This window comes from Quercus suber, unplaced genomic scaffold, assembly GCF_002906115.3.
Source record: "Quercus suber isolate HL8 unplaced genomic scaffold, Cork oak 2.0 scaffold_419, whole genome shotgun sequence".
NCBI classification, from domain to species: domain Eukaryota; kingdom Viridiplantae; phylum Streptophyta; class Magnoliopsida; order Fagales; family Fagaceae; genus Quercus; species Quercus suber.
In genome coordinates this window covers 99,318-171,406 of record NW_027069870.1, presented here as the reverse complement: position 1 = coordinate 171,406, position 72,089 = coordinate 99,318, and the positions used below count along the sequence as shown (strand labels likewise).

Genomic DNA, 72,089 nt, shown 5'->3' with positions numbered 1-72,089 from the left:
CTACAAGCAAATATAATTTCTGTTTGGTTGTTGAGAAAATTTATAATATGAAAGAAAGAAGAAAGGAAAATTTTGAGCTATACTCATAATATATAATTTTGACCTTTTTGCTTGTGGTAAATTTTATTGGCTGCCAAAAAGGATTCATTGATAATCTTTGAAATCAGTTTTGCCCAAATGTATGTTATAGTTGATTATGTTTCTCATATGTATGTTTCTCATATGTAAGTATTAGATTTTTCTAGCCAATAGGCTCTAGGTCAAATGGCATCTCCTCCCCTTGTAAGAGCAAGGTAGACAGTGAGGTTGTGGGTGCAAGACACACCAGGTATACTAAAATATGTTGTTACTAAGATTTGAACTTTAATGCTAACTCATTAAATAAGACAGATTCATTAAATTAAATGTGTATTTTCATTAACTTTAATGCTAACTTTTGCATGTTTTCAGTTTTCTTCACAAATTGAGTTTTGAGAACAGTTTTTGTTTTCTATCCATTTTAGGTTGTCAAACAAGTTTTTTAGTTTAAAAATAGAAAATTGTTTTCGAAAATAGAAAATAAGAAAAAAAAACAGTTACCAAACATAGTGTAAGTTTCGCATATCTTTGTAGTTCCCACATTTTCTCAGTGACTAGTCTTTCCAATATACACTTGTTTATTTGAGTAATGGATGGTAATGGTGAGGTATTTCATCAGCATTCTTTTCTTAATCATGCCAGGTTGCTTCTATGCTGCCACAGGATGCTTTCTCCGTTGTTCGGAAATCTTTTGATGCAAGGAAGGTCTGTTCAACGAGAGAATTATATGTACAATTAAAGAAAGAAGTTGGATTATAATTACTGTTGTTAACTTCAAAAGGTTTTTGCCTTATTCTTTGTATTCTAGTATCCTTATTTAATTTAATGAATATATTGAAAGAACAATAAGTTTAGTAGAAAACTAGTTGCATGGGCATGGTTCATCAGACTTTACACATACATATATATAGGGAAAAGTTAACAGATGTCCTAGGAGCATTAGTTTAGGAAATATTTTTAAAAACTTTTTTATGGGAAAAGAAAAGAGCAATTAATTTTTTTGACGGCTTTTTATATTTCCCATGAAAGTGGTGTCAAAACTTGCCTAAAATGGTTTATTAACAATTGCCCTAAGAGCATCCGTTAACAGGATCTATATATATATATATATATATTCAAAGTTTATTGAGCATACCTTGATGATTCTATGTCATTGCTCAAACTAATAGGTTTAACCATTAGACTATATTCATTTGGGATGATTCATGGATATCCCTTAGTCTTATGTTCCCTGCAGTCATCACTCTAGATGTAAATATGTGAAGGCGCAACATGTAATAAATCTTTGGGCAAGTTACTATACAGGACAATAAAATTTTCCTTATATTGCTTCCATGAAACTTGAAACAATTAGTTAAGGATTTCTGATTTCCATTGCATGAATGCGTATATATATGACATTATGACTTGAGATTAAGTCAATGAAAACATTGAAGACAGGTACTATAATAACCTTTGATCACTTATCCTAACAAGATGATTTTGGGGTAAACTCATAAATATATTCTAATTAGAGGACAGAAAAACATCATTTAAGTGATTTGACTTCTTAGATAATATCAAATGACCTGTCAATAATTTAGAAACGCCACCTGCAACAAAGAATCCATTATAGACAATGGTTTGCTAAAACTTTATAGTAATCTATTGTTATGAATCATGCTCCACCAACGCAATAAAAAAAAATTAAGTTCTCTACNGCATGTGTAATGAGGCTAGTATTATAGATTCTTTTACAAGTAATACCATATCACAAAATTTTCTACAACATTTTTACAAACTACTGAGGTAGCAAATTCTTATTGGTTCGCATCTAATCTCACTATTTACATAACTTTTTAACTTACCAATAATCACTCACTACATTAATAATTTGTAAAAAAAAAGTTTGTAGCCCTATCATTTTCCTCTTTTTAAAAAAATAAATAAAATAAATAAATAAAACTTGATATAAAATTTAAAACAAAATATACAAGCCCAAAAAATTAGCCCAACAACAAAATTACCAATAGTAAAGTTAAAAACAATTAAGCTTAATCAACCAATTTTACCCAAAACAAATAGTCCGATCCTTTAAAAAAAATTAAATGAAATAATTTTATCCTTACTAGAAGCAAGACACACATAAAAAATACACAAAAATAAATAAATAAAACCCCTTAGTAGTTAAGCAGCAAAGCCAAAAGACAAACAATAACTAATATCTGATTTAAATGAAATTTTATTCACATTTTAAGAATATAAAAAATATTAAATTAAATAATTAAAATTTTAAAATTCACATAAAAAAAAAAAGAGTTATATAAGGAGTCGCAGAGTTGTTATGGACTTTTTAAACCTTTTTAACCGTTGCAATTGTGCCGATCGTTATGTTTACATTACGACATGACGTTTCTTTCCCTCGTTTTATTCTTTTTTTTTTTTTCCCGTATAGACTATAGAGTTTACCTTATCCCAAACCCAGAGTGGAACGAGCTGCTCTCACTCACTTCACTTCCTCAATGTCTCTTCTTCCTTCCAACCTTGTTCCTCTCCATCTCCAAACTCTCCACCACCCTCCAAACCCTAACCGTGGACTCCCCTTTCCAATCCCAAGGCTCCCTTATTCCCGTTCCCAAACACCCCGAATCCTCTGCGCCAAGAGAACCGGTAAGCAACGCTACCCTTCGGAGAAGAAGAAGCTGAAACAAAAGCGAAAGCAAACCCTAACCCTAACTACGGTCGACAACAAATTCGAAGGCGTTTGGAGGCTCTCCAAGCTCGGAGTTCCGATTCACAGTGACCCCGGCAAGGACTTTCTCGGCGTATCCCCGGGTTTGCTCCAAGAGATTGCCAAAGTGATCGAATTCCCGGTAATGTTTCTGTTCGGATGCTGGGAAAGTGTAGGAAAATAATAAAAAACAAACTTTGGGAATTGGGGAGTTTTGGTGGGTTGGAGTATGGGAAGTGAATGAATGACCTCAACTATGAGAATTATTAGGCCGGTTCTATAAGTAATATTTAGTTTTCTGTTTGGTTGTAGAGAAAGTTTGTGATATGGAAGAAAGAAGAAAGGAAAATTTTTGAACTGTTTATATATGTAATTTTGACCTTGTTGCTTGTGGTACATTTTATTGGCTGCCAAAGAGGATTTATAAACAACCTTACCGTTTGGATGCTGAGAAAGTGTTGGAAAATAAAAAAAGTTTGAGAATTGGGGGCTTTTGGTGGGTTGGGGTATGGGAAATGAAAGACTGTCCTCAATTATGATAATTATTAGGTCCGGTTTTAAAAAGTAATATGTAATTTTCTGATTGGTTGTGGAGAAAGTTAATGCAATGAAAAAAAGAAAAAAGGAATATTTTGAACTATGCTCTGTCTTTTAGTCTCATAATATTAGTATATAATTTTGACCTTTTTGCTTGTGAGTCATTTTCTCGGAAGCCAAATGGGATTAATTAATGTTTTCTGCCACTTTTTAACTAATTGGTCTGTTTGAATGCTGAGAAAGTTGAGGAAAGGAAAAATTTTGAGAACTGGGGATTTTGTTGGGTTGGATTATAGAAAATGAAAGACTGACCTCAATTACGATAATTATTAGGACCAGTTCTACAAGCAAATATAATTTCTGTTTGGTTGTTGAGAAAATTTATAATATGAAAGAAAGAAGAAAGGAAAATTTTGAGCTATACTCATAATATATAATTTTGACCTTTTTGCTTGTGGTAAATTTTATTGGCTGCCAAAAAGGATTCATTGATAATCTTTGAAATCAGTTTTTCCCAAATGTATGTTATAGTTGATTATGTTTCTCATATGTAAGTATTAGATTTTTCTAGCCAATAGGCTCTAGGTCAAATGGCATCTCCTCCCCTTGTAAGAGCAAGGTAGACAGTGAGGTTGTGGGTGCAAGACACACCAGGTATACTAAAATATGTTGTTACTAAGATTTGAACTTTAATGCTAACTCATTAAATAAGACAGATTCATTAAATTAAATGTGTATTTTCATTAACTTTAATGCTAACTTTTGCATGTTTTCAGTTTTCTTCACAAATTGAGTTTTGAGAACAGTTTTTGTTTTCTATCCATTTTAGGTTGTCAAACAAGTTTTTTAGTTATAAAAATAGAAAATTGTTTTCGAAAATAGAAAATAAGAAAAAAAAAACAGTTACCAAACATAGTGTAAGTTTCGCATATCTTTGTAGTTCCCACATTTTCTCAGTGACTAGTCTTTCCAATATACACTTGTTTATTTGAGTAATGGATGGTAATGGTGAGGTATTTCATCAGCATTCTTTTCTTAATCATGCCAGGTTGCTTCTATGCTGCCACAGGATGCTTTCTCCGTTGTTCGGAAATCTTTTGATGCAAGGAAGGTCTGTTCAACGAGAGAATTATATGTACAATTAAAGAAAGAAGTTGGATTATAATTACTGTTGTTAACTTCAAAAGGTTTTTGCCTTATTCTTTGTATTCTAGTATCCTTATTTAATTTAATGAATATATTGAAAGAACAATAAGTTTAGTAGAAAACTAGTTGCATGGGCATGGTTCATCAGACTTTACACATACATATATATAGGGAAAAGTTAACAGATGTCCTAGGAGCATTAGTTTAGGAAATATTTTTAAAAACTTTTTTATGGGAAAAGAAAAGAGCAATTAATTTTTTTTGACGGCTTTTTATATATCCCATGAAAGTGGTGTCAAAACTTGCCTAAAATGGTTTATTAACAATTGCCCTAAGAGCATCCGTTAACAGGATCTATATATATATATATATATATTCAAAGTTTATTGAGCAGACCTTGATGATTCTATGTCATTGCTCAAACTAATAGGTTTAACCATTAGACTATATTCATTTGGGATGATTCATGGATATCCCTTAGTCTTATGTTCCCTGCAGTCATCACTCTAGATGTAAATATGTGAAGGCGCAACATATAATAAATCTTTGGGCAAGTTACTATACAGGACAATAAAATTTTCCTTATATTGCTTCCATGAAACTTGAAACAATTAGTTAAGGATTTCTGATTTCCATTGCATGAATGCGTATATATATGACATTATGACTTGAGATTAAGTCAATGAAAACATTGAAGACAGGTACTATAATAACCTTTGATCACTTATCCTAACAAGATGATTTTGGGGTAAACTCATAAATATATTCTAATTAGAGGACAGAAAAACATCATTTAAGTGATTTGACTTCTTAGATAATATCAAATGACCTGTCAATAATTTAGAAACGCCACCTGCAACAAAGAATCCATTATAGACAATGGTTTGCTAAAACTTTATAGTAATCTATTGTTATGAATCATGCTCCACCAACGCAATAAAAAAAAATTAAGTTCTCTACTAACCTAATGCCTCACCTAATATCTAACAGATATTGTTTGTTCTGAAATATGTTTTCATTACTTTCAACTTCGCAACTTTTTTTTTTTTTTTTTAAATTATGCATGTACTTACTGCAGCCTTTTGGTAGTGTTTTAATGCCACTTTGCTGGAATCATGTCCTGAAATTTTTATGGGGTTTTTAAGTTAGCATGACCACTTTATGATGGGTACTTACATTTATGCTTATTCAGCCAAAGCCTGCAGTTTTCTTATGCACTAGGTGATTTGATATCTTTTGTCATTTATCCTTCTCTGTATCCTATTAGTTTTGCTTCCTTTGTTATATGTTATTCATCGTTGTTAATAAAGGAGGACATTGATAAATAATTCAGACTTGCAATTACGTGTGTATGAAATTAATCGACTTTACTGATGTTTTCTAGATGTTGAAGGAACCAAAATTTGTATATACTGTGGACATGGATGTCAGTAAACTCCTGAGTCTCGAGCCTCGTACCTGGGATTTCATTTCTCGGTTGGAGCCTAAACTTGGGCTCATAGAACATATACCTAATGAAAGAGCTTCTGGTGATTTGATTAGTATAATTCATGATTCCAAAAAGAACCCCAAAGATATAGTGACAACAGAAAATGGACATAACATTTATTCTGGGTCAGAACAATCATCCAAGTGCCCAACAATCAAAAAGACAAAAATAGCAGTCGTCGGTAGTGGACCATCCGGCCTGTTTGCTTCTCTTGTTCTTGCAGAACTTGGTGCTGATGTTACCTTAATAGAAAGAGGTCAAGCTGTTGAACAAAGGGGGCGTGACATTGGTGCCTTGGTAGTTCGCCGTATTCTACAAAAGGAAAGCAATTTTTGCTTTGGGGAGGTTATATCTCGATTCACTTAGTGCTTTTATTAAGGTTGTATAGTATCTCTAATTTTATCTTGTGCTTTCCTTGAATAGTTAAAAGTCCCACATGTTGGTCTCCACTTATTAAGGGGGTGTATGGGCTTATATGTAAGGGGAGAGTATTAGAATAATGATTAAATTCACAATTTCCTAATTGCTTCAGCTTTCTGGGCAAGTGGTTCTTTATTGAAATACTCAAAAACCCCCAAAGTGGGACCCCCTAATGTTAAAAAAAAACGACTCACTTTAAGAGGGATTGATTTATGGTCTAAAATTTTAATGTATTTCCTAATCATTGCTTTAGTGGACATGGCTTGTGAATTGCCTCTGTTTATCAATTTGTGAGAAGTGATGATAGTATTCTTTTTAGTCGCCTAGAGATAAGATCATCTGCTCCTGATTTTCATAATTTCATTTGAAGTTACTAAAAGTTAGCCCTTAGGGATGCTACTCATATAATTTGAAAAGCAGGTATCTGGGCTGTTCATCTATTGAAACCAATTATGCAGCCTGGGTTTTGTGGAGTCTGAACTTGTATTGAAGCTAGGGTCAAAGTTTATGATATATGATGTGGTTAGCTTGACTTTTCATAGTTTTTATTTTATGTCGAACTACAATTTATAGTGTGTTACTGTTATTCTACAAAGGGGTATATCTTGTGTTACATCTGAATTTTATATTCATGTGCAAGACTAGCAATTTGTTACTGTAAATACATTCACATGGATCATTTTTATATTTGTTTCATTATTCTTATTCTTTTTCCTTGGTCATTCCAACTTTCATGCTGATGATTTTTCATTATTTGTTTACTTTGAATCATTTATATAAGGACTTATGCATGGCAGGGTGGTGCAGGTACCTGGAGTGATGGAAAGCTAGTAACTAGAATTGGAAGAAACAGTGGCAGTGTTCAGGCGGTTAGAACTACTTCATCCTTGTGATTTTTATTTTCCTTCTTGTAATTAGATTTAACTTTGTACTACATAATTATTTTCCTGTTGTGCCTTTGTGCTGGAGCCATAGCTCCTGCTAATTGCAATTTGTGAAGATGTTGTTTTCACCTGTGAATTGATATAAAATTTTTTGGAATTTTTTTCAGTAAGACATGCAAGTGGACAATGAATAAATGTTTCCTATTTTTTTATAAGAATCTAAACTTCAGCTGCCAACATGGTTTATTCAGTGACGATGCTTAGTAAGATTGAGCATAACGTGCTAATTGCAATTTGTGAAGATGTTGTTTTCACCTGTGAATTGATATAAATTTTTTTGGAATTTTTTCAGTAAGACATGCAAGTGGACAATGAATAAATGTTTCCTATTTTTTTATAAGAATCTAAACTTCAGCTGCCAACATGGTTTATTCAGTGACGATGCTTAGTAAGATTGAGCATAATGTATAAATTTAGAGATGAACTCAGATTAAGGCTCCGTTGAAACACTTACTTCAATTGTTGGATTTTTTTTTAATTAAAAAAAAATGAGTAACATCAATTTTTCGAACTCTTTTCTTTTTCCAGGACATGACAAAAGCCATTTTCTATGTAGAATCATTGCATAAGCAATTAACCCTTGAACCTCCTATGCCAATTTGCCAAATCACATGATCAAAAATCTCCACTTTTGAAAGTTTGTTCTGCCACCAGGAAACTTCAGGTTTTTCATGGTTTTTTCTATGAGTTGACTCAGTTCTCTTGTCTCAGGTTATGAAAACTTTAGTTCACTTTGGAGCTCCAAAAAATATCTTGATAGATGGCAAGCCTCACTTGGGAACGGATAGGTTGATTCCATTGCTTCGCAACTTTCGGCAACATCTGCAAGGGCTGGGTGTGAGTAACATATCTAACTTCTTCATATCAGAAATATATGAACATTGTTGCCAATCGGGATTAATAGCACATATTATCAGATTTTACTACATTTATTTTTGTTAATGTGCTTAGGTCACTATCAAGTTTGGGACAAGGGTAGATGATCTGCTTGTAGAGGATGGACATGTTGTAGGGGTTAGAGTCTCTGATTCGAGAGATAAATTACAGTTCAATAGCCAGAAGTTGGGATATGATGGGGTTGTTCTGGCTGTTGGGCATTCTGCACGTGACATATACCAGATGCTTCTTTCTCATAACATGGTCTTGGTCCCAAAAGATTTTGCCGTAAGTTTCTGCTTCTGGATAATTACATGGCAATTTCAATATTTACACATGGGTCTTGTATGTTTGCCCATTTGTAAGTGTTTGCTCCTGTACATTTCACATGCGTTCCCACTTTGTTTACATTTCAACTTCTGATTGTTGGTTGTGCAAAATTGTTTCTGGAACTTCCTTTATTAATTCTTTTTAGAGTAATACAACTTCCTTGGAGAGGGAAAGAAATTAATGGATGCTGTTTTGATCACGATGTGATGTCTTTGGATGAGTATCTTGTTAGCCAAAAGAGTCTTCCTTATATAGTTCACTTCTCCGGATATGTTATGAATAATTATGTTGTTCTTGTAGCAATCTCAATCCTGCATGTTCATCTGATGTGTGTCCAAATTAGTTTTGGCAGCTATAGATAAGGTGTTGGTTGGCACTGCAACTGGCATTTATTGAGGGGTGGCAGTACTGTGATATGTAGGGATAACACACTTAAATTCATACAATATCTGTTAGAGGCACAGAAAATATATGCGCATGACACTCATAGTCTTAATTGGATTATTAGGATGTATGAATTGACAGTACAAAGTTGGTCATGATGGTGTAGCAATAGATGAATGGTTGGAAATATTGTGAGTGATGGTGTTGGTGGGGGCCAATGAATACATATTATGGCCATACCATTTTAGATGTGGTTCACATGATAGTGCGGCTGTGGTTGGTTCATTGTGGGATGAACAGGTTAAGTTGTGTTGTCCTGATGATTGGAAGGACCTGTTCTCAACCCCATAGGCGCAGGTTGAGGATAGTTAAGGTTGAGGATAGTTATCTAGGCTGTTCAAATTCAGTACCAGCTGTAAATTAATGCTCACTGTTTATTGCAAGTATAAATTCAATCATTATATTATTTTAGATTAAAAATGCTTGTATAATTTAATAATTGCAAGTTCTACATATAGCCTTGAGGCTGGATTTTGACTCATTGTATTATATATATATATATGTAAGTAGAACAGAGGTCTGTCGTAGTCCACTACATTTGAGGCCTGGGTTGGGTATTGTGAAATCCAGCTGCATACTACTAACATATCAATATTCAGCATGGCCTGTTTTAAACCTAGTTGGTACCATGGCTGTGCAATGGTGGTTCCCTTGGTTTTATTTAATTACCATGACAACAATATATATTGAATATTAATAAAAAAAAAAAAAAAACTGAATATTTGGGTTTTGTAGATTGTACTAGTTTGGTGAATTATACGTACCATTGTGAAGCATGGGATGATTTTGTAAAGATTGTTGTAAATAAGTAGTGAGTAGGTGCGCTATATTTAGGATCTCAAAGACTTAACATACATATGCCATATCAGCCTTCCTGTTCTCTTAATTGGTGTAGGTGAAGCATGAATAGATGTGAACATGATATGGCTCTTGTAGCTTAAGATTGTATGATAACTATGTTGCTCACCACACAGTGTTGGAAACATGATGCTAAATTGAGAATGCAGACTCTACATTCCCTTTGTTTTAAAATTTTGTATTTTGAAATTTGAATTCATAATTGTCTGAATTTGGCATCCATTTAATGGTCAAAATAATATTTTATTGTGTTTGATTCTTGAGCTTGTGATATTTTCGTAATTTTATTGCATCTAACATGGCTGTACAGGTTGGTTTGCGGATCGAGCATCCTCAAGAGCTAATAAATAGAATACAGGTTGGTTGTATTGTTCTATTCTTTTCCGAAAATTGATCAACTACTGTTTCAACTCATTCTCAAATAAGAAGTCACTTAGTTAATATATTCTGCTTATCTGCTATAATAGTGCACTTTTGTTCCTTAACTTATTGACTTGCACTAACTGACCAATGAAAATTTCATGGTTTGAATCGTAGAATAGCATGATTCCACAGAAGATTTCATGCTTTTTCCTTTTTTAACAAACCATGAACTTCTAGCCAATTAGCTCCAGTTTAAATGACGCCTCCTCCCTTTGTAAGAGCACAGTGGAGGATAAGGTCTTGGGCTCAAAACCCATTGGGTTTGTGTGTAACTTACTAATTGAAAATAAATAAATAAAGAACTTCTAGCATATGCATTGAAGATTAGTTGCCGTAATCTTCCATAATAGGGACATCACCACTATGGGATTACAGTTATTCATTTCCACTTTTAGAAATCGTGATCCCATGGATCTCTTGCACCAATGTCTTCTTCTTCTTCTTCTTCTGCTTCTCTCTCTCTCTCTCTCTCTCTCTCTCTTCTGTAGCATCATCAGAGATACTTAGTGCAAATAGGCATCTAAATGGGCTGAAGAGTCAAATTATAGAAAAATTAAATCAAAGCAGTAATTTGAAAGAAACAATTGAGAAAGCTCAGAACTTAAATTGAGTTGTACACAGTGATTGCACTGAAAAATATTTGTTATATATGGGACAGGGTAAAGAGTCAAATTCTAGTGCAAATCTTTCTTTAAAGAATTTCAAAAGAGAGAATTTCTGATCCTAAATAATTTTTAAAAAGAAAAAATAAATAAAAGGGGATTTATTTTCTGAAGCATTAAAAACATACTTTAGCATATATGAATCATATCATATGATCTAATTCTTGGATATCTTGGTGTCGGTAGGCTAAGTTATTTCCTTTTAATCTTTCTTTTCTTCATTAATAGTTGGTAGACTAGGAGGTTGGTTCAACCTGTCTTTAATTTATAATCACTAAATTTTTCTTCAAGGGCTTGTCCAAGTCCTAACTTGTTGATTTCTACTGCTTGATTATGTCATATAAATTGTTTTTTTAGCTATCTGATTTTTATTGTGAGCAAAAATGTAAAAAAAAAAAAACTCATTTGTACAAATGTGTAGTATTCTGCATTGGCCACTGAGGTTTATAAGGGACGTGGAAAAGTACCTGTGGCAGATTACAAGGTGGTCAATTATATTAACGGAGAGGATGGTGGCCCATCCTCCAATTTAGGAGCAACAGGTCGCAATTGCTATTCCTTCTGCATGTGTCCTGGTGGGCAGGTATGTTCTTCCTTATAATTCCTTTTGCAATGCTTCTGCTTCTTGATGCACTTTTGATGCATAGTCACAAAGATATGTAGTCACCTAATGGTTGCCTTATGTTTTGGCGGGGCATTTGCCTCAATGGCTTAAATGAGAAGATGTTTTTATTTTTATTTTTTTAATTTTCATTGCTGTCAGTTGAATTATTTGTAGTACCTGTGGGGGATTTTCAAGCATTTGGTAAGGTGATCTGCAAATCTACAACTGCTCTTGCATAGGAAGAAAATTTTACTTTGGTTAAGTTATAGGCAAGTTGATTTAGGGAGAGGCAAAGTGTCATCATTGTGGTAGTAAATGTGTCTGTAATAAATTACACTAAATGAGTTCATGTATATATCTGCAGGTTGTTCTCACAAGTACAAATCCTTCAGAACTCTGTGTCAACGGCATGTCCTTCTCTCGACGTGCATCTAAGTGGGCAAACGCTGCACTTGTTGCAACCGTCTCTACAAAGGATTTTGAAACACTAGGTTGCGGTGGACCTCTTGCAGGGGTTGAATTTCAGGCATCTTTTTAGTCCTGACTTTAGTATTTTACTTTCCTATTTATATTTCTTTTCTTTGGTCAGTTCTAGTTGATGCAGCACAGGGTTGCAAGAGTAAGAAAAACAAAAGAGGGGGGGGGGAGGGGGGGGGGGGAATGACAACCCTAGGCTTCACTACGTAAGGCTGCTTGGAATCACCATCAAGCTAGAGAAAATATCACTCAATTTTTCATATATCAAATTCAATATGACAGCAACATTATCGGGGCCTGTTTCTAATAGGGCTTCTAGGATGACTTTATAAAGGAAAGAAAATAATCCATAATCAATTACAGGAAATGATTATGCTTGTAATCAATCACATTAAATACAAAAAAAAAAATTCAAATCAGGGTCTAATAAATTAATCGAACTCAGGCTCAATGGGATTTAACAGGCTTTATCATACAACCTTGTGATTGGTGACCTGTATGTGGTGTCTGCACCACTAATACAACTCTCTTTCCTCCCACCAACTTTTATAGGAATAGCAAACTTTTGGATTAACAGTACATCTTTTCAATCCATGCCTATCCATTTTTGTGGGTAGTTTTTCCATAGATGCATTAAATTACACCATGCTCAAGTGAATTATCTTTTTTGTTAGAACATGCATAATTTTACATAAACTTCAGAAAATAACTCTAAACCACCATACATTAGCTCAATTGTCATTTTACAATGTCTCATCGTTCAGATGGAATTTGAGCGCAAAGCAGCTATAATGGGCGGGGGAAATTTTGTGGTGCCTGTCCAGACGGTTACTGATTTTATGGAAAACAGGTTATCAGGTAGATTTGTAATTTCATTAACCCAAATTGGTTATACTTTCAAGCCTTTATCTAAGCTTTTTTTGACTTCTTTTTTCAGTAACATCTGTGCCACCATCAAGTTATCGGTTAGGAGTGAAGGCAGCAAATCTCCATGAGCTATTCCCAATTCATATAACAGAGGCTTTGCAACACTCGATCTCAACATTTGACAAAGAGGTTTAATCTTTATTTTCTTTCACTTAGTATTCTTCACTTGCCTTTTCCTTTACGGTTGACTAGTGGAACTTTAACTAAATTTTTTTTTTTTTTTTAATTGACAATTTGGAACTTTCAGTTGCCAGGATTCATAACCAGTGAGGCCCTTCTTCATGGAGTGGAGGTAAGTCCATTTAGTTTCATATTACTACATTTTCCCTTTTTGTACCATTGGGATTCCTTAGCAAATGTTTTCTTGCTCAAGGGTGTTGGCACATTTTCTCTTCTGCACTTAACATTTTTTGCCACCTGTGGCTCCCAGACCAGGACCAGCTCTCCCATCCAGATTCCCCGCAACACTGACACCTATGAGAGCACATCGTTGAAAGGATTATATCCAGTTGGTGAAGGGGCAGGGTATGCTGGTGGGATTGTAAGTGCAGCAGTCGATGGCATGTTTGCAGGTTTTGCAGTGGCAAGAAATTTTAATTTGTTAGACAGTTGCATAGAATATTCTTTGGGCAAGGCTCAGAGTGCTGGAGTTGTGAAGTACTAGAAGCCAATTTGGTTGTTTCTTCTGTAACTGATGCAAGCCACAAGAGAAAAGGTTGGTAATCTACATATTGATCCCAAATAGCCAAGATAGGTAGTGGTTGGGGTTTCAACTTCAGCTTCCTATATTGTTAACCTGTAAGTATACTTCCATTATCTTCTTAATTGAAAGTCATGGAAGAATTCATTTTTGTATTATTAGCAATATTACCTCTTATGCTAATGCATCTGATAAATTCTTTTACAGCTTGGAAGAGTCTGAACTGTTTCAATTTGAACCTAACATTTGGACTTGAGATGAAAAAAAAACAATTTGGTTGTTTCTTCTGTAACTGATGCAAGCCACAAGAGAAAAGGTTGGTAATCTACATATTGATCCCAAATAGCCAAGATAGGTAGTGGTTGGGGTTTCAACTTCAGCTTCCTATATTGTTAACCTGTAAGTATACTTCCATTATCTTCTTAATTGAAAGTCATGGAAGAATTCATTTTTGTATTATTAGCAATATTACCTCTTATGCTAATGCATCTGATAAATTCTTTTACAGCTTGGAAGAGTCTGAACTGTTTCAATTTGAACCTAACATTTGGACTTGAGATGAAAAAAAAATCAAGGAATCATGTCTTTTGGCGTCCATTAGACATCACTATGTGCATTGCTCCAGTGATCATGAAACAGTTGAGTTTAGTAATTTGCTTGGAGTCTACAACTGAAGAGGATCCTAGGGTGAGTTGTGGAAGAGCATATTAGAAGTCACGTTGATTGCTAATCTGACACAATAGTTGTTCTCTAACCACATGGAAGTTGCAAAGCAAAGACGTCTCAAGCAAGCTGGACTTGTGAAAGAATTTTGTAAAATTTGACTTTGTTGCAGTTTACAACTTATATCAAAATATTGATCACTTGTAAATTAGGAAGTAGCATTTAATCATGTGGACATTTTGATCATATGGCAACATTTATTAGATGCTATGAAGGTAGAGGTTTGCATTTAGCAAAAGTGAAGAAGGGTGGAAGAAGAAGAAGAAGAAATTTTAAGTTTTGCAGATCAAGGAGTTTTTTTTTTTTTTTTTTAATAAATATTTTTTCTCCCATTGGCATTAAGTTAACTATAAAGTAGTATCGTTGACACGTTCTTATCAACCATATTCATCTTCTATTTCTACCATACTATTCAACTACATATGGCACATAAGACTGGTTTTTATTACATTTGACTGCTAATTTCCAGGCATCCATCAGAGAAAAATTCTCTCTCGGGGAAGATAATAAATGAATAAATAGAAGAAAACACATTCTTGTTTTTCCTGTCAATTTGAGTAAACTTGTGAAATACCTTTAGCATTCATTCCCCAAGAAGCACTATTAATCTGTAATCAGACTTTGATGTCTCTCAAAAAAATAATTGCCTCGGGTATGATTCTATGCCATTCCATGGATTAACCTTGAACATGATTGTGTCGCCTTCATCAACAATTATTAGGGTGTAAAACACTAGGATTGATAAAGGCCCACGTTTTGAGATGGAGTTTGGATGTCATGCACCTAATGAAAATTGAAGGGTGGTGCTCTTATGATGATCATGTCTATGCGAACAAAAATATTTTGTCCCACTTTTAGTATTTCACTAGTTGCAAACTAATGCAATGCGAAAAAATTTGACAATTTATTTTTTTGTTAAATGAAAATAAAAATAGTATATGAGAGTGAGATTTATAAGTGTTAAATCTCAAACCCTTCTTAAAATGATATTATTTTCAAACAAAGTATAAACGATACAATATATTAAATTTTCTAAATTAAGCTATCTATATATGTTAAAGTATTTTAAATTTTCTTTAGTTTTTTTTAAGGAAACATAGATTCAATTATTATATAAGGCGAGATATTTTCTAAATAATATAACTTTGTGCTCGAAATTTGTTTCTAGTGCTTCTTTCAAACGATTTATCTTCTATACGTCTTTAGTGGCCTAAAGAGGAAACATATATAAGTAAATTCGTCACTTATATTAGTGGTAATATAAGAAATCAGTGAGCTAATTGCCCAAACTAAGAAGCTTTGGAATACTTGTAAGGAAGGAAACATTCTCAGAGTGCACCATTGTCATGCCAATCAGAGACCTTCTGATGATTAAGTTAGAATCTCATAAAAGATACTCTAAATGTGCAAGAGTTGGGATTTTCCACACATACCTTGAAATGAGAGAGGTCTGGTGTTTATATAGGAAGTCTTGAGTGGACCACATTCCCTTGATTTTTGCCACATTCCTTATAGGAGGCGTGATTGCAGTATGGAATTAGTGGGAGCGAGATACTCAGAGATTGTTTCCATGTTCAAAAGTCGTGGGCTGGAGGAACAATATCCATTTGTGATACCCAAGGATAACTTGTCCTGCATGATTGTAGAGTGATTGTCATTATGGCATATTTTGGTAGAGTTCATTGTGGATGAATGCACTTCGGGCGAGTCGTGCGGTATGGACAACTAGTTCTTGCCTATGGTAGATAAGTTGGTATAATTGTCAGGTCTGGACAAACCATATGTCTCTCGGACGAGTGCAATAGATGAGGATGGCTTTTATTACTCATTAATTAGAAAAAAGAATACAAGACTTTAATAATATAAGAAAAATGTAATTTTATCAAGAACCTACCAATATTATGTTGAAATTGTGACATAATGAATCAGCTCCTCTCTCTACACAATCCTCTACTTCTAACGCATCACCGAAGTAGATTGGAGTGGACCATAGTGGACTGAAAGATCGAATGAACTGAACTGTACTAAAGTATATCGAACTGGACCCAAATAGACTGAAATGCCTCAATAAAGTGGCTCAATAAAAGTGTAATAACAATTAATGCTACATTTTAGCTTTTAAATCTTGTATATGGATTTTGTACTCCAAATACAGGATACCATATGTCTGATTTCTTTTTTCCCCTTTTTAAACTTTAGTTATTTTAAAAATTTGTACTAAATTGGAATTTGTGAAGTATGAAAAGAACACTAAAAGTTTAGGACAGTATTTTTATCTGTCCAATACTTGGTAGCATCTCTTTTTATTTAAGGCATACTAGCCTAGCAACAGTTGGCAGTTTATATATTTATATTTACTTCTCGTTTTCTTGGATGTTTCCCTGCAACATAACTAACACGGGACAAAAGAAGACAAAATGAACGGCAGAAGTATCTCTACAAGGAAATTATACGAATTCCCCAACTATCAGAGGCTTTAATGCATACTTTTTTGAAGGGTGTTAGTGCAGCAAGATAGTTGTTTTTTGTGTTTCTCTCTCTCTCTCTCTCTCTTGCTTACAATGAGTGGAGGAAAGATTTGAACCCAAGTTATTTGCATAAAAAAGAATTTGAGTAATATCATTACGGCATTATCTCCTGGCCATATGACAGCAAATTATGTTTAGTAAACGATTTTGAGACTTAGAGCCTTCTCTTCTCCCATACTTGATTAAGTTGATTTGTTCATTTCTTAATGAAGATTTCCAAATATCCAATGTTAACTAGTACAATAATCCTACAGAACAAACAAAACTACAATCGGTGAGAATCATACAGGGACAAAAACATCATTCTGAACCACTCTGTACCAAATATTTCCTGTCTCAATTAATAATACCCACATGAAATTTGCAAACTTACACAACTTGACATGTGTTGAGAACCAAGATATAGCTGACTAGTTGGGACCCATTGGAGATTTTTTTTTTTTTTTTTTTTGAGAAATCCTGTAAAAAACTAATAAAAAGAACTTGTTGGAGCAGCAATGGGGCATGCACAGGGTATGGCATATTCATGGGCTTTGATCACCATTATTGTGTTGCTTTTCACCTTCCAGCACATGAGTGCCCATCATTTGGCCTAGAATAGTTTAAATATTTAATTAACGCCGAAGATTTCCTCTTATGAGTAATAAAATCTATGAGTGGCATGACATCTTTTTCAAATGTTTATACATAATTGATAATCCCAAGCTGATCATACCATTTAGCACGTAAAGTTCAATTTCAAAGCAAATGATTTGGTATTTTTGAAAGGCAAGGATAACTATAATTTGGTTGCTTTAGGATAACCATGCTAACCTGAATTCTTTTGAATTTTTTTTTTAGCTAATTACAATGTGGCAAAACATTTTTCATACATCAAACATAGAACGATGTCATATCGAAATCTAGGAAAAAGTTTTACAAATTAGCAGAAGATTTCCTCTTATGAGTAATAAAATCTATGAGTGGCATGACATCTTTTTCAAATGTTTATACATAATTGATAATCCCAAGCTGATCATACCATTTAGCACGTAAAGTTCAATTTCAAAGCAAATGATTTGGTATTTTTGAAAGGCAAGGATAACTATAATTTGGTTGCTTTAGGATAACCATGCTAACCTGAATTCTTTTGAATTTTTTTTTTAGCTAATTACAATGTGGCAAAACATTTTTCATACATCAAACATAGAACGATGTCATATCGAAATCTAGGAAAAAGTTTTACAAATTAGCTTTTAGACTTTTACAGCAATTCCAGTGGAGTTTTCCTAGCCTTATCCTCAATAATTTATATTTCCATGAATGAGCTATACCATGTCCATTGCATCTTAAAGTTCCTTTCGTAAGAGAATGGAAAGAAAAATTGAGAACACAGTGATAATGAGATGGGACAAAGGCCCACAATGTTTGTGCTGAGAGCTACATGATATACCATACGTCGGAATCATCGCATGTGGCAGCAATCAAGAGAAATTCATCAAACAACTCCTTCGAACTTGACAATTATTTTGGTCAAAATATGGAAACACGTCTTTTCCCTCGAGATATTGTCCCTTTAACAAGTCTAGGCACACAATCTTTTTTTACAGTTTTTTTTATACAAATATTGACATAATTTGCTGTGAATGGTGCATAAGAAAGTAATATGAGCGATAAATTCAAGTGAAAATGATATTACTTCAATCATAATAAACTAGATCAGAGTATCGGTAATTGTGAAAATTAAAATGTAATGTTTTTACATAGATCACAACAAAAAATTATGACATTACAGGTTTTACACCAAGGGAGAGACCCAACTTGTTTGATTGGTTCTGTACTTTTTTCATGTTGGAAGGGAAAAATGGTTGTGGGGGCACAGACAAAGAGCATACTGATTGGAAATTAGCCAATTCAGGTTCCTGTATAGTTACAAATCAAGAAGACAAAAGTTCTAGTCCATAAAAAAAAAAATTGACTAGCTGATGTTCATGCCAGCTTTACAGCAAGAGCACAAAAATTCTAAAAAGAATTAACATTACAGTACCTTTCTCTGGTCCTCATTGTGACAAAGAATTAATATTACAGGACCTTTCTCTGGTCCTCGTTGTGACACAGCATTCATTTAAATTACAAATTACTTCCCTATTTTCTTAAAGCTATCACTGAATCTCCCAATGGTTTGGAGTAAAATGAAATTAAACTTACCATTAGAGCTTTATGGAGGAAGCAACATAACAAATTTATTCTTGGTTTTTGAGATAGAATAGCTCTTGTCCATTTCATGCAACATGTGCATATCACGTCGAAGACATTTATATTTATCCAACTATTGTACAGTTTGTTTTTCAGTTTTATGAAAATATGTTGTTTGAAAAAATATATCTAGAAAAAGTAAAAATTAAAATAAGATAATATAAAGAACTACAATTTCAGATAATCGAGTAATTTGGAAGTTGTAACTAATCCTTTAATATTATACTTATCCCGTGAAATTTTTGTGCAATGACATAGTCTAAATGACTAAATTATTGTGTTTTCCAAAAATAAATGTCTAAATTATTTTTGGATTCATAATTTCACTTTTGGATGGCTCTTAAATCCTTAATAGATGCTAATTAGTAATTACATTGGGCTCCTAAAACAGGGTAAGACCCAATTTAGAAAGAGAACCCCAAAAAAAAAAAAAATGTATATCTCACATTGAGCTTCTTAAGGAGTATACTAAGTTTGGGAAGTTTCCTTATAAACTCTTTTTTTATTTTTTTTTATTTTTAGAGAAATGCTATATTCACAACATTTTTATAACACTTTCAAAACAAATAAATCGAGTCTTACAAAAAAATATTTTAGTTCAACAACCTTGTCTGGGATTTTCTATCAAGAAAATTTGTCTTTGAATTCTTGTGTTTGTGGTAAGTAAAAAGGACGAAAAAACTTTGCTTAGACATTGGGACCCTGCTTAATGGCAAACAGACAAGTTCTAGAACCAAAGATCCTCGTGTGTTTATGGGCTGGGTTTGAACCAATTAACTTTGTGAAATTGAAATCACAGAAAACTGGCCTACTTACTGTTCATCATAGGATTAGAAACTTTAATTTATAATCATTTTTTGTGGACCCAAACTTCACTGAGAATGTGCACAGTAGCTGTAAAATAAAAAAATGATAGTTACACCTTTCGGCTAAAGTGGTGGCTCATGACAACTACTCAAAACTTTCTTTTCATTTTCAAACCTCAAACCTCGCTTCTCCTTTTGAATTACTAGTTGTACAAAGATTAATTGGAGCTTATTGAATTGCCTCTTTTGATTACTATAATAACCAAAAGTTTACTCAAAGTTTATCCTAATAACAAATATTCTCTTTTATAATCAGAAAGGAGGTAGTCACACCAGCTCAACCATTGAATTGAGAGAATTATATTTTATCAACTTGTGACTTGGGTTGAATATGACTTGTTAATATGTAATTTATAATATCATACTTTATCACTTGAAATTCAACTGTATTTGTCGAGAAAAGTTTACTAGTTGTACAAAGATTAATAAGAGCCTATTGTATTGCCTCTTTTGATTACTATAATAACCAAAAGTTTACTCAAAAAGCTTAACCTAATAACAAATATTCAATTTTATAATAAGAATGGAGGTAGTCACACCAGCTCAACCATTGAATTGAGAGAATTATATTTTATCAACTTGTGACTCGGGTTGAATATGACTTGTATTAATATGTAATTTACAAAAAATATTTTTTATTCACATGAAATTCAAATGTACTTGTTGAGAAAATTATATTTTATCAACTTGTGGGTTGAATTCGACTTGTTAATATGTAACTTATAAAATTATACTTTATCCACTTGAAATTCAACTGTAATAAATTTAATATATTCAAAATGTTTTGCAGTCCCCCGCCTTACCGCTCAACCATGTCGCCAAAACGGTACAAAAAAATATATGAAAATATTCCACTTTTTTTGGGGGGGGGGGGGTATTCGTTTTTGTACTTGTATCTGGAATCCTCTTTTATTTAATAATCCCCTTTCCTAAAAAAAAGAAATACTTCCCTTTCTCTTTGGATTGGATATATATCTTCGATTGTTTGTATAGTATCTTAAAACAAACACAATATTGAAAAAGAAAAAAAAAAACACCCTCCCCTTTTCTATTGAAAAACCAATTGTGTATTTTCAGTCACAAAGCAAAAATTCAGAACAAATTAGAACCATTAACTATTAAATGTGAATTAAAATTTAGGAACGATTCCCGAGTTTGAATAAAAAATTGTGTTTTACTAATGATATAATAAAATCTAAACTGCTACGTAACTAATTAATCAATAAAGAAATCCTTCTCAATTTCAATCATAATAATAACAGCAATTATGAATATATGTAAACAAGTATTTCTAGTTTTTATAATTTGAGGTTAATTGAAAAATATTAAATAAAGTAGACAAGTTGACATATCAAAGTTGACCTAAACAACAATGAACATAGTGTGTTTATTCCTTATCATTTGAGGAATTTATATGGTGTAGTTATTCTAAAAATTATGAAATATATTATAATTAATCCATCATTTGATTGAAAGTCTGAATAGCAGCAATATTTTAGTCAATTGAAAAATGAAAATATATACTTATTACATATATAAAATGATCTAGCAGTTAAAGCTTGCTGGGTTTGCTTGCATGCATATCTGCACAGATTTCCACAAAACTGAGTCTTAATTAACCAGCAGCCATTTGACAATTTAAACAGCACTACTGGGACAACCCTCTTAAATACCCTAAATATTGCTAGCTTGTACTATTACTTGTCTTTGGTCAATCCAGAAAAACTTGAGTACGCAAACCATTGAGAAAATTCCAATGTCAACTCTAGAAAAAAGTCCAACCTTGACTTTAGGTTTCTATGACTTATTCAGGATGTTCCAATATCTCTAGCTACGTACCTAGCTAGTTGGACACATTGTTGAACTTGTAATAATTGGATACATACATTGTCGTGCTTTGCCACACTTCACTTTGTTGAACTTTAAATTGTTCACACTATAATTCTCTTGACTTCCTTCACGTGGTCAATAATTATTATTGGGTCACCTACATCCAACAATAACTCTAAGCCAAGTCCAAAATCTGTTTTTTTCTTTTTTCTATTTTTCCTTTTTTTTTTTCTTTTTATTTGTGTTCTATTTATGTGTTTTTTAATTTATTTTATGGAAAAATGGTCATATATTGTGAATATGAAGTAGGAACCTTTGCAAGCACACCGGATGGAGTTAGGTTTGCTTTATTTTGGTTTAAATATTTAGACAATTGCACTAATCGCTAGATTTTTTATCAAATTAATTAATTTAATTATATTATAATTAATTATGATTTCATTACAATCTACTTTGAATCATATCCACAATTCTACTTAATTAAATTAATATACTATTACATAGTGTAGTAAATAATGTGATAAGTGCAAAACAAGAAATTGATACAAATTAACTTCTTTCTATCCACTCTTCTTCTTAATTAAATAAAAAAATAATTTGTACTTTTTCTATCATCACACTTTTTCATACCTTCGACTAAGGCCATATGAAGCAAAACTAATATCTTCTTCATCCTCTAATTTTTCTATCCAAATATTCTCCAACTTTTCTATCATATCAATCAAACAGGTTAAGATTTAAATTAAGATTTAAAAGTGTAGTATAGTCTAAAATCTAATTTGGATGATTTATTGAAATTTCATTTTTAATATATCATATAGATAATACTAATGGTTGTCGAATTTTTCCAAAAATAAAAAGGTCAAAGTAGTACTAATAGTGAATGCAACATGGGCAATTGGTCTGTTTACTTTATTATATATATATATATATATATTTATATTTTTTTTAGCATGGGAATAAGGCAATGATCTTCACTCATGACATACCCAACTCCTTTCTTTACTGTGGGTTCTAATTAACTCAACTGGTAAAGTTTTTGATGGTTAAATAAGAAATCTGGAGTTAAATCCCTACCTAAACTAAAAACTTATTAGTATCTTGGTCTGATGATAGTTCTAGTTCAATTTTCACCTACACAAAAACTAATTTGTGTCTTAATCTGATGATAAAAAATTATCATTAGAAGTGGATTTTAGGTTAAAATTCTCTCAAAAAAAAATGTTTTAGTCTAATGATAAAGAGATATCATTAGAGTAAACGTCATAAATTGAAATTCTCTAAAAAAAAAAAAAAAAAAAAAAAAAAAAAACTTCTTTCTTTACCTTGTATTATATGATTTGTTTTGATGATTTTCTTTTCCTTTATAGCTATACTTCAATTCTAGATGGTTAAAGTCTTTTCAGAGTGTAAAAGAGACTCGACAAGACAAAAAGAATTGCTTCCAGCAAGAGAGAAGAGAATTTTCGTCTGATATATGATGTTGACAGATGGTAAATGCAAAATTTACTGGGTTTCTTCAATGGGTCAAGATTCAAGAATGACAAAACCAAGGCCATAATTATCTTTTGCACTGTCAAACCACCATAGCCTAGTGCCAAATTAAATTGGCACTATCATGGCTATGGTGGATTGATAGTGCAGCTGAGAAACAGAGATAATGGTGATGGAAAGCTTGAGAAGGTTTGGTGGACGGTTATGGCAATGAGAAGCTTCGGTGGACAACAAATCGACCATAGCTTCGGTGAGTATTTTCCTTCTAACAAATCGACTATGGCATAAACAACTTGAGTGTTCGAGTTTAACTCAAAAGAATTTTTTTTTTTTTTTTTTTAATTAGGAATTTTCCTTCCCACAAATCGACAAATGGCAGGTGAGAGAGAGGTTTGAGATTTCAATTTTTTCCTTTTTTATTTTTTATAGTTTATTATACAGGCCGTACTCGAGTATTACTTGTTCCCAATCCGAGTAACTTCAGTTTGGGGAAAAACCTATCCGGCTCCCCCTATCTCATAATGGATCAAATAAAATCCATCAATTTCAAGTTGGATTGAATTGCCAATACAATCGGGTCAATTTCAAGAATGCTATATCTATAATGACATTTTTTTTTTTTTTTTTGCATTTCATGAGTAATACTTCAAACTCTAATTTCCCTTCTCTCACTATCTACCTATCTAAAAAAAAGAATTATTCAGCAATATAATTTTTTTAACCCGGTTGTATTGCCAATTCATATAAATATTTAGATGTACATATAGTTACATTAATTATTTAATAATTATATGACTCATTTTATTTATATTTTGATAGTTAAAACAATAGGGGATGTTAGGAAATTTAAAATCTGACCCTTCTCATAAAGGAAAGCAAACAATGTCACTATATTATTAGGCTATTGGATGTGAATTGTTTAAATTAATTTAATGCATTATCTTAAAAAAAAAGCATGTGGATGATCATTTGAATCACCAAATGATGAGTGGAAAGATATTCCTTAAACCCGAGTGGTTAGGCTTAGATTTTCTTTAGTTGTTACAAATGTTAGACTAGACCAACTCAATGAGTATGCCCACAAAGACTAGTCCTAATCTTATATCCATGACCAAGAGTTGTATCCATTGGTTTCCTACAACCACCATTGACAATGAAAATCTACAAATCGGGTTAGTACGCCCATTAATTAGGAGGAGGGTGTTCCAACTTGCAAACCTTGAAAATAAAGATACAACCTTCCAAAGAATTGAAAGGTTACAAACTTTGAAAAATGTTGTGACTATTACTCGGGTGTGGCCTTTCATGAAAGGGTAGATATGTGTCTATAAATAAGACACTACAAATTATTGTGAGATAATTCTAACATATCTATCTCAAACAATATTATTGTATGTGATCACCACCTTCACAGGATTACTATCTTTATCTTGGGCCAACATAATACCTACATTTGTGTAGAAAGGTTTTTAGGCACTGAATTCATGCCACCATGAGCAAAGACATGGATTCATTTTCAAAAATGTTATATAAAAATCAAATCAATATCTACATGTTTTCTAAAGCTAAATTTTTAATTAAATATAATAAAAGGTAAATACATTGATTTGATATTGTTGTATACAATCCAAGAGACTTACTATGATTCGGTGCAATTGTCCATTCTCTTTTGGTGCCTTGTAACTAAGTGGCATTTAAATTCCCATCTTCCTACTCGTTGTGGGTTCCAATTTCCATTCCACTACTTGTTATAAGTAAAAATAATTGTGTTTATCATATTTATCATAATAAAGTTTTCAAGCAAGTACGCCATACATAATATTGGTGTTTAATTGAAAACACAAACATACTGTGCTAGTTGAGCTACAATTCTCTTAACATTTTTTTTTCAACAGCTTTGAAATGAAATTTGATAGTTATAATGAGGGAAAAAATGTTTAAACCCACTCCCATTTTCTCTCATTTATTTTGCATCCTCCCTATTCTACCTCCAACCAAACACATCCTAAATGTTTCAATTGAAAATACAACAAACACATTGTGCTCATTGAAATACATTTAAAAAAAAGTAAAAAAGAACAAAACAAAAAATTTTTATGAACATTCCACTACTTGTTATAAGCAAAAATGATTGTGTTTATCATAATAAAGTTTACAAGCAAGTACACCATACACAATATTGGTGTTTCAATTGAAAACACAAACACACTGTGCTAGTTGAGCTACAATGCTCTTGACTTTTTTTTTTAAACAACTTTGAAATGAAATTTGATAGTTACAATGAGGGAAAAGAGATTTAAACCCACTCCTATTTTTTCTCTTTTATTTTGCATCCTCCCTATTCCACCTCCAACCAAACACATCCTAAATGTTTCAATTGAAAACACAACAAACACACTGTGCTAGTTGAACTACATTATAAAAAATAAAATAAAGTAAAAAAGAACAAAACACAATTTTAAGATGGGTATAAGATGTTTGAGGGAGGGGGGGGGGGGGTGGTAATTTATTAGCAAAAGTAAGGTTAGGAACTTTTGTCATGGCCGGGGCCAATTAAACCAAATAAATTTTTTAGCAAAGAAATAGGGTTAGGACTTAGGGTTAGGTAGCTTTTTGGATTAAGCTAATTCTTGGAGAAAATTCATTTGTCCCTTTCATACCATATGGATTAGCTTCATAAATAAACACTTCTTGAGACACTTAAACAGTTAAACTTCATGTGCTAACTATTTCCACGTACGAATTCCTCGCATGTCAATTAATGCAACTGCCAATGCTACCTATACATATGATACTTCAGAATTCTAAAGTAATTAGTGTTAATTGTAGTTTCATTGAATTCCCACCAAATTGTCATAGTTTTGAGGACCCTTTATAATAAAACACCACCATCATAATTATAATTATATTAGATATTATAAATAATGGTATTGGTGATAAGTTCATAAAATAGTGACATCTAATCCTCCTTAAGGTTTCCAAATTTTAATCTTGACTTCCACTCAATTCATGTAGTACTATCAACTAACTTTACTCTCACCTCCTTAATTATTAACTATCACCTGAAAATGAACTGCTTATTAATGACATATAAGCTGTTTTGTCTCCTTTCCCGGCATCAATCTGTAATTATACCTTGTTTTTTGCTTACATGCCAAAGACCAAGAAAACCAAGATTAACAAAATTTAATAAAGATAATTTTGGAATTGGAAATGCCAAAGAAGATTTTAAAATTGAGTTGTATTTGGCAATGAGTTTTTCTTTTCTTTTCTTTTGCCTTTCTGTAAAACTATGATTTAGGTAAGATTAACCTATTCATTTCACTTTCTTTTAGTCTTTTTGAACAAAGAAGACAAGATCGAGTTCAAACTGCAAATCAATCCCCATCTTAGTAACATAATAACTTATTATGACCTAAACCTACAACGGTCTTACAAGATCCAATCAGGCAATTTGATCCAGAGTGTATTATTTATTAGTTGTAGTGTAGACATCACTTTTTCTACAATCTACATCCAAAATTAATTATTAGTCCAAACCCCAAACCCTGAATAAATAAATAAAAGAGTAACAACTAAATCAATGGCAGACACTTAACCACAAGATAACTAAGGAAATAAAAAAATTTATAAATCAATGCAAATTACTAGCAATACAATATAAATAAAAGAGTAACAACTAGTCAACTACGATTAATTAAACCACTTACTTGAATTTAATGCCTTACTTTGAATCCTAAACTAAAGCTTGACAAGTGAAATTACAAATAGATTGTGTCTCGAATGTGTGTCATGCTTTGAGAAGTAATGAGTCTCGATAGTTATTGATGGTTATTGTTACAATGTGGAGCTTCGCAACACTTGTCATTAAATCTCAAACATTACATTGTTAAGAAGATTAAAGAGCCTTTTTTTTAATGAGAATTTAGGAAGATTTAAGAGTGGAAAGTGAAAAGTCATCCAATACCATCTACATACTAAACAAACATACAATACTTTCCAAGAATTAAACCTTAATTAATACAAGAGGCTTATATATAACTTAATTGGCACCACATTATATTTTAATAAAGATCTTCAAGGTTCAAATCCACTATTCCCTAGTATAACTATCAAATTATGACCACCGTGCACCCTTGGTGCGGTGGTCACTCCACAAGTATAAATGCTTGTGGGGTGTCAGAGGCAAAGGCCGGAGTTCAAGTTTCCAGGAGGGAGATTCACACATATATACACTTAGATTAGGATAGAATAGAAATTCTATCTTGTATCAAAAATATATATATATATATATATGAATTCTATCTTGTATCAAAAATATATATATATATATATTCAAATTATCAACATCAACATCAACAACATTAAAATAACCTTGATTAGTTAAAAAAAATAATAAATAAAAATTATAAGACTAGTAAGAAGTTGGAATCAAAGAGAGTAAAAGAAATAAAGAAAATATTCTCTACCACCCACTTTACACCAACTATTTTACACAATATTAATTGATGCCTTGATTTATCATGTATACAATATAAAAGAGGAAAATTGTAACATCCTAGTTTAAAACATGAATATAAATGTAAAAAAAAAAAAAAACTCTACATAAAAAAATAGATGAAAAATGTAGTATCACAAAATAATTTACAAAAATAAAAGAGAAAAACTCTACATGACAAATTGTAGTAAAAATTGTAAATTATTTTGTGACACTAACATTTTTTAAAATGGATGCTTGACAAATGTCCCAAGAATTTTTTTTTTCAAAGGAATATAAATAGTAAATAATAATGAATGTTTTTTTTTTTAATTAAAATGAGTGCATAAGTTTGCGTTAACAAAAGTAGGTGGCGCGAAAATAACAGGCATGGTCCCTTTTGACTCACTTCCCTCCCAAAGTCCCAACTGAATCAAACCGTTTTTTTTTTTTTTTAATATCTATTTCTTATTAACTACTTTTATTTATTTATTAATATTTATATATGTTTCTCTTTCTAAATTCTATTGCCTAAAAACCCTTCTCCCTCTCTCTCTCTCTGCTTCCCAAACAGATTTATAAATCAACATTTCTCCGCCGGAAATTTGACTCTCCCATCGCCGCCCAGCCGATTCTTACGCCGCCGCCACCGCCGCCTCCGTGAANTACAACCTTCCAAAGAATTGAAAGGTTACAAACTTTGAAAAATGTTGTGACTATTACTCGGGTGTGGCCTTTCATGAAAGGGTAGATATGTGTCTATAAATAAGACACTACAAATTATTGTGAGATAATTCTAACATATCTATCTCAAACAATATTATTGTATGTGATCACCACCTTCACAGGATTACTATCTTTATCTTGGGCCAACATAATACCTACATTTGTGTAGAAAGGTTTTTAGGCACTGAATTCATGCCACCATGAGCAAAGACATGGATTCATTTTCAAAAATGTTATATAAAAATCAAATCAATATCTACATGTTTTCTAAAGCTAAATTTTTAATTAAATATAATAAAAGGTAAATACATTGATTTGATATTGTTGTATACAATCCAAGAGACTTACTATGATTCGGTGCAATTGTCCATTCTCTTTTGGTGCCTTGTAACTAAGTGGCATTTAAATTCCCATCTTCCTACTCGTTGTGGGTTCCAATTTCCATTCCACTACTTGTTATAAGTAAAAATAATTGTGTTTATCATATTTATCATAATAAAGTTTTCAAGCAAGTACGCCATACATAATATTGGTGTTTATTGAAAACACAAACATACTGTGCTAGTTGAGCTACAATTCTCTTAACATTTTTTTTTCAACAGCTTTGAAATGAAATTTGATAGTTATAATGAGGGAAAAATGTTTAAACCCACTCCCATTTTCTCTCATTTATTTTGCATCCTCCCTATTCTACCTCCAACCAAACACATCCTAAATGTTTCAATTGAAAATACAACAAACACATTGTGCTCATTGAAATACATTTAAAAAAAAGTAAAAAAGAACAAAACAAAAAATTTTTATGAACATTCCACTACTTGTTATAAGCAAAAATGATTGTGTTTATCATAATAAAGTTTACAAGCAAGTACACCATACACAATATTGGTGTTTCAATTGAAAACACAAACACACTGTGCTAGTTGAGCTACAATGCTCTTGACTTTTTTTTTTAAACAACTTTGAAATGAAATTTGATAGTTACAATGAGGGAAAAGAGATTTAAACCCACTCCTATTTTTTCTCTTTTATTTTGCATCCTCCCTATTCCACCTCCAACCAAACACATCCTAAATGTTTCAATTGAAAACACAACAAACACACTGTGCTAGTTGAACTACATTATAAAAAATAAATAAAGTAAAAAAGAACAAAACACAATTTTAAGATGGGTATAAGATGTTTGAGGGGAGGGGGGGGGGGGGTGGTAATTTATTAGCAAAAGTAAGGTTAGGAACTTTTGTCATGGCCGGGGCCAATTAAACCAAATAAATTTTTTAGCAAAGAAATAGGGTTAGGACTTAGGGTTAGGTAGCTTTTTGGATTAAGCTAATTCTTGGAGAAAATTCATTTGTCCCTTTCATACCATATGGATTAGCTTCATAAATAAACACTTCTTGAGACACTTAAACAGTTAAACTTCATGTGCTAACTATTTCCACGTACGAATTCCTCGCATGTCAATTAATGCAACTGCCAATGCTACCTATACATATGATACTTCAGAATTCTAAAGTAATTAGTGTTAATTGTAGTTTCATTGAATTCCCACCAAATTGTCATAGTTTTGAGGACCCTTTATAATAAAACACCACCATCATAATTATAATTATATTAGATATTATAAATAATGGTATTGGTGATAAGTTCATAAAATAGTGACATCTAATCCTCCTTAAGGTTTCCAAATTTTAATCTTGACTTCCACTCAATTCATGTAGTACTATCAACTAACTTTACTCTCACCTCCTTAATTATTAACTATCACCTGAAAATGAACTGCTTATTAATGACATATAAGCTGTTTTGTCTCCTTTCCCGGCATCAATCTGTAATTATACCTTGTTTTTTGCTTACATGCCAAAGACCAAGAAAACCAAGATTAACAAAATTTAATAAAGATAATTTTGGAATTGGAAATGCCAAAGAAGATTTTAAAATTGAGTTGTATTTGGCAATGAGTTTTTCTTTTCTTTTCTTTTGCCTTTCTGTAAAACTATGATTTAGGTAAGATTAACCTATTCATTTCACTTTCTTTTAGTCTTTTTGAACAAAGAAGACAAGATCGAGTTCAAACTGCAAATCAATCCCCATCTTAGTAACATAATAACTTATTATGACCTAAACCTACAACGGTCTTACAAGATCCAATCAGGCAATTTGATCCAGAGTGTATTATTTATTAGTTGTAGTGTAGACATCACTTTTTCTACAATCTACATCCAAAATTAATTATTAGTCCAAACCCCAAACCCTGAATAAATAAATAAAAGAGTAACAACTAAATCAATGGCAGACACTTAACCACAAGATAACTAAGGAAATAAAAAAATTTATAAATCAATGCAAATTACTAGCAATACAATATAAATAAAAGAGTAACAACTAGTCAACTACGATTAATTAAACCACTTACTTGAATTTAATGCCTTACTTTGAATCCTAAACTAAAGCTTGACAAGTGAAATTACAAATAGATTGTGTCTCGAATGTGTGTCATGCTTTGAGAAGTAATGAGTCTCGATAGTTATTGATGGTTATTGTTACAATGTGGAGCTTCGCAACACTTGTCATTAAATCTCAAACATTACATTGTTAAGAAGATTAAAGAGCCTTTTTTTTAATGAGAATTTAGGAAGATTTAAGAGTGGAAAGTGAAAAGTCATCCAATACCATCTACATACTAAACAAACATACAATACTTTCCAAGAATTAAACCTTAATTAATACAAGAGGCTTATATATAACTTAATTGGCACCACATTATATTTTTAATAAAGATCTTCAAGGTTCAAATCCACTATTCCCTAGTATAACTATCAAATTATGACCACCGTGCACCCTTGGTGCGGTGGTCACTCCACAAGTATAAATGCTTGTGGGGTGTCAGAGGCAAAGGCCGGAGTTCAAGTTTCCAGGAGGGAGATTCACACATATATACACTTAGATTAGGATAGAATAGAAATTCTATCTTGTATCAAAAATATATATATATATATATATGAAATTCTATCTTGTATCAAAAATATATATATATATATATATCAAATTATCAACATCAACATCAACAACATTAAAATAACCTTGATTAGTTAAAAAAAATAATAAATAAAAATTATAAGACTAGTAAGAAGTTGGAATCAAAGAGAGTAAAAGAAATAAAGAAAATATTCTCTACCACCCACTTTACACCAACTATTTTACACAATATTAATTGATGCCTTGATTTATCATGTATACAATATAAAAGAGGAAAAATTGTAACATCCTAGTTTAAAACATGAATATAAATGTAAAAAAAAAAAAAAACTCTACATAAAAAAATAGATGAAAAATGTAGTATCACAAAATAATTTACAAAAATAAAAGAGAAAAACTCTACATGACAAATTGTAGTAAAAATTGTAAATTATTTTGTGACACTAACATTTTTTAAAATGGATGCTTGACAAATGTCCCAAGAATTTTTTTTTTCAAAGGAATATAAATAGTAAATAATAATGAATGTTTTTTTTTTTAATTAAAATGAGTGCATAAGTTTGCGTTAACAAAAGTAGGTGGCGCGAAAATAACAGGCATGGTCCCTTTTGACTCACTTCCCTCCCAAAGTCCCAACTGAATCAAACCGTTTTTTTTTTTTTTTAATATCTATTTCTTATTAACTACTTTTATTTATTTATTAATATTTATATATGTTTCTCTTTCTAAATTCTATTGCCTAAAAACCCTTCTCCCTCTCTCTCTCTCTGCTTCCCAAACAGATTTATAAATCAACATTTCTCCGCCGGAAATTTGACTCTCCCATCGCCGCCCAGCCGATTCTTACGCCGCCGCCACCGCCGCCTCCGGTGATCCCTTCGATTTCTCCGCGCGTCGTTTCGATCCAAATTGCCAAGAGATCGAAGTAATTCACGGTAATTTAAATTAATTTTTTTTTTTTTAGGGTTTTTAAGGTTTTTGTTTCCATTTTTTGATGAGTAAAAGCGTTTCCAAGTTTCAGTTTTCGAGGTTCTTTTTCTTTTTTTGATTGGAGAAAATTTGTTAAAGACGAGTAATAGTTTTTTTCTTTAATGGAATTTGAATTGTTGTTATTTTTTTTATTTTTTTTTTTTGTTATTCGATTTTGGAGTTTGCTATGCTTTCGATGAAGATTGTGAATTTAAACGATGATCAATGAACCTAAAATCAAAGATTTGAATTTGTCGGTGTTATTTCAAAATTTCTTTTTTTTTTCTTTTTTTTGGAACTTATTTTGCATTAAATTAAGAAAAACTGCTATTTTCATTGACAAAATTGAAAATTTTGATTCGATTTATTAATATGAATTTATTAAATTAATTCTGTTTGCCTATTTTAGGAAAATATCTGAAACTCATCAAAGAGATATCAATGAACTCTTTCTCTCTCGAGAGAGAGAGAGAGAGAGAGAGAGAGAGAGAGAGATTACATAGTAAGCAGTAGAACACTGAGCATGTCTTCAATTGCAGAGACAAAAGAGTCTGTCAACAAAGCAGACACTGCTGCTGAAAAAAACCTTTTACTTTGGGTTTCATCGATTTCTGTTCCTAATTAATCTCATATGGTCAAAATACTAACTTTTGTTTTTAATGATGTCTCTTAGTAATAGTATATTTTTTTAATGTTGTTTGTCTTTTGTTGGTTTAATTTTTTTTTTTCCTTAATTTGCTAAGCAATTCTGGGTCTTTATTTATTGTTTCTAATGTAGTAAATTACTGGGGATTAGACAATGATCTCCCATCCCACGTGGGCCTCCATTTCCCTAAGAATATTAGCATCTGCAAGTTCTTTAATTTGTACTATTAATCAAAGAAACTTTAATATTCATTTCATATGCAAACAATATACATTATTCACGGATTTTTCTTTCATTATTTTATTACTTGTGAAAAAAGGCAGTTTTTTTTAAGGACCCCATTAACAGTTTTATAGTAAAGTAACTGTGTAATGTAATAATTCATCTATTCGTTACAGTTGATTCCCAGATTGTTGTTGTGTTTGATGTTTGTATTTTTTTTTTTTTGTGGTGGAAATCATTTTCCTTGAATTCATTTTCATGAAAAGGAGTTGGAACCATTTGCTAGAGGTTGTAACAATCCGAACAATCCCTACATTAGGGCCCTTTCAATGTTGCCCAAAAGCCATTACTTTACATTCAGCTAGCACTAAAAAGGCTACTCACTAGTAGGGGTGGTAGAATTATTCCAATTAATTCAGCTGTCCTTATAGAATCTTTATTGAAAAAAAAAGGGTTTGAAAAACTAGTGTCCTTTGACAAATAGCCACTCATCCACTTACACTTGATGCGACTGAAATGTCCTGAATGTAGTAAGGCCTTCAAGCATAGTAGCGAGGTAGATTATAAGCAGCATCCCCTCACAAACTACCACTAGTCCAATCTTAATCTTCCTAAGTGTTTTAAATGTAGTAAGGCTTTCCACATGATGGTGGTAGATAGCGGTGTCCCTAGAAAAACTGCCACTTAGTCCAGTCTTAATCTTCCTGAATGTCTTGAATGTGGTAAGTGTTTCCATGTTCATTGACATGTCACAATAGCCTGGGCCTAAAGCTGATTTGGAATCAGACCCCAAGCAGATCAGGTATTTAATCTTGTATGTTCAAACAAGTGGCAAGCAAGATTTAATCCAACCCAACCAGAATTAGATAGAACCTGGAAAAGGTTGACTGTGTGGTCAGCAGAAGGTTAAGCCTTCTTTTCTTCTGATTGAACCAAATTTTGGTCTATCTCCAATTCCATAAGATCTGTACTTACAGGATGAATATTAGGACTTTTTATTTGATTTTTATTTGATAAGATATGAGCCTTGACATATAAATTCATTTAGACAGTCTATTGGATCTGACTCTACTTTTTTCACCATGATCATGACATCTGCGTAGCATCTTAATATATCCAATCTCAAAAAGATGGCTGGAACTTGGGTTTGAGCTCAGTTCTCCTTATATAAAAGAGAGAAGGCTATGCCACTAAGAAACAAGGCTAGGCAACATTAGTTTTAGCTTTTAACTAAAACATATAAAATACTTATCAAAAAACAAATTGAAAACAAAATAATAAAATTGTACAGAGCAAAAGGCAGTGAGGCATTACTTGATTATTCAAAATTGAGTTCAGCTTAAGCTCTAGTGTCAGCTGTTGAAGATTGATCCTCTTCGTGATTACCGAATCCCACAGATCCAGTGTAGCATTCCAAACGTTAAATAAAGTTCTCTGCACCAACAAAAAGATATTAGATAAAATTTAAAATACAATGTAAAAGAAAATTTCTAGTCTAACACTAACATCACTGCTTAACAAGTGAAGACAAGTATGGTAATACACACTGAATATTTAAACCACAGAACACGAAATATTAACTTCACTTCCTGATAAATAGAACATATTTGATAAAACAACCAAAAAGCATGTTAGTCTTCCTTACAAGACTCATCCACTTAACTTATAACAATAATTCTGTTTGTCTTTTATTTTCCGAACTTCAAAACCACTACTGTGCACAACATACAACTATACTCAAGAAAATTAATGGTTATGGACTGCAAGTCAATGACTAGACAATCTAAAGTAAATGGGCATGTGCATTTGCGATTATGCACAAGTGCACCTGTGTTGAATTAGCTTCACTGAACATAAACATGATACTATAAAACAGGATAAGAAATTAATATAGGGATAAACCTATGGCAAAATTAGAATGCCAACATTATCAAAAAGTTTGCTAATTCCACTGAGATCAAAGTTGTACCTCTGCTGTTACTTTCTGAATGTAAAGTACAGCCTCTGCCCGGGCATTTGCAAAGCGCCATTGCAAAAATCTATTATACAGCAGCCGCAGATGATGAGCATCTTCTATGTAGCTTGCACCCTTTTTCCTTTCTTAACGTCTGCAATGAAACTAAGTACAGAAGTTGTACTGTTGGATTGAGCGGAGGAATGGGATGGCCGAACCCGAGATGGACTAACCCTCGAGGAGGAGGAGTTGAAGGTCTCATCCGAGAAGGACTGACACCTCTACTAGCAGCGGATGACAATGCTGAGGTCTTACTAGGTGATGATAGCCGTGACCCAGGAGAAGGTAAAGACTGAGATCTAGATGGAGGTATTATTAACGATGTTCTACTTGTAGAAACAAACTTGCGACTACCAAGTACCTGTACCGGATTATCGTCAATTGAATTATCCACATTTCCTACTCTACCACTTACATCAAGTGATAATTGCCTTTCAGCATCACTAGAAGACTTCTGTAATGGTTTACCCATTGCATCAGATACAGGCGTTCTCCTCAAGGAAGGAACTGGACTACTAAAAGCCCTGACCATCCTGTCACTGAGATCAATACTTTTAGTCAATGCATTCCCAGCCGGTCTACTTGGCCATCGATGCTGATCTATCAGTCGAGTATTTAAACCATCAACTGGTCTAGAGTTCTCTGACTGATCAGGTGCATTCTTTCCTTTAAGAGGACTCCTCTTCCTCTCTGGAGTAGGCTTTCGTGGAAGGGTAGGTGTTTCAACCTGCTTATGTGCCACATTTGATGAGGGCCGCAAAGTGCGGTCTGAAGGAGCATTAGGAACCGGTTTTTCCTTCTTACTGATAGGAATTGATATGGTATCAGATTGAAATGAAACACTCAAACTACGCATTGTGGAAGGCCATAAACTCTCCAGAGATCGACCATTTCCTATCTTTCTGGATGACGATTGTATATCTACAGCTGAATCATGGACTGGTGTGGACGGCCTTGATGTAGATGGTGGGGAAGGAGGTGTTGAGGGCCGCTTCAACTCTACAGATTGGGATCTCTTTGGTACCAATTTGGGGTTGTAGGGGATGCAGACAATGATCTTGTGAGGCTTGGAGAAGGGCAACGCCGGGGACTCGGTGCCAGAGAAGGTGACTTGTACCTAGAACTAACTTCCCTTGTCCGAGGACGGCGGCTGGTGACTGCATTATTCTTTTCAGCCGGAACCAACGGTGGTCTTGGGGTCTCCACTGACTTATGCTTCCGCAATACTTGCTCTGATTCATATACATCCATCCAAACTATCCAAATTAGACCACATTGACACAATTTTTCAAATAACTAAACCACATTTGACAGCCTTCGTGCATTCATGTACCCCAGGAATAACAGCTACTGCTCAAAAAGAAAGATCCTTTTCTCTGTAATAAATCTGCCACAAATGCACAACCAAAAGTAAGCCAGACACTAAAGCAAAGAATAACAACCCATCAAAAGATAAAGAAGCTTGAAAAGAATACATCTTTACAGCGACCCAGATCTGACTGAGAACGAATTATAGAATCAATACTAATAGACGCAATTGAATCTTGTTTTTTCATCAATATAAGCCCAAATCCAAGCAGATCAGGGCATGACAAAGCGGTTAGAGAGTAAGAAAACAACATCAGGCACAAATGGGGGGTCACAGAAATTTGCGGACAGTGCCCACAACGTGAACTAAACGGTTATCATTAGCAATGGGGAGGGGTCCCCTTGGAAATTGAGGAGACTAGGAGAGTGGGACTGGGGTGGTGAAGGAGGGTGTAGGATAAGAGAAGAGAGTGGTGCGCAGGATAAGGATATGGGTGAGTGTAATGTGTATTTGTGTGTGTGAAAGACCCAAAATTTATTATAGTTTTTCCCTTTTGTCTCTCTCACGAGAGTGCCATGGTCGGCTGGGCTGGAAATTGGGTTTTTTTCACTCACAAACAACACAGCACAACACAACCCCACTCTACTGCCTATTCCGTGGTTCTCTCCAACTGAAATTGATTCTAAAAGAACCTTTTTCACCAAATGATGCTAATTTCTCTCATAAAGAATTCGGGATGTAAGATTAAACCAGATACCATAATGATATTGTGTTTAATGTATCAAATCTATTTTATGCCGCCCAAAAAAATTTATTTTATGCTGGTATCAGAACAGGCCCAATAGTACTGAGGAGTTAGAATCTATTCTTATTAAGTATATGGAAGTAAATGTTTCTTTTAATTCATGAGTCCTTGAATTAGGACTATGCCTATGAGAGTTCTTGAATAAATAAAAGAGTTTAGTAGTAACTATTGGGATATGGAATGTTTTCTCTGGGGTTGATATGGAATGCCAAATTGTGTTGGAAACTTTCATCTGTGTCAAAATACAGCTTTGAATATAACGTTTTTAAAGTGCATTAGATCATAAAACCAATTGTAATTTTTATTCATCAAAATCTTCTCCCTCTGTTTGGAGTATAACACTTAGCTTATATAGGAATACTAACAAAAAAACCCTATACTTAAATATATATATATATATAAATACTAATTAACCCAATTAAATACTAGGACCTAATTTTTGTTCAAAAAGAAATAAAACTAAATTAAATTAAACTGTTTCTTGTGCTTCCTGAATCACCAACACAATTATTTCAGTACTGTATCTTAGTCATGTTTAGCCCAGCTACAGATATCTCACCATTGTCCTAAGAAATTTTTTCATGTAAAACAAACATGATTTCCAGGCATACATTTCTTAGTTTGGAAGCTTTTTAGTTCTTTGAACTTGTGGCTTTACGTTCATATCCTATATATGTCTGAATGCAGTTTTTTACTTATCTACTTTGTTAGTTTCAGTCATTAAGTGATGCCCTTTATATGTGCTTATGTGTACAATGATTGATTCAGATGGTCTATTTTGATGATTGGGCTTTACTTGAAAGTGATCATATTGAGTCTTTATCTGGGGCTGTGGAAGATTTAGAGGCAAGCACTATCCGTCTTCCGGTAACTGCAGGAGCCCGGGTATGTTAGGTTGTAAATGGTCATTGGATTTGATTTCTGGAAAGAGAATTTTTTGCCTCATTTTTGAATTTTTACTTTTGCAGGCAGATATTGAATCTTTAAAGGCTGCTATATGCTCGGCTGTTGATGTGATGCAGGCCATGGGATCCTCTATATGCTCTTTGCTCTCAGGGGTGAGATTTGTCTTGATGAGGCTTTATTTCACCTATACTGTAATGCGTGATGTAAATTTAGCTTTTCTCTGCTTGTATTCATCACTCAATATCTTTTCAATCAAGTACTTGTTTGTCCTATATGGTGTGGGACATGCAGTTCTCACTCCATAATTCAGCACTATGAAGTTTTTTTGTAAATTATCACTATTAAAGCACATTCATCTACTTCCATTTAAGCTTTTTTTTTTTACCAGTCTGCATTTTGGGACTCTGCTATTCCAGATTCTTTTTTCCCTTCCTTTTTAAGTAAGATTTAAACATGAGACTTATGCCGACAGCACCCCATCCTTTGACCACTTGAGCCAAATCTAATTGGCAAGGCTTATGATGCTCCAGTGTTTACACAAAGTCCTGACTATAAGTCTATAACATTAAGACATGTTTGCTGATAACCATTTGCTCATCTATTGCTTAATTCTTGATGCTGAACACTACTTGTATATTCTTGTGCCTTAGGTGGAGGGTATGACTAGTCTGGTTTCCGAACTTGCAGTCGTAGCAGCACAGGAGAAAGCCATGCTTGACGAATGTGAAGCGCTCTTGGCTTCCACAACGGCTATGCAGGTGAGACAGTAATACACGATTTCAGAACTTGAATTTACTAACAAAAATGTAAATAGGAAATTATTGCAACTACTGTTTAGTTGCATTAGTAATTTTGTGTGTCAATGTTGTTTAAAATTGAAACCTCATATCGAATTATCAAAAAAAAAAATATTTGAAACCTCATATCACATTAAAATTTCAATAAAAATAAAAAAAATAAATATGTGGTATTGTAAGATCTCATTTTGAAGTCACACCCGAGTCAGATTTACATTAAAAAAAATTAATTTAAAAACCAGACTTTTAATTTCTTAGGGGATTATGGGAATGATATCTTGCTTATGACATATTTTTCCTTCTCGCAAGTGAGTAGAGATTTGTTCTCATTAATCCCTTATTTCATTTTACCTCCCTTTTTGTTTTTGGTCGCTTTTCGCTTGTGAAAGTCAAAAATTTTACATCTTTGGGGTGGTTGGGAGGAGGGAAGGGATGTACAGCCTTTTCCTCCACTTCAAAGAAGAATAATATTCTAATCTGAAGACCAAAATCAATTCCACCTGACCTCTGTACCACCTTAACCTAGGCCAAGGATTGTATGTCAAATTGTCAACTAATTGCATCGTGGTGCTGGACTGTGCACACATTTGAAAGTAATCTGGACGTAATGAATTCATGTTCCAATTAACATGCAACTTTTTTTCTACTTATCAAAAAAAAAGTCATTAAGTTACTTGATTGATATGTAAATCCCCTGGGCAAATTTCTCTCCCTATTCAATTTTTGTTTTTAATAAATAAAGGAAAATAGACTAACAACAGGCAAGCACAGGCATAGAATAGAGTTTTATCCATATCATGTCTAATGAGGTGATTCAAAATGTTTGAGCATGCCTCTTGGAAGTGTTGGGTCAGGTCTGTGTGATCCAAAGTCTGTTTGACACTGATTTTATAAAGTGCATAACACGTATCTTAGTTTATTAGTTGTCTTGCAATGAGCTTTAGCTCAAATTGCAATTCCTTCAATAAAAATGGATGGAGGTTAAGGTTGTGGGTTCCAAACTTATTGGATGCCTGTGTAATTACCAACAAAAAAATGGCATAAGAAATTCCTGCAAATCTGTTACGTATTATGGTAGTTGATAAGGTAGACTCATTATCATCTCCTTGTGATGTGCCCAGTAAAATATTGTCATGTCTCAATTGAAGTCTCATACATGTAAACAAGTTTGAGTGTAATCTTTTAAATTGACTGGCATAGATAGTCTTCTTTGATTTCTTGGCGTAACTCTCTGAAAGTATCTTTCTGCATGCCCTCTGGATAGTAATATAATCTGTAGCTTGAAATATTACTGTTTGTTTAAATACAAGTACTCGTTTCTCAATAATGCTTGTACTGGACAATTTCTGAATACTTTTAGCTTGAAGCAGGTAGAGGAACACAGCCTTAGGACACATCTCATACAAAGGAAACAAGCTTTGGAGAAGGGTGAATAGCCAATCTTGGCCATCAGGACACCTCCATGATCCTGACCAGCTGCTAAGCTAACACAACTCACCGCATTGTCACTTCAGCAGATTCAAATTGTCTGCTCGGTTTATTGTGAATGTAAATTGATTTTTTAGTTTTTTTTTTTTCTCTCTTATATTAATCTTTGGTGAGAATTATATCATGTTTTATCTCTTTTATTTTTCTTCTTTCCTCGACAAAAGAGCTATTGGTTCCATCCTTCCACTTGTAATTTTTGTATAATGAAAATGAAAGAGAATGCAAAGGAAGCAAAATAGAGGGAAATTCACTGTTAGAAGTTATAAGGGGGAAACGTAGAAAAGAATTTGTTGTAGAAGCACATATTTTCTTGTGTATTCATTTATACCGGTTTACATATTTCAGATATAGATTAGTGTTCTCTATCATCATGTACAACATTAACAACAGATAGTTGCACATCTCACTATCTCAGTATTCATGAACTGCAAAATGGGTATCATGATGGAATAGAAAAGAAATGTGGTTTCTGGTTCTTATACTTTTGTAATTGGGGGTTTTCCAGGATATCTCTTAAGAATAATGAAGCAGAAAATGGTTGAATCAGTCCTAAACTTGTATGATTTTCATAAGCAGAGCTCAAGTATCATCTCAGACCTCCATGGGCTACAACTGGAAATTTCAAATTCACCCTTGCTAATTACCTAATCTTTTTAAGCTAAGAAATGGTAATTCTTAGGATCTCCCCATGAAAAATAGAGGAAATTATATATATATATATAATTCAATTATTACAAATAGGGAGGTGAGATTTGAACTATCATATGGGGATATATATATATATATATATAACACCCAACTCACTTAAAGGTGGATCTCACATTTATAAGATTTACCCCTTCTTGAGTGGGATGGTGTATGTCCGTGTAATATAAAATAAAAATTTCCTCATACGAGGATATCACTATCCTAGCCAAGCCATAATATATTGAAGTCATAAATGAATCATGGCCTCTTTCTTCTATTTTCTAGATATCTTTAGATGATCATGCCCTACTTCTTTATTTTCCAGTTATCTTTAGAAGGGACTCGTTCCCACACCATTACACAAAATGGTCCATCTTGCAATATTTTAGACAGCAAAATCAGCCTCTTTGGCATAAATAAATGGCTATATTTAATACTTTTTTTTTTTTGGCCACCTATATCATAACCAAATTACTAATTATTGTTGTACATGCTGAATTATATACTATCGTACACACTCCATTTGTGTAACAAATTTCATGATTATATCTAAATCAAGTTTTCAAAATACAATTTCAGCTGTGTTTTGTATACACTATGTATAACTGTCACCAAAAAAAAAAAAAAAAAAAACATGCTTACACAGCGGGTGAAATGAATAATGCCTTGGAACCTCATGTTTATTGTAATCTTATTCTGGGTTTAATAAATGAAAGTTTCTTTCTTTGAAGAAAAGAAAAAGAACAAACAAAAACAAGAGAAAGGGTGAGTTTCCCGCCCAATTTTGTATGACACACTTCCATTAACATATGAAGAAACAAAAAGACCAAAACCATCACAACTCAAAAACTATCAAACACTTAGCAGAGCCCACAAGTAGATAATGATTTGTACAAACATAGGCACAGCTTGTTACACACCAAGAGGCCGCAACTTCTTCCTAGACCTCTTGAACAAGGCCACAACTCTCTCCCAACTCTACCAAACCCACGCCCAAATCATCCTCCATGGCCTTCACCACGACCTCTCCACCCTCACAAAACTCACTCACAAACTATCTGACTTCAAAGCCATTCACCATGCACGTCTACTCTTCCTCTCTACCCAAAAACCTGACCTTTTCCTCTTCAATGTCCTTATCAAAGGGTTCTCCACCAATCACTCACCTTCCTCTGCCGTTTCACTCTACACCCATTTGAGAACAAGGACTACTCTTAAGCCTGATAACTTTACTTACGCATTTGCTATATCGGCAGCCTCGGGTTTGGAGTTGGAAAAGTTTGGTCTTTTGTTGCACGCTAATGCGGTTGTTGATGGGTTTGGATTCAGTTTGTTTGTTGGGTCTGCGGTGGTTGATTTTTACTTCAAGTTTTCACGTATTGAGATGGCGAGGAAGGTGTTTGATTTAATGCCTGAGAGAGACACGGTTTTGTGGAATACTATGGTTTCCGGGTTGGTGAGGAACTGTTGTTTTGGTGATTCTATAGAGGTTTTTCAGGATATGGTTAAAGGTGGGGTGAAGTTTGATTCTACAACTTTGGCAACTGTGCTTCCGGCTGCAGCAGAGTTGCGGGATTTGGGAGTGGGAATGGGGATTCAGTGCTTGGCTTTGAAACTTGGATATGATTGTGATGAGTATGTGACAACGGGTTTGGTTTCTTTGTATTCAAAATGTGGGGAGATTGACACGGCAAGATGGTTGTTTAGGCAGATTGATCAGCCGGATTTGATAGTTTGTAATGCAATGATTTCTGGGTATACTTGCAATGGTGAGACCGAGTCTTCAGTGAGGCTATTTGGTGAACTGCTAGCTTCTGGGCAGAAAGTCAATTCAAGCACATTGGTAGGGTTGATTCCTGTCTTTTCGCCATTCAGGCATCTGCAGCTCTCTTGCTGTATTCATGGTTTCTGTGTGAAATGTGGTGGTGTTTCACATGCTTCTGTTTCAACTGCATTAACTACAGTTTATAGTAGACTAAATGAAATTGAATCAGCACGGCTGCTTTTTGATGAAACTCCAGAGAAAAGTTTGCCATCTTGGAATGCTATGATATCTGGTTATACTCAAAATGGGCTTACAGAGATGGCAATTTCTCTTTTCCGGAAAATGATGTTTGAAGTCCATCCAAATCCTGTCACAATTACAAGTATTCTTTCGGCTTGTGCTCAGCTTGGGGCTTTAAGTCTTGGAAAATGGGTTCATGGCTTGATTAAGAGTGAGAATCTCGAGTCTAATATATATGTCTCAACTGCTCTAATTGACATGTATGCAAAGTGTGGGAGTATTGTGGAGGCTCGGCAATTATTTGACTTGATGACGGATAAAAATGTAGTCACTTGGAATGCCATGATTTCAGCTTATGGCCTCCACGGACATGGGAATGAAGCACTAAAGCTTTTTAATGAGATGTTGCATTCTGGGCTTCCACCAACCAACGTTACTTTTCTTTCTGTCTTGTATGCTTGTAGTCATGCTGGTTTGGTGAGGAAAGGAAATGAAATTTTCCATTCTATGGTCCATGATTATGGGTTTCAGCCATTACCTGAGCATTATGCCTGCATGGTTGACATCCTTGGCCGAGCAGGAAAACTAAATGAGGCCTTGAAATTTATAGAGGAAATGCCAGGTGAGCCAGGTCCGGCTGTATGGGGTGCATTACTTGGTGCTTGCATGATTCACAAAGACATAAACCTGGCCCGCGTGGCTTCTGAAAGGCTATTTGAACTGGACCCAGAAAATGTTGGATACCATGTCTTACTCTCAAATATTTACTCAGCTGATAGGAATTTTCTTAAGGCTGCTTCAGTACGACAAGTTGTCAAGAAAAGAAAGCTGTCAAAGACTCCTGGTTGCACTCTAATTGAAGTTGATGAGATGCCACATGTCTTTACATCTGGTGATTGCTCCCATCCTCAAGCAACAGCAATCTACAAAATGCTAGAGAAGTTGACTGGAAAGATGAGGGAGGCTGGATTTCAATCAGAGACTGTCACTGCTTTGCATGACGTAGAGGAGGAAGAGAAGGAGCTAATGGTCAAAGTTCACAGTGAGAAGTTGGCCATTTGTTTTGGCCTCATTGCTACTGAACCTGGAACTGAAATCCGAATCATTAAGAATCTCAGGGTTTGTTTAGATTGCCATAATGCAACTAAATTTATATCCAAGATTACAGAGAGAGTTATTGTGGTTAGAGATGCTAATAGATTTCATCATTTTAAGGATGGTGTCTGTTCTTGTGGAGACTATTGGTGAATTTTTTGTTTTCTACACCAGCCGAGGTATGTAGGTGTGGAACAAGCATCTAACTGTCCAGCTTCATAATCTTTTGTGTGTATGTGTGTGTGTGGGTGGGGAAGAGTTTCATACTCTTTGAAAAAATAAAACTGGACCCACCATACTAAGCTGCATCACGCATGGCATTTCACACCCATTTGTTATCTAGGATACTCAAAAGCATATAAGTTATACATCTGTGTAATTGTCTTACAGCAAAACATAATGAAGTCCAATGTTACTCAGGCCAACTCTTCGACTTAATTATACTCTGTTAGAAAGCATCATTCACTTTTCACATCTTGAAGAAGAAATCAAGGAATTGATTGCTTGGAGTAAATCACAGGATTGGAGCAATCAATCAAAGTAATAAATTGACAGTTGACTTATTTTCAAATTCTATAAATCTCATTAGAAATATGAGGTTCCATTGTAATGTATTATCAATCAAGTGAATGAAAGATGCACCCCTTTGGCTTTTGATGTTGTGGACATAGGTCTCAGTGACCGAAACTTGTTAGTCTCTTTAATTTTTCCTTTCTCATCTTCTCTTTATGTTCAATTATCTTTCAAATTTTGACATACTCAGCAAGGTCTTTTCAGCTTCTTCTTTTTTTTAATCCTTATATTTGGATTCTACCTACTGTTCAATATGAATCTTAAGCTACATTCTCCTTTTTAACCTTTCAAATTGAAATAGGTTAAATCCTCTTAATATCTTGCACAAAGGCATTGGCCAGATTAGATAGTAAAACACATGTCAAACCATTGTGCAAAGTATTCTTTAGATTTGCATGTTGTATTATGGTGACCTAGTAAATCTTCTATCGTTCTTTTCCTTTCTAACCAGATAGGTTTTTTTTTTTTTTTTTTTTTTAATAAATAGATTTAGAACAAGAGTCATCAGAAATCATTGGGCAGATGATTATATCCTTTTTGGACATTTTTGTTGATAATAGTGAAGGAGGTTAGCATTGCATCTGAGGGCAATGAAGATGTAACAGTTTGTTCTTTGGGAAGCAAAGAAAGCAAATTATAGGAGGTACATGTCACTTTAAACTTCACTCAATTTGACATGATGAATTTCTAAAAACTTTTTCTTTGAAAATGAGCTGGGAAGGTTTTAGCATGTTACTCTTTCCATTCTTCGCCATATTTATCTGCACTTTCTTTTCTTTTCTTTTTTTGTTCTTTCTCTTAGCCTTATTGACTGTAACTATTATAATTTTCCTGTTTCTGTACTTGTGTTTGGTTTCATGAGATAAGTTTCAGGTGCATAAACTGTGTATTGATGTGCAAATGTTTCAGCAGGTAGATCAAAAGAATCATAAGCAACATTTGTTTCAATTCAATTACAAAACTGTTTACATTGCATTTGCTACACACAAAATTTCACTCTTTCTTTATTCATTCTTGTGCATTTCCCCTTTGTTGGTTCTTACAGCTCATGATAACAAGAATGCATATGTATCTTCAATAGATGCGGAGAGCAAAGAGGACAAGAGGGAAAACACATACTCTAGCAATTAATTCCACAATTCTTAGTGTCAGGTCCCTTGGTTTTTAACACAAATGGATCAATTCGGACCCAAAGCAAGGAGAAGATAGAAGCCAAAAGGATTGACCATATGACAACGATTGTTGGTGTCCGGTTCTGCCTCCCCATCAGACCTTTAAGGAATGGGTAGAGATGGACAATCACCCAGAAGGCAAAGAAGAGCTTCCCAAATAGAGGTCCCCATGATTGGTATCCATTGTTTATGGCATCTGAGATCCCAGCAACAACTCCAACAAGGTTGATGATTAAGACTGTGGTTGGAGGGATTAAAAGGGTTGTCCATTTAAAGGCGTATAACTCTCCAAAGTCTTCATCGTCTGCTGACTTGGATGTGACTGTGAAGTTGGTGTCAATTCCAGCCAAAACCTTCAGGAGACCTTGCACAACAGCAAAGAGATGTGCTGATATACCACCAATGACCCAGAATTGCTCATTTCTCCACCATTCTTCAATGCTGACTCCACTCCATCTGAGCTCAAGAATACCCGTGGCATAGATCGAAATGAACAGGGCAATGAAGTAGAGACTTGCAAAAGTGCTTATCTGGATCATGATGAAATCAAGAATAGTTCTATTAGTAGACAAACAAAAACAAGTTGGAAGGCATTCTGGGTGACGCATGAACTCAGATTTTCCATGCTTCAAAATTTTCCATCTAGTTAGGAATGAATTAGTTTCCATGCTTAAGGTGTATGGAACTCAACTCTTATAAGAGATTATTGCAATTCATGTAATGTTCTGTGACTTTAAATGCTATTAAATAGAATGATTTCCTTATCGTCGTGTCAAATGTGTTTTAATTAATCATCTCCTATATTTCCATATAAAGGTTATTGATTATATTATTACCGGTGGCATGATGAATTTGTCAGTGAGCAAGCAGATGGCAGGAAGGGTACAATAGGCGAGGAGAGGTAACGAGGTGAAGGGATAGATAGTTGTGTTGGCATAGGCAAATCTCTCTAGCCACTTGAGCTTCTTATCATTGTAGCCATACCAACAAGGACAGTGGCGACTGAAAAAGATCTCAATGGAACCAAGGGCCCACCGAAGCACCTGGTTAAGCCTATCTGACAGGTTGATGGGAGCTGTACCCTTAAATGCTGGTCTACGTGGCATACAGTATATGGACCTCCAACCACGGCAATGCATTTTGAAACCTGTGAGGATATCCTCTGTGATAGATCCATAGATCCAACCAAGCTGCACATGAAAATGTGACAAATTTTCAGTATATTGGAAGGTCATTTGTAAAATGCAGTGTGAATGTATAATCATTGATTTCATATAAGAAAATTAAAAGTTCATGTTATCACATATTCTGAGGCAAGCAAATGTTTGTATGATTAGGTAATGAAATTCTTTTCAGGAATAGTGCAAAAGATGGGTTGCATTCCATTGTGAATTAAGTAATGATACTTGAGATATTTGAGAAAATCTGATCATGTCTTTAGGCACAAAGAATAGAATTGCTGACATTATACCTCAAGACCCCATTCAGTTTTGTCTTCATATCCACAACTAATAACATGAATGGCTTCTTTGAGCAGGGCAGCTGGACTTGAGGAAGGAGGCACACCACCCTGTTCCATCAAGGTTGAAGTCACAAAAATTGCGGACTGCCCAAACTTCTTTTCAAAATTCATCTGGGACATCATTAGCTCCTTGTCATCATCCATTCCTGCTTGAATATGATTAGAAGTTAGTTGAATAAAAGGTGTGTATATGTACTAAAGGACAGAATTCATGTTATAAGTATAATTAACAAGGTAAAGATCTCTAAAACCTTGTAGGTTTACACCCTCTTCAGTTGCTCCAAGCTTTGCAAGTTTTTGCTTCTTGCGGCGTCCAAAACATGGGCAGCAGTCACAGCTTACCATCTTTGGGCGCTTAGGACCTTTTGGAGGGTTATAGCCATATAAAGCTTGCCTTCTGAAAACACATCCTGTACCAACATATACAGGACCTTGAAGTCCATCTAGACCTTTCATGTTAATCTGCATTAGCAAAGGAGAAGGAACATTATATTTTATCTCTTATTTAAGAAATAAATATCATTTTAACAGTGAGCTTTTTTCAGTGACTTACATCAAAGAAGACCGTGTTTCTGTTGGCATAACGATCATTCCTATCAATGCCATCGAATCTTTGAGGGAATTGGACATAGCAAACCTTCTTTCCTACCTGGGGGTCCATCAAGAAACACATGGCCTCCCGCGCAGCTTTGCTGTTGTTAATGTAGTGATCACAATCCAAGTTCAGCATGAAAGGAGCATTGGTAAGCACTGCAGAGACGCGAACCTGAAAATTCTCAAAAGTATTAATAGAAGGTATGATAAAAATATGAAGTTTATAAAGGTGACGTTTTGATTAAATAGAAGGCAGTAAGTGCTTGGAAATCTTTACCAGGGCATTCATGGCACCAGCTTTCTTGTGATGTTGAAAACCAGGTCTTTTCTCACGGGAAACATAGACAAGACGAGGAAGCTCATTTCCTTCAGTATCATGGCCTCCACTGTGACCAAGGAAGACCTGAATCATACCAGGGTGATCCTTAGTATTGTTTCCTGGCCATGGCGTCCCATCTTGCATAATCCACCCTTCTGGAGGAACCTTCAAGGCTTTGGCCACAAGTGCATTTACTCTAACTTTGAATTCTTCATATTCTCTCTGTCAAAACACCAAAAACATTGATAAAACATGTTTATTTAAACATATTTTAAGTACTACAGAATGAATGGCATTAATGGTTTTAGTACAAACCTTCATAGCTCGACGTTCCTTAACAAAAGTAGGTTGGACTTTGTCCTTGAGATAATCAATCTTCTCGCTGAAGTACATCTCAGGGGCTCGAGGCTCTATGGCAAATTTCTTACAGAAAGGTACCCATTTCCTTGCAAACTCTGCAGTTTCAGACAATGCTTCAAATGTGAGCATGGAAGCACCATCATCAGAAATGTAGCATGAGATCTTATCAACTGGGTAGTCCATGGCCAAGATCGAAAGAATTGTATTTGCTGTAACAAGAGGAGGTTCCTTCATGGGATCCACAGTACTGACAAAGACATCTACTGGAGACAGCTGATTCGGTTCGCCCTCCCGCTCATACCTGCATTACAAATTTATAATTGTCATCATTGAATCTTGGAATAAAAATTCTCTGAGACATTTGGCTGCCGAATTTTTGTCTTGAAGCTCTTGGAAGTCGTAAAATTTAATTCCTAAGCCCAAAAGAACGATATGCTTTTGTTAGGTACGATTTCCAACTTTGAGTACATGTTTTGATATTATAGTAAATTATTACTTATCCTAAAATCAAAAATCAAAAACTAATAAGAATAGTGAATTTAATCATTTAAGTATTTAACAATTGTTCCAACACTTCAATAGTTCTTTGTCAAATTCCATAATCTTTTGCGTTTTTTTATCTTTTTCTGCCCTTACCCTTTTTAATAAATCCCATAGAAGCTATCACCAACTCTTTCTTCAATAACAGGGCTTACCAGTTCATAGAATACTTGGACACTGATATGAGAAATGCACAGACGCAACAACTTTTTACCTTGACAGTAGTGAAATTTTTTATCTCTAGAGAATACTCAAAACATGTTTAACTACAAATTCATTGTTTCTAATTCTACTATTTCCAAAACACAATACCTAAATGTGAAAAACGGTGCTCAAGTTGCAAGTATATTGATGTACCTGAGTGAAAGACGATCAAGGTAGGTCTCACGATCAATTGGGAACCATTTAGGGAACTGATCAAGGATCCATGAAATTGCAAACCAAATTTCACATGTAACAGATGTTAACCAGAGCCCAAACGCATCCTGCACTGGGTTCATGATTCTATATCGGAGGAAGAAGCACAAAATAACAAGCCGAGCAACAATCACCATCCGATAAGGATTGATTTTGCTAGATGCAATTGGTACTTTTCTCGAAAGTGGTTGCCTAGCTTCATCTAACCTGCATAGATTAACGACAACAATTGAGTCTTACTCCCAAATTTTGAAGTCGGCTATAGACCCTTAACAGATCAACATATTATTATAAATGTTAAGTTGGGATACGCCATAGTGAAAAATGATCTTTCAAACTTTGGCAATGAATTGTACGAGCAATTAATTAAGTCCTAAATGAAGTTGAAAGATTTTACTACACACATGGCCATGTCAGCGTCTTGGTCATCCTGTTCAGGCCCCAGGTTGCCTTGCTGCAATTTCCAGTCATCCATCCTCTCTTTCCAACCTTCCTCTTTCTTTTCATCCCACCTTGCACTTCCTGCGTTGTGCAAGCAAGATAGGTATCATAAGGAACCATGTTTCATCAATTGTGTTACACGAATTAGTAAAAAAAAATCTGAAAATATTTGCTGTTTCTAGATAGTAAAACTCAGAAACTGAAATGGTGTATAATTATTAGTATAAAGTTTTCTGAAGCCTAGACTTAAGAAACTTGAATAGAAAACTGTGGTGCAAGTCAAACCAATTGGTTTTGCTAAAAGAAAGTATATACAAAAATCTCTATACTATGTTTTGTAAATATATACTAAATAGAGGGAGTTGCATGAAAAATTATATCTTCATTTGAAATGGATAGTTTCATAATTCATATTAATTATTAAAAATGTATTTTCATTTAAAATTATGTATAATTATACAAACCTGGTTCAGAAACTGGATAGGGATGCACCCTTTTGTGCAATGAAGAAGATAGCATCTGGTCTCCATGAGCATGAGACGATATTGGAAATTCACCACTCACCTGCATGCACACATGCAAATATATTGTTTTACTTGAGGAACTGTTTGAATGCTAAAGAGATAGCAAGAATCTAAAATTCATATATATGAAGTAGTTTAACTATAAACATGAGCTTTTTCAATTCCCTTACCGGTCGAGATCTACCAGAGATAACTGGTGGGAATTGGGAGTTTTCTTCGTCTTCAGGGCCTCTTCCATAGCTCATCTTTCCATGAAGCATCGCTTCTGCCTGATATTTATGTTTGTTCCTCTCATCATCCATGTTGAACTCATGCTCAATATCATCCACATCCTCTTCATCTTCATCTCCCTCCACCCTTGGGCTCCCTTCACAATATTTACCAAAGAAAATCAGTGTACTTCTTTGCCATTCATTGTAAATCATGAGTTTATGAATCAAAAAACAAAGAAAATGTTTAATTTAATAATAGAGTTTTCAAAACTATATCCTAATAAAAAGTTATGAAATGATGTAATATCATAAAGGGTTATACTAGGTGTAACTCCTAATCTATCCCGTCAAAGATATGCATGTTTTTTGTGTTTTATTGATTACCTTTGAGACGCTTGTATCTGGTTTTGCACTGAGGGCAAAGTTGGCTTCCTTCTCTTCTCTCATACTCATAGCAAGGTCGGCAAACAGGAAAACCACACTCATTACAGGCCACAAACAAATCTCCATCCACTGTTAGTCCCACTTGGTCGCCACAAATCTCACAGAACTGGCCATCCAAGTTCCTCAAAGGCTTGTGCTGCACCAAAACCAAAAATACAAACATATATATTAGCCTAACACAAACATACATACATAAATTCATTTACACAAACTCTAACTTGGTTTTAGTTTCTTGTTTGGCTATTCTCGTATCATGGTGTACCTCTTCATGGCCATGAATGACAACAAGCTCATTGCGGTTGTGAGACCCGGCAACCAGACCGGCACTGGCTTCCATGTTGGGGTGTGCAGTACTGTGAGAAAAGTGAGAATGAGAGAGAGGTGAGGGTGAGATGGTGAGGGTGCTCCTTTCTATATTATGTATGAAGAAGGTAGGTCATAAGGGCTTATGTTCCTTCTCACCTAATGTGTTGTTGGTTGCAGGGTCTCCATTGCCTTGAAGTTAAGCTTCCTCTATTTTTCAACTACCATCCAAGCCTTCCCTCCAGGCTTATACTTTTTTTTTTTTCCTTTTTTTTTTTTCTCCAACGACCACTTTAGTTGTTCATTTTGTTTATATTAAATTCTCTTTTTTTTTTTAAACCAATAACAAATTTCTACTTTGAAATAAAACTCTCATTAATTTCTTTTCTTTTTACTGTTAAAAAAAAATTAAATGTTTCTTAATTAAGAGTATTTTCTGGATAGTTTTCTAATAATCAACTCTATTATCAAATATTTCTAAAACAATCCTTAATCAACAATTATCTCTTCAAATCAATTAATGAACTTTAGAATGTTATTACTTATTAATATAATACTTTCATAATCTAAAGCGAAAATAATATTTTTAATCATCTTTCTCATTTTTTTTTTCTCTGCTCACTTTCATCTCTTCCTTTAAAGTTTAAAAATAACTATTATTTTTTAAAAAACCAAAAATAACTATTATTTTTGCTTATGACCAAAAACTAGTTTCATATGAATAAATTCTAAGTACACTTCCTTAAGTACTATACTTTAAGTTTTTCAATTAAATTCAATTATATGATTTTATTGATTAATATAAAAAATAGGCGAAAAGCACATTTTCGTCCCTACATTTTCACACGATTTCCGTTTTGGTCCCTAAGTTTTATTTTTACCGCTTTTAGTCCCTATCCTGAAAAACGGTTCCATTTTTGTCCCTCCCGTTACATCGTAAACGGATTTTGCTGACGTAGCAAACGGAATTGATACAAAATGATAAAATAATAGCTACAGTGATCACTGTTATTTATTCCCGCCTTAAAAGTCACGTGTCCCTCACGTGACCATCCCTTTTTTTTGTTTTTTTTTTTTTTTAGACTAGTATTGATGCGATTCTTTTTTTTTTTTTTTTTCTATATTTTACAGATTATTTTTATTAGTGCTAGTGTTTAATTGGATACCCTTGATTCATGTACCTCATGGGGGTTTGTTGTTTTATTTATTTATTTGCTATTTTAATGATAATCAAAGCTGGTAGAAGTTAAGAATGTGGGTAGTATAACTTGTATAAGTTTTGATTTTCCGAAGAGGTTTTATTATTAATGGATTAAAGACTTTTATTTGATTGTTTTGACACAATATGAATTCCTATATCTGAATTCCCATCCTAAACACAAACGATTTTCCAATGAGCTTTTCTATTTTCATTCAGTAGGTTGAAATTTGCATTCATCTAATAAAATATTGAATATAATTTAGCATATTCTTGTCAAAGTAGATGAAAAATCATATATGCTAATTGTATGGTCTTACAGTTGCACATTTGTTTGATAGTTCTATTGCTATTGTTTGAGGTAATTTTTCAGCATCCTTATCAAACAAAATAAATATAGCACACAACTTACTATTATTAGGCGAAAAGCACATTTTAGTCCCTACATTTTAAGGTGATTTCCGTTTTAGTCCCTAAGTTTTATTTTTACCGCTTTTAGTCCCTATCCTGAAAAACGGTTCCATTTTTGTCTCTCCCGTTACATCATAAACGGATTTTGCTGACGTAGCAAACAGAATTGATACAAAATGATAAAATAATAGTTACAGTAACCTGATTGGTCACTGTTAGTTACTCCCCCGCCTTAGTAGTCACGTGTCCCTCACTTGACCATCCCTTTTTTTTGTTTTTTTTTTTTTTTTATCAGAACGTAATCCTCCCTAACCCAAATAAAACCCAAAATGACGCTATTCACACCTGAACACACATGACGACAAGACCCATAGATTTCTGCAATCCCTAATCTCTTACCTTACCCGTTGCTCATCACAAACCATAGATTTGCACAAAAAACCCACAAATCGGCAAGCTCAAAAAATCTCAAATCGGCAAGCATAATCACAGAGCTTCAGAGTGTTTGTGCGGAGCTGCGAAGGTATTATTTCTCTCCAACTCTCTCTCTCTCTCTCTCTCGTTATGTGTCTCTCTCTCTGTGTTATGAATGCCATCTGAATCTCAGCTGTTGGGTTTTGAGAATTTGGGTATTTTGAAATGTTGTGTTTTTTTATTGCTCTGGAATTTCAATCTCTCTGATTTATCTCTCTCGTTGTGTCTCACTCTCTCTCTTCCTTTCTCCCTTTATAGCTTTTGTAGTGGACATAATACTGACTATGATAGTGGAATATTTTTGGGATTTGCATTGTTTGGCTGTTGTGTGTTGCTTTTGGTATTTGTAGCTCTGTTTATTTACTTTTTGTTTTACTTTTGTTTATCAGGGACCACAATACTGACTGTATTTTTGTTGGCATTTGTGGTTGTTTGTATGTATTGTGTGTCACTATTGTTTATTAGGGACCACTATATTGACCTTGATATCTTTGTGTTGGTATTTGCATTGATTGTCTGTATCGTGTCTTGCTTTTCAAGAAGTGGCTGGGTCCATGTGAATGGGTTGTCGGTATTGTATGCTTTTTTATTTGTTTATTAGCCTAACAAAGTATTGTTAATTTCAAAAAGTGGATATCTTTTTTCATTCTGTTTTCTGCCCGTAACTTGCATGCAGGATGGATGAGTTTTTTAATCTGCATGTTCACCATGGTGGGCATTTCATGTGGGACCCTCAAGTGTATGTGGGAGGGACAATTGATATAGTGTATAATTATGACCCAGATAAGTGGTCAAAAGTAGAAATGGAGAGTATTTGTAGGGAGTTTGGCTACACTGAAGTAGATAAGTTATGGTATAAAATGCCTGGTGTGAACCCAGAGCACGCAAATTTTCATCAGGTGGTTGATGATGATGCTGCTATGTTTATGACTGATTTGGTAAAGGGATATGGGGAGATTCATGTGTTTGTGGAGCATCCAGTGCATGAACCAGTTGAAGTACCTGATAGTGAACTAGAAGGTGTAGGTGTAGATGCTGAGTACAGACCTAATTTTTCACAATTTGGAGGTCATGATAATGCAGAATTTGTTGATGATGAAGTTGAGGAGGTTTGTGCTGAGCAGGTTTGTGCTGAGCAGGTTTGTGTTAGGAGGGCTGGCAAAGCACCAGTTGTTGATGATCAAGTTGAGGAGAGTAGTGAGGGTAGTGAGGGTAGTGAGGATGAGAGGAGTGACTTAGAAGAAGAGCCAGAAATTCAACCAGTAAATATTGGTGAAGATAGTACTGATAGTTGGGACAATCAAGCTGAAGATGATGAGGTTGAACCAGGACAAATGGGTGGTGGTGTCATGAATTCTGACTATGAGAGTGAGGAGCTGCTTAGCCTTGACGAATCATCATCAAGCAGTGAGGATGGTGATGATTCAAGTGATGATGACATTAGCAGAGGTTGACAATTCTATTAGGAAAAGCAAATACCCAATCTTTAGGCCAGTAGCCAAAGCTGAGCACCTTAGGTTTGAGAAGGATATGTTGTTCATCTCAACTAAACAATTTAAAGATGCTATAACTGATTATGCAGTTGCTGGTGGGTGGGGTATAAAATTTGTGAAAAATGACTTGGTGAGAGTGAGAGCCCGATGCCAGCCAGGGTGCAACTTTGTTGCCTACCTTGCAAAGGTGCCAAGGGAGAAGAGTTTTAGATTGAAAACATTGAACATGGAACACACATGCAGCAGAAGTTATAAAAATCCAAGGTGCACAACATCATACATTGGGAAAAAGTTAGCGAAGAGGGTTAGGAGACAACCTAACATAAAGCTTAAGGACATTCAGGATGCTGTGCATGAGAAGTATGTGGTAAACATAAGTGCAGGCAAGGCAAGTAGGGCTAGAGAAAAAGCTCAAGATGCTGTTGATGGGGCCCACACTGCACAGTTCAACCAACTATGGGAGTATTGTGATGAGTTGAGAAGATGTAGTCTTGGGAGCACAGTATTGATGAAGGTGCATACTTTTAATGATGGTGATTTGGCAGCCGAGCATGAATTGGCAATTGGGCTACCATATTTTGAAAGAATCTACATCTGCCGGGAAGGTTGCAAGAAAGGCTTCTTGGCAGGGTGCAAGCCAATCATTGGTCTAGATGCATGCCATCTGAAGACCAAGGCAGGTGGTCAGCTGATGTGTGCTGTTGGCAGAGATCCCAATGATGAATACTTTCCCTTAGCATATGCAGTAGTTGAGGCTGAAACAAAGGACACTTGGACTTGGTTTCTTAATTTATTGCTTACTGACATAGGAGATGACAAGAAATGGGTGTTCATATCTGACCAGCAGAAAGTATGATGGTAGATTTATTGCTTGTTGAATTAATTGTAGTTGATGGTAGCTTCATTGCTTGCTGAATTAAATGATTGTGCTTTGCAGGGGTTGGTGAACACCTTTGTTGACAATTGGCCACAGTACGAGCACAGGATCTGCTGCAGACATTTATACAATAATTTGAGGAAACATCATCCTGGTGTCCTTATTAGAGACCTGTTTTGGAAAGCAGCCAAGGCTACCTATCAACAAGCATTTGAGAGGGCAATGAATGAGCTAAAGGAGGTGGATGAAGATGCATTCAAATGGCTGCAATCTCACTCAACAACTATCTGGGCTAGGCACATGTTCACAAGTGATGGCCAGAGTGACACCATCCTGAACAACATGTGTGAAAGCTTCAACAAGATGTTAGTTAAGTTCAGGAGCAAACCTATAATTACCATGGTATGCATAATTCTCCCTTTCATCTGCATTATGATCCATAGACCTGTGTAATTCATGAATGATTAATTCTCTATTTCTCTCTATGTGCTTGCAGCTTGAATGTATTAGGCTATATCTGATAACTAGATTTCAAGCAAACAGAGAAATGATTATGAAGGTGGAATATGAGTTGTGTCCTAAAGTAAGGAAGAGACTGTACAAGGAGAAGTTGGCATGCAGCAAGTGGATAGCATGTTGGGCTGGTCGTACGAAGTTTGAAGTGAAGAATGGGCTGGAGAGTTTCATTGTGGACTTGGAAGAGAAGAAGTGCAACTGTAGGAAGTGGGACATACTTGGCATGCCATGTTGCCATGCCATTTCTTGTATATTTTTCAGCAGAGAAGATGCTGAAAAGTATGTCAACGCTTGCTACAAAAGGACTACTTACATTGATTGCTATGAACCCATTATAGAGCCCATCAATGGCCAGAATATGTGGAGACCTAGTGGACTACCACCTGTGTAACCCCCTATCAAGAGGAGACCTCCTGGTAGGCCTAAGAAGAAGAGGGCACTAGAGCCTGATGAACCTAGAAGTCATAGAAAAAATAGAGGTCTAGGCATCTCAAAACAATGCAAGAGCTGTGGGAAATTAGGACACAACAAGAGGAGCTGCAAGGGAGAAGTAGGAGGGAACTCTTCCTTGCCTGGGAGTGCATCCCAAGCCAGTAGGACCATAAGTGCACCTCCACCCCCCACTGATAACCAATCCAATCCAAGACCAACAAGACAGAGGAAGAGAGGTGCAGTCACTAAAAGATAGCAAGCTGAAGCAGGACCTTTTTTTTTGTTGTGCTATATGTTGAAAGCACTCTTCATATGTTTATGTAACTGCTAGAACAATTGGCATTTTGGTATGCTTATATGATGGCTGACCAAGTCTTTTTTTTTGTATGAATGTGTTTGGTAGACTTTGTCCTACATTTTATAACTATTGTGGTACACCCAAAACAGTCATTGGTGTTAAATATTTTGTAATTATTTTGATTATTGGTAATATTGTGATGATTCAGCTTCCATTATTCAGATTTGCTGGTTTTTAGCTTTAATTTTTAAAAGGCTTAAACTCATGTCTTTTGGATGAAGCTTGAGTGTATTACATAGTCTATGCAAGTAATATTCAGTTTAATGTGCTGGAATGTTTGGTGATTATGCAGGTTTGGTGAGCATTGGAGTTTAATGTGCTGGGCAGTAGCCAGTTTTAGAGGTTAATGATGTTAAATGATGTTTTATGCAGTGTGCTGGGCAGTAGCCAGTGTATTATGCAGTCTATGTATGTTTTATGCAGTGTGCTGGGCAGTATCCAATGTATTACATAGTCTATGTATGTTTTATGCAGTTTAATGTGTAATGAATGTAGTTTTATGCAGTTTTATGATGTATGTTTTATGCAGTTTAATGATGTATGGATTAATGAATGTAAATTATGGAGTATGCAGTTTTATGATGTATGTTTTATGTAGTTTAATGATGTATGGATTAATGAATGTAAATTATGTAGTTTAATAAATGTAAGTCAATCAATGTGGGCATTGGAGTTCCAGTTTATGCAGTTTAGTAAATTATGTAATGAATTATGCAGTTTAGTAAATTATGCAGTTTAGTTTTAAGAGATGCTAAATATTTTGCATAACCCTTTGAAGGCACTGTTCAAATTATGCAGTTTATGCTATCTGATGTTTCTGCAGTTTAGTAAATTATGTAGTTTATGCCATCTGATGTTTGTGTAGTCAGCTCCATTTTCTTGCTTGGCAGACTCAAATTGCAGTGTCAAATTGCACAGTTAATATGAAATTGCTGTCTCCAATCAAAATTTTGTTATAACTCTTTTAAGGCACTATTCAAACTGCACAAACACTTCACAACAATGTAATAGATTGGTACACAAATCACAAATTAATTAAAACTACCATATTCCATTGCAAAAGTCTTGGATTACAAAGATAATTACACCAAAAATCAGGCCTTCTCCCACTAATACATACCAACACAAATTATGGCATTTTTTCACTAATACATACCAACACATGCCAACACCAAAATTCAAGCCTTTTTCCACTAATACCTACCCACCTAATGACCCATTCCCCCCCCCCCCCACCTATTTAGCCAACCAAAAGAAGCACCATACAGAGTAGCATCCCACTTATCACCAGAGATAGCCCCAGCCAAATGAGCAGCCTCTTCTCTCTCTTCCTGTAGCCTACAATGGCAGTTTCAAGGGTCAAAATCCGTTGCCTCTGCTTCGGAATCAACACCTTGCCACGCTCGCAGATTTCATCATCATGCCACTGAAAAAATTTACACTTGCGTCCAACCTGACACCCAAGGGGCAGATAAAACCCATCATATCTTCAACCAAAATCATGAAAAACAAGAACAAATAGAATTAGCAAATAGTATTAGCACAATATTCGAACACTTGTATTAGCAAAATACAAGAAAACCAAATTTATATTGTCAGCTGAGAAAACCAATTTTTAATTTTTTTTTTAATTTTTTATTTATTTAAGAAAAGAAGAAATTTAAAAACCCAGAAACTATATAGAAATTTATAAATTTAAAAACCCAGAAACTATATAGAAATTTAAAAACAAGAAATTTAAAAACGTTACACGAAACGACCTTACCCAGAACAAATTTTAAAACCCAGAAACTATATAGAAATTTAAAAACATTACACAAAACGACCTTACCTAGAAAAAATATTAAAACCCAGACAAAATCACTATCTTACCCAGTAATTTGGACACCCGTAGAACCTTCTTCTAGGCTTGTCAGGTGTCCACGAAATGACCAAAACAGGTTTCTCCGAGCAGAAGCATCGGGTTGGGCCCCTTTTCCTCAAGCTTCCACTCGACGACATCGAGCTTGAATCCATGGAAAGCAGTTGATTTGAAGATGGTTTTCTGCTGTGTGGTGAGCGAGGAGCTGATGAGCAAGGAGCGAGGAGCTAAGGAACTTCAATCTGTGTTGTGACTGATGAGCGAGGAGCTAAGAAAATTTGGGGGTTAGGGATTTCTATTTGGTATTGGCGTGATTTGGGGTTTTATTTAGGTTAGGGAGGGTCACGTGAGGGACACATGACTACTAAGGCGGGGAGTAACTAACAGTGACCATCCAGGTTACTGTAGCTATTATTTTATCATTTTTTTATCAATTCCGTTTGCTACGTCAGCAAAATCCGTTTATGATGTAACGGGAGGGACAAAAATGGAACCGTTTTTCAGGATAGGGACTAAAAGCGGTAAAAATAAAACTTAGGGACTAAAACGGAAATAGCCTTAAAATGTAGGGACTAAAATGTGCTTTTCGCCATTATTTAATTCTAGAACATTTTTTTTCTCTCTTTTATTTATTAAAACTATCTAAGAAAGAAGAAAAAAATTATGCAAAAAAATAAAACCTTTAGAGAGAAAAGAGTCTGTTTGGCATCAGTTTCAGCTTTTAGCTTTTAATTTTTGTGTACAACTTTTTAAAACCTCATTTTTTCCTGCATTATTTTTCACCTTTTCAAATTTTTTCAAAGTACAAATATAATTTAGCACACTTTCAGCAAAAAGTTTAGCAAACAGCTAAATAAGCTGTAAATGAACACTAAGCTTAAAAATAGTAAAACCTTAGAAATAGCTATTATATTACCATTTTGTTTCGGTAGTAACACCCCATGTTCCACCCCAAGAATAGTTTCAAGTCATTCCAATGTGTTTCGGCCATTTTGGATTCAGAGACGGAGATAGAAGTTTGTGTTAAATATTATTATTAACAATGCAATGTGTTATATTATGTTATATATGCTAGAATGAATGCAAAAGGGAAAGTATAGAATAAGAACACTGAGAACACGAGGGTTACATGGTTCAGCCTTGTCGGCCTACATCCATGAAGGAATCCCTTAAGGGCTACATCTTTATTGTATAAGAGTATAGTACAATAACTTATGTTACAATGAACCCTAACATGAGTATATATAGATGATTAAACCCTAGACTACTAGTACAAACAGGAATGGGCTTGGGCCTATTGAATTGGGCTAATATGTCTAATATATCTCTAACACCCTCTCTCAAACTCAAGGTGGAAGCTTAATAAAGGCTTGAGGTTGGATAAACATGAGAAGATAACTTGGAGTTGCCTTGAAGAATGCCTTTGAAGAAACCACAATAAAGAATATACCAATTAACCAATTTTGGAGTTTCAAATGAAAAAACGGAGTCCAAAATTGGAATCTACGCGAAAAACTGAGCAAGATAGTCTCTTCCAAAAAATTTTGACTTTTGGTCAAAGGTCAACGCAAAAAGTCAAAGTTAACTGGTCCAGGGTCAAAGTCAATGGATACTGGTCCAGGTCGTTTCCGGGTCGGGTCATGGATCGAGCAGCAGAGCTGCTGACGTCATCCTATGACGTGTCGCTAAAGTGGACAAGGGCTGATGTGGACGTGCTTATGTGGCTGCTGACGTCATCATGTGACGTCAGATGACATCAGCAGCTGTTGTCACGCATGGGAGGAGTGTGCGTTTTCACCGGCACATGGAGAAGAAGCCAGAAGCCAGGGAGGCGCGTGGAGGCGAGTGTACGCATAGACGATGGTCGAAATCTCAGGTTCTATAGATCGGTGGACGAGGAGGCCTTCAGGGCGGCGCGTGTGCCAATAAAACGATCTGGAAGTCAAGAATGTGAGGTGGCGCGGGGAGATTTTCCAAAGACAATTGCAGCGCGTGGAGGCGCGTGGCAGGGCTTCGGGTGACCGGATTTCTGGGTTTTGGTTGCGGGAGGTCGTGGAGCACATCTGTGGTGTTGGTTTCATCAGGCGAAGCATGGATTTGCGCAGATCTGATAAGTTAAGCCACGGCTTGCTTGGTTGTTGGATTTTGACATAGCACAGAGCCATGGTCACTGTGAGATGCTGTGGAGTCTGGATCCAGCAAACCAACATGTGTGACTTCAAATGGTGGTATGCACGTGAGAATCTTCTTTGCTGTGTAGAGATGTTTGTTTGATGCCAAGAATGAAGTTTGGCTCTGATACCATGTTAAATATTATTATTAGCAACGCAATGTGTTATATTATGTTGTATATGCTAGAATGAATGCAAAAGGAAAAGCATAAAATAGGAACATCGAGAACACGAGGGTTACGTGGTTCAGCCTTGTCGGCCTACATCCATGGAGGAATCCCTTAAGGGCTACATCTTTATTGTATAAGAGTGTAATACAATAACTTGTGTTACAATGAACCCTAACATGAGTATATATAGGCGACTAAACCCTACACTACTAGTATAAACAGGAATGGGCTTGGGCCTATTGCATTGGACTAATATATTAAGAAACTATCAACAAATAAAAAAATACAAAATAATTATTTCTTAATATATTAAAATACAATTTATCTATTAAAAGAGAAAACGACATTCTTTTAAATGACAAAAATCATCAATATTAGATTTGTACTTATTGGTTTTTAGACCCCTTAAAACAACAATTGGATTAACCTAGTTTATTAGCCAAGTGATTAACTTAGTCAAATTATGCAAATCTAGGTTAAACACAATCAAACAATCATATAAAATACAATGCAACGAAAATATAAAGAACACAATGATATGATCACCTAGGAAAACCAAACCGGTAAAAAACATGGGAATGATTTAACCTAGCTATCCTCAAGGTAAACTGAATCCACTATATGAAAAAATCGAAGTTCATACAAAAGGACTTACAAGCTCCCCGCTCGACTTCCTAATACTACCCACCAGTAAAACTTATTGACACGACCACGTGCAAGCTCCGAATCCACGAACTCCTTCTTTCTTAGATTCTCCAATCAAGATACAAGCACCCCTGCTTGTTTTTCTTTAAGCTCCAATGGCAGTAACTGAATTGATCATCAAGATGTTGATATTATCTCTATCTTGAAAACCCTAAGTTTATGTGAAGGAAAGCTCCTCAAGGATCTCACAAGAGATTCACACAAATCGCAAATATGAGCAACAAGAGCATCCAGAGTTACTCTAAAAACGTGGATAGGGTTTCCTTTATATAGTGGGAGAAGTATATCTGAAACCCTAATCCTTAATGGGCTTGGACTGAGTTGGAAAATTGTGCAGAAAAACGTTCTGCCCGAGATTCGATCGATCGAGTCTAATTTTCGATCGATCGAGCCAAGCCGAAAGTCACTAATACTTCTGCAACCACTCGATTCCAACTTTAGATAAAATGCCCACACTTTGAGCAAGTCTAAACAAGACTAACAACATGTTTTGATCATGGTTTGCCAATAATACACATTAGAGTTCAAAATACATAAAATCCTAAGTCTTTAGAACCTAACAAACTCCCCTTTTGGCAATCCGTGACAAACACACAAATTAAAAGCTCAAAGTTTACAAATAAAAGCCCTTTACAAAAATAATGCTCATAACACAAATTCAATTGTAACTACTATCCATCAATTGCAAGTGTAGACAGCAGCTCAATTGAATCAAATTGTATATTCCTGAAACACCAAACAAAATGCATAAACGCATGTGTGACAAAAAAACAGTAAATCAACAAATAAATTCTTGACTTCACATAACACAAAATAAAGACATATACCAATGAAGAACTTATAAATATAAATCAATAAGAAGTGAAACAAGAAACAAATATATCAAAATAAATTCTAACTCTCCCCCTAAGTTAGATACATCAAAAAGTTTTTATATTCTCCCCCTAAACAAAACAAACAGGTCATCTATGTCTCCCTTTTTTTGCAACGTATTGACAAAGACTACCTAATCAGAAGGTAGACAGAAAACATACGCAACAGAGTAAGAGAAAATAGAGAATTAAGGGAATACAAAACAAGCTCTATAGAAAATAGAGACAACTCCCCCAATGAAGAGCAACAACTCCACCTAAGAACCACAAAGGTTAAAAAAAATTTCTCCCCTTCTAAAAATAGGAAAAACAAAACAAGTGTTTAGGAAAAATAGTTTTGGGAAAAAATAAAAGAAGTGGGGAAAATAAAAACACACAAACCAAAGTTAAAAACTAAGGTGAGGATACACATGAAAAAAATATTCTCTCTTTCAATCAATGCAAACTTGACACTATGTGACAAAAAGGGGGAGACATAGATGACCTGTTTGTTTTGTTTAGGGGGAGAATATAAAAACTTTTAGACCACTTGTTGGTTTTTAGACTCCTTAAAACAACAATTGGATTATCCTAGTTTATTAGCCAAGTGATTAACTTAGTCAAATTATGCAAATCTAGGTTAAACACAATTAAACAATCATATCAAATACAATGCAGCGGAAATATAAAGAACACAATGATATGATCATCCAGAAAAACCAAACCGGTAAAAAACCTGGGGAGGATTTAACCTAGCTATCCTCAAGGTAAACTGAATCCACTATATGAAAGAATCGAAGTTCATACAAAAGGACTTACAAGCTCCCCGCTCGACTTCCTAATGCTACCCACCAGTAGAACTTACTAACACGACCATGTGCAAGCTCCGAATCCACGGACTTCTTCTTTCTTGGATTCTCCAATCAAGATACAAGCACCCCCTCTTGTTTTTCTTTAAGCTCCAATGGCAGCAACTGAGTTGATCGTCAAGATGTTGATATTATCTCTACCTTGAAAACCCTAAGTTTATGTGAAGGAAAACTCCTCAAGGATCTCACAAGAGATTCACACAAACCGCAAATATAAGCAACAAGAGCATCCAGAGCTACTCTAAAAAAATGGCTAGGGTTTCCTTTATGTAGTGGGAGAAGTAGATCTGAAACTCTAATCCTTAATGAGCTTGGGCTGAGTTGGAAAATTCTGCAGAAAAACGTTCTGCTCGAGATTCGATCGATCAAGTCTAATTTTCGATCGATCGAGCCAGGCCGAAAGTCACTAATACTTCTGCAGCCACTCGATTCCAACTTTATATAAAACGCCCACACTTTGAGCAAGTCTAAACAAGACTAACAACCTGTTTTAATCATGGTTTGCCAACAATACATATTAGAGTTCTAAATACATAAAATCCTAAGTCTTTAGAACCTAACAGTACTAACTCATTTTCCATAGGTAAAGACAAATCACAAATAAACAAATAATTGTACAAACAAAAAGAGCCAAATACAGACAAAATACATACTATGCACACAGGTCAGTGCTACAATTCACACTATAATAAACTGATTTTATAAAATTTTAGCAACTAACCATTCAAAGTTTCAAACCAATTCCACTTTAAAAGGCTCCACACAATATACCAGAACAATAAAAATAAAGACAGACAATCTAGTACCGTAAGTTTCTAAACCAATTCTACTTTAATAGCAAATTATTTGTTTTATAATAAAAAAATACAACTATTTGGACGGCAAAATTAAAGAGAAATACAAGAGTTCATGGGCGAAAATGGCCAAATACCACCATTTTCAGAAATTTGTAGCAAAAAACACTATTTCGAAGCTATATAGGGAAATACCACTTCTTCTAGAACTCATGTTTATGAAACTCGAGTTTATGAAACTATGGAGGGAAATGGGTTGGAAAGAAGAGAGATTTCCTTAATATGCTAATATACACGTACGAGAGTCTTGGAAGCGTCGGGCACATCATGGTCGACAAACCTACAAAACTAAGTACAGATACCATTGTAATAGAGTTCACCGTAGCAGAACCATCATGGTCAACCCTATATGAGAAGAGGTGTGAGTTGGAGGTGTATTGTCGATAGCATGGGTTACGAGTTCCTAAGGCACGCTCAGCCGAGTTACCTAGAGATGAACCTGCCAACATTCTTGCTCATCTTGAACAAGAGAGCAATCAAATTCAAAGGCAATTAGACCGTTTTCATGCAATCCAAAAAGCTAAGAAGCATCTAAAGGGGAATGCACAAGAGTGAGCCATCAAGTCTATTAATGAAGTTACTGCATTAGATGATGAAAGAGATATTTCAGACTTCTCAGATTCAAGTAATAATGATTTTCAAAAATTTCTACTTACGAACATTAGATGTTGTTGTTAATGTCTACACGTTCTGTGCAATATAAAATATTGTTGTTAATGTCTGACAACTGATGATTATGTACATTCAACTTTTGCAAATCTAAAGATTAACTGTTCATTAACTGTTGAGTTTACACGATTTTTTTCATTCAACGATTTCGAATTTTTCAACAAATTCGGATGATCAATACATTAGTACACAGTTTTCCATTTAATTTTCACGATTTTGTACATTTAACAAATTCAAACTTTTCAACAAATTCAGATTATCTATACATCTAATCTACACAATTTTATTTTGTACTTTTAAGATTTTATACAATCAACAAATTCGAACGATCTGTACATCTAATGTACATAATTTTCTCTTGAATTTTCACAATTTTGTACTTTTAACAAAATCAAATTTCTCAACAAGTTCAGAATATTTGTACATCTAATGTACACAGCTTTCCATTGAATTTTCACGATTTGGTACGTTCAACAATTTCGATTTTTCATTAAGATTTCACGATTTTGTACATTCAACAATTTTGAAATTTTCATCAAATCAAGATGATTAGTACATTAATACATAGTTTTAAATTGAATTTTCATGATTTTGTACATTTGACAACTTCAAATTTGGAAACAAATTTGGATGATCTGTACATCTAATGTAATTGATTTTCCATTAAGTTTACTTAATTTGGTATGTTCTTCAATTTTCATTTGAATTTTCATGATTTTACACACTTAACGAATTCAAATTTTTCAACAAATTCGTACTATCTGTACATCTAATGTACACAATTTTTCCTTGAGTTTCATAGTTTTGTACATTCAACGAATTCAAATTTTTAAACAAATTCATACGATCTATACATCTAATGTACATACATTTCCATTGAATTTTCATTATTTTGTACTTTCAACGAATTCAAATTTCTCAACAAGTCTAGACTATCTGTACATCTTATGTACACCTTCACGATTTGGTACGTTCATTGATTTTCTATCGATTTTCTCGAATTTCTACATTCAACTAATTTGAACTTTTTTTACAAATTTGAATTTTTCGAGGCATTTACCATTAGGTGATTTATACAAATCATTCATTTTTCATTCAAGGAGTTTGTCCATTATTCATATGGTTCATATTTAAAATAAAAAAACACAAAAACCATTTAAGTGCAATAACTGCGCCAATGCTAAAAACAGTGAACAATGTTTTATGAGAAAACAGTGAACAATTTTAATTAATGCAAAAAACAGATTTTATGAATGCGGTAAGCAGCTTCGAATATACAGTAAACATGATGTGTAGAGAGTAAATTTTATTAACGTAGAAACAGATTTTATCAATACAGAAAAACAAATTCGATTATTGTGAAATTTAAACATGAAAAAGCATTCAGATTTGGCTTTTAAATTTAGAAAATACGATTTCACTAGGTGTTTTATGAGAAAATAGTGAACAATTTTTTAAATAGTGAACATAGAATAATTTACGCAGAAAAGAGAGTGAACAATTTTTTAAATAATGCTGAACAGAAAATAATTTTATGCAGAATACTAGAAATAGTTTATGCAGAAAATAGTGAACAATTTTCATGAGAAAACAGTGAACAGTTTTACTTAATGCAGAAAATAGTTTTACTTAATGAACAGTTCTACATTCAACTAATTTGAACTTTTTTACAAATTCAAATTTTTCGAGGCATTTACCGTTAGGTGATTTATACGAATCATTCATTTTACTTTCACAGAGTTGTCCATTATTCATATGGTTATATATTTCAAAAAACACAAAAATCATTTAAGTGCAATAACTGCGCCAATGCTAAAAACAGTTTATATAGAAAACAGTGAACAATTTTAATTAATGCAAAAAACAGATTTTATGAATGCGGTAAGTAGCTTCGAATATACAGTAAACATGATGTGTAGAGAGCAAATTTTATTAACGTAGAAACATATTTTATCAATGCAGAAAAACAAATTCGATTATTGTGAAATTTAAACATGAAAAAGCATTCAGATTTGATTTTTAAATTTAGAAAACACGATTTCACTAGGTGCTTTATGAGAAAATAGCAAACAATTTTTTAAATAGTGAACAGAAAATAATATCCGCATAAAAGAGAGTGAACAATTTTTTAAATAATGCTAAACAGAAAATAATTTTATGCAGAATGCTAGAAATAGTTTATGTAGAAAATAGTGAACAATTTTTAGGAGAAAACAGTGAACAATTTTATTTAATGTAAAAAACAGATTTTATGAATGCAGTAAGTAGATTTGAATATACAGTAAATATGATGTGCAGAGAGCAAATTTTATTAATGTAGAAACAGATTTATCAATGTAGAAAAATATATTTAATTATTGTGAAATTCAAACATGAAAAAGCATTCAGATTTGGCGTTTAAATTTAGAAAACACAATTTCACTAAGTGTTTTATGAGAAAACAGTGAACAATTTTTTAAATAGTAAACAGAAAATAACTTATGCAGAAAAGAGACTGAACAATTTCTTAAATAATGCTGAATAAAAAATAATTTTATGCAAAATCGTAAAAATAGTTTATACAGAAAACAGTGAACAATTTTTATGAGAAAACAATGAACAATTTTAATTAATGTAGAAATTAAATTCATATATTTTACATAAAAAATCTCTATATTTTACAATGCTTCTATTTAAATAAATAAAAACATAAAAAAGCTACTTATTTTTATCTTTATGTTTATTTGTTGATTATCCAAAAAAAAAAATTACACGGTACTTGAGCCTAGTATACTCAAGTATTGTGTTGCATGGTACTCAAGTTTACCAAGCTCGAGTACCACATTATTTTTTTTAATTGCCCATTTTTCAGCTCAGCAGTGCCATGGTGGAACTATAAAATAGGGTACTCGAGTTTGGTGAATTCGAGTACTAGAAAAAGTGGTAGATCACCATTTATTTCCAAAACAGTGTTTTTTTGCTAAAAGTTTTAGAAAAATGTGGTATTTGGCCATTTTGGCCCACTTTCATGGCTAATTACCCTTCTTGGACATATACATTTCATTTTGCTAGCACATAACTGAATAAATAGTAAATACTATAAACAAATGAATTTCTTTAAAATATGATTAAAAAAAATGAACTATGGAGTTGTGTATGGGATGGGTTGAGTTTGGGGTATTTTTCAACCCAACCGACCTCTTAGGATTGAGAAATCTCCCATCTTTGGTAGCTCTAAAAACAACACAATGTAAGGTTTGGATTTGGTAATCATGTTAGGGCCATTTTGTCAAACCAAATAGAAAAATTGTAGTTTCATTTAATTATTTAAGTATATTATTCAATAAACTAGTATTATTTACATAATTAGTCTTAATATTGGTGAGATCAGGTTACTCCAATAAAAAATTTTGCCAACTCACACCTAACTCGACCCAAGCTTAAAAAAAACAAACACAACCCAATCCATCACCTGATTCAACCCACAAAAAATAACCTAAAATATTGTGCCGATTGGTGGGTAGAATGTACTCCCTTGCCTCTAATATTTATGTATGTGATGGGCTTGCATTGAAAGTGAGCTAAATATCAATTATCGGAGTATTTTGTTTGTGAGACCACAGTTTTAACCAAAAAATGTTTTTCAATCTTGATATATATATATATATATATTATCAATACTTATTCCAATAAATATCAGTTTATGTCATGGCATTACCAATTGAATTGCAAAAGTACTAAATTAGCAAAATTCCCAATATGTATTAGTTCAATCTATATGCTGCTTTAGTGTAAAAAGTAGTTTGGAAGATGATTTTTATGTTTCTATGTTGCATTCCCAGCAATTTCAACTAGTTGATGACCTTATTTATTTATTTATTTATTATTAATTGCTAAAGGCTAGTTAATGACTTGATGCTAACTAAGAGGATTACACTTTAAAAATATTTAGGTCATAAAATCTCTTATGGACATCAATGTTAAACATTTTTTTCCTAAATAAACATGTAATATTCTTAGAGAAAGAAAAGACTTAGAAACAAATCACAGGGGAGGGAATTAATCCCTTCTTTATCTTGTGATTTAAAATGAAAATTTAGTGAGAAAGAGATGGGGTTATCTCTCATTTGGCTCCATTTTATGGGCAAAAACACTAGCCTTCCTAAAAATATTTGATTTTTTTTTTTTTGAATGTAAAAGATAGAATTTTATTCAAAGCTATTTGTATGGTTGTTACAAAAACCACTTAGAGAAAGAGTTCAGAATTAGTTTGGTTTCATCAATGACATTAGCAATAGACAAGTGAGGAGATGATCAAGAATTAAGTAGTGGCAAATTGACGTTTATAGCACTTAGAGAAAGAGTTCAGAATTAGTTTGGTTTCATCAATGACATTAGCAATAGACAAGTAAGGAGATGATCAAGAATTAAGTAGTGGCAAATTGACATTTATAGCATCTCCTTCACAAATCTCGTGCCTTTTATACCCTAATTTAGCTCCTTTGTTGCTTCTAACCTAGTTGCATTAACTTTTACTTTAAGGGTTTGTTTGATTGGAAGGGTGGAAAAGTGGAAGGATAGAAATTAGAATTCTCTTCTCACTATAAGCTGCATCAAAATTCACTTTCACATTTATTACCAAAAAAAAAAAAAAAAAATTCACTTTCACAAAAAGAGATAGAAATTAGAAGGATCGCACTAATTAAAATACAAATAAGCTATTTTCGACTAATTTTTTTTTTAATTAAACCAACCGAAAGTACAGGTTCAAAAACGAAATTCACCACACCAAAAAAAAAAGTGAAAAAGGAAAAAGTTTGCTGTTTGCAATTGCAACTACTTTCTCAAGTTTGAACTCGGGCAAAAAACTTAAACCCCCAAAACAAAGGGATTTTTTAGAAAATAACCATCAAACCCAAACAATATCATTAGTTAGGCAAACTTTCAAACTAATTTCGTTTCTAACAATTTGAGTCCTCTGAAGTCGAGTTCACTGTAGCTATTCCCTGTTTTGCCAGAAAACAAGTCCAATGGACTTGTTTTCTATACATAGAAATCGAGTCCAGAGGACTCGGTTTCTACACAGAAAAATCGAGTCCTCTGGACTCAGTTTCTATACATAGAAATCGAGTCCAGAGAACTCGATTTCTATGCATAAAAAACGAGTCCACTAGACTCGATTTTGACGTTCCTCCGACACCTCCACACAACCAACGGACATGCTCTGTTTACTCTCCACAAAACAGAGCAAAAAAGGGCTTTGGAACTGGAATAGAATTGAAATAGTACAATTTGTAAAGAAAGCAAATTCAAGAACAACGAGGACTCCACACAACCAATGGACATGCTCTGTTTTACTCTCCACAAAACAGAGCAAAAAAGGGCTTTGGAACTGGAATAGAATTGAAATAGTACAATTTGTAAAGAAAGAAAATTCAAGAGTGAAGAATAGTTCAAATGTATTAAAAAAGAAAATTTAAAGCTTGAGCCTGCCATTTTTGCCTCACAAAAACAAAAACTCAAGTACGTACAAATTAGAGAAAACTTTAAAGGACTAGGACTCCAGAAAATTCACAGTACATGGGTACGTGGTGTGAGACCAGTAACTACCTCCTCATTTTCAAAGAATTACTGTAAACGGTGTTTCTCCATAGACTCAGGGACAGGGTAGTGTATACATCTGTGGTTATTAATCACATATGTAGTTGATAATGGATGCTTTATCTATAGTCAAAATCGAGTCCAATGTACTCGTTTCCTGGACTCGATTTCTATACATAGAAATTGAGTCCGTTGGACTCGATTTCTGGCCTGAATAGCTACAGTGAAATCGACTCCAGAGGACTCGAATTGTTAGAAATGAAATTAGTTTGAAAGTTTGCCTAACTAATGATATTGTTTGGGTTTGATGGTTATTTTCTAAAAAATCCCCAAAAGAAAATCAAAAGTGGAGGTTCCAAAGTCCAAACTTCCACTTTTCTTCTCATTGTCTCAATGATTATACACCTCAAAAGAAGGGAATGTGCAGAATAATCATGTGTAAGAGGAGTATTTGGTTAGTTAGACAACGCGTGAAACTATAAAGGAAACTAGGTATCTCGAGTTTTAGAAACTCAAGATACTCTTTTTAATCTCACTCCACCGCATCCCGGACCAATTGGTGAGCTGGACAAGTTGTCCACTTGGATCTCGAGTCTATAAGACTCGAGTTCTATAAAATAAAACTCGAGTCTTAAAGACTCGAGTTCTTTTGAAAATAAATTACTTTTGTTTGCTTATTACTCCGAAATGCAGAGCATAGATCTCGAGTCTTTAAAACTCGAGTTTTAGAACTCGAGTCTTAAAGACTCGAGT

The 72,089-nt window shown here is 34.1% G+C and overlaps 4 protein-coding genes, 1 long non-coding RNA gene and 1 pseudogene across 7 annotated transcripts; 4 read left to right on the top strand and 2 right to left on the bottom strand.

Moving 5' to 3' along the window:
- The first annotated feature begins 2,499 nt into the window (after positions 1 to 2,499).
- Positions 2,500 to 13,897, top strand: LOC112026154 (uncharacterized). Of its 2 annotated transcripts, none has more exons than XM_024058839.2 (14): positions 2,500 to 2,930; positions 4,374 to 4,436; positions 5,856 to 6,305; positions 7,178 to 7,249; positions 8,036 to 8,161; positions 8,276 to 8,488; positions 10,143 to 10,190; positions 11,339 to 11,500; positions 11,886 to 12,047; positions 12,763 to 12,856; positions 12,936 to 13,054; positions 13,173 to 13,217; positions 13,356 to 13,640; positions 13,833 to 13,897. In XM_024058839.2, the coding sequence occupies exons 1-13, from the start codon at positions 2,580 to 2,582 to the stop codon at positions 13,587 to 13,589; spliced, it is 2,139 nt and encodes a 712-aa protein (XP_023914607.2). In that variant the 5' UTR covers positions 2,500 to 2,579; the 3' UTR covers positions 13,590 to 13,640; positions 13,833 to 13,897. The 2 variants fall into 2 exon arrangements, with proteins under 2 accessions (XP_023914607.2, XP_023914606.2); XM_024058838.2 differs by having other exon boundaries at positions 13,356 to 13,723.
- A 3-nt stretch (positions 13,898 to 13,900) lies between these two features.
- LOC136062481 (uncharacterized) lies at positions 13,901 to 14,632 on the top strand. Its single transcript, XR_010624209.1, has 2 exons — positions 13,901 to 14,024; positions 14,134 to 14,632. It is a non-coding gene; the product is annotated as an uncharacterized LOC136062481 (long non-coding RNA).
- Positions 14,633 to 34,556: 19,924 nt separating this feature from the next.
- LOC136061378 (AUGMIN subunit 8-like) lies at positions 34,557 to 36,803 on the bottom strand (annotated as a pseudogene).
- A 1,390-nt stretch (positions 36,804 to 38,193) lies between these two features.
- LOC112026134 (AUGMIN subunit 8) lies at positions 38,194 to 41,004 on the top strand. The gene is made up of 4 exons (XM_065761559.1): positions 38,194 to 38,333; positions 38,417 to 38,506; positions 39,005 to 39,112; positions 40,522 to 41,004. The coding sequence occupies exons 1-4, from the start codon at positions 38,217 to 38,219 to the stop codon at positions 40,585 to 40,587; spliced, it is 381 nt and encodes a 126-aa protein (XP_065617631.1). The 5' UTR covers positions 38,194 to 38,216; the 3' UTR covers positions 40,588 to 41,004.
- Positions 41,005 to 41,971: 967 nt separating this feature from the next.
- On the top strand, positions 41,972 to 46,941 carry LOC112026133 (pentatricopeptide repeat-containing protein At4g30700). Of its 2 annotated transcripts, none has more exons than XM_065761565.1 (2): positions 41,972 to 44,605; positions 45,560 to 46,941. In XM_065761565.1, exon 1 carries the CDS (start codon positions 42,210 to 42,212, stop codon positions 44,577 to 44,579), a length of 2,370 nt encoding a protein of 789 aa, XP_065617637.1. In that variant the 5' UTR covers positions 41,972 to 42,209; the 3' UTR covers positions 44,580 to 44,605; positions 45,560 to 46,941. The 2 variants fall into 2 exon arrangements, with proteins under 2 accessions (XP_065617637.1, XP_065617636.1); XM_065761564.1 differs by having other exon boundaries at positions 45,487 to 46,941.
- LOC112026131 (cellulose synthase A catalytic subunit 7 [UDP-forming]) lies at positions 45,924 to 51,958 on the bottom strand. Its single transcript, XM_024058809.2, has 13 exons — positions 51,807 to 51,958; positions 51,485 to 51,680; positions 51,059 to 51,255; positions 50,829 to 50,928; positions 50,328 to 50,445; positions 49,864 to 50,130; positions 48,922 to 49,267; positions 48,565 to 48,828; positions 48,247 to 48,459; positions 47,945 to 48,155; positions 47,643 to 47,839; positions 47,008 to 47,361; positions 45,924 to 46,701 (listed from the first exon to the last, which is right to left on the bottom strand). Exons 1-13 carry the CDS (start codon positions 51,879 to 51,881, stop codon positions 46,120 to 46,122), a joined length of 3,120 nt encoding a protein of 1,039 aa, XP_023914577.1. The 5' UTR covers positions 51,882 to 51,958; the 3' UTR covers positions 45,924 to 46,119.
- Positions 51,959 to 72,089: the final 20,131 nt, after the last annotated feature.

Coding starts and splice junctions, on each gene's coding strand:
- LOC112026154 (XM_024058839.2), top strand. CDS start 2,580: ATGTCTCTTCTTCCTTCCAACCTTGTTCCTCTCCATCTCCAAACTCTC. Junction 8,489..10,142: donor TGGTCCCAAAAGATTTTGCC/GTAAGTTTCTGC, acceptor ATGGCTGTACAG/GTTGGTTTGCGGATCGAGCA. Junction 12,857..12,935: donor TATGGAAAACAGGTTATCAG/GTAGATTTGTAA, acceptor TTCTTTTTTCAG/TAACATCTGTGCCACCATCA.
- LOC112026134 (XM_065761559.1), top strand. CDS start 38,217: ATGGTCTATTTTGATGATTGGGCTTTACTTGAAAGTGATCATATTGAG. Junction 38,334..38,416: donor CGGTAACTGCAGGAGCCCGG/GTATGTTAGGTT, acceptor TTACTTTTGCAG/GCAGATATTGAATCTTTAAA. Junction 38,507..39,004: donor TATGCTCTTTGCTCTCAGGG/GTGAGATTTGTC, acceptor CTTGTGCCTTAG/GTGGAGGGTATGACTAGTCT.
- LOC112026133 (XM_065761565.1), top strand. CDS start 42,210: ATGATTTGTACAAACATAGGCACAGCTTGTTACACACCAAGAGGCCGC.
- LOC112026131 (XM_024058809.2), bottom strand. CDS start 51,881: ATGGAAGCCAGTGCCGGTCTGGTTGCCGGGTCTCACAACCGCAATGAG. Junction 50,446..50,828: donor CTATCCAGTTTCTGAACCAG/GTTTGTATAATT, acceptor TGCACAACGCAG/GAAGTGCAAGGTGGGATGAA. Junction 47,362..47,642: donor AAACTGAATGGGGTCTTGAG/GTATAATGTCAG, acceptor TTTCATGTGCAG/CTTGGTTGGATCTATGGATC.